Source organism: Cannabis sativa, chromosome 4 (genome assembly GCF_029168945.1).
Source record: "Cannabis sativa cultivar Pink pepper isolate KNU-18-1 chromosome 4, ASM2916894v1, whole genome shotgun sequence".
Classification (NCBI taxonomy): Eukaryota; Viridiplantae; Streptophyta; class Magnoliopsida; order Rosales; family Cannabaceae; genus Cannabis; species Cannabis sativa.
This window is the reverse complement of record NC_083604.1, coordinates 73249400-73321488: the sequence shown is the minus strand read 5'-3', so window position 1 is coordinate 73321488 and position 72089 is coordinate 73249400. Positions and strand designations below refer to the sequence as shown.

Sequence of the window (72089 nt, the reverse complement as noted above, 5' to 3'; positions counted from 1 at the left end):
TAATTTTTTTTTTTCTGAAAAAAAGCTATATTTGAAATAAAAATTATAAAAATTCATAAAATTTATAATTATTTTTATTCTTATTTATAATTAACTCAAATTGAGCCTTATATTATTTTTTATAATAAATTAGAATTATTATAAAATATTTTTATATAAGGTTCTACGGCATTACGAAAGTTTAAAGTCTTTTCATATATGGAAAGAAAGAACAATTAATTATATATTAATTTAAAAGAACAAATTTGAAACTTTTCAACCAGAAAACACTGGTTTTTCCCAATATATATATCAACTGATTTTTGGAAAAGACATTGTTGAAATATATATAAATAGGGGACTTATATAAAACCTCACTTGAGTTTGAGGTTTGACATGCTTCAAATGGGACAAAAATAATTTTACTGTAGCTATAGTGATATTAACTTGGTAAAACCAGTTTTGATAACCGGATGGTACACAATTTTTAATAAGAGAAATAATTTTTTAGAGCAATTTGCGGCGAAACCCCCTTATGTTTTGATTTTTATACACTTAACCCCCTTATCTTTATTTTTGGTGGCAAAACTCCCTTATGTTTTAATTTTTATACACTTAACCCCCTTATCTTTTTTTTTGTGGCAAAACCCCCTTATGTTTTAATTTTTATACACTTAACCCCCTTATCTTTTTTTTTTGTGGCAAAACCCCCTTATGTTTATTTTTCTTTGCAAATTTGACACGCCAGTTAAATATTACCGTTAAATATCAACTGGATGACCAATGTATACACTTTTGTATAAGTAACGGTAAAACCTCGAAGTCGATACAGTAGTAATCCGGTTAGTATTTAACGGTAATATTTAACTAAAACTTTAAATTTGCAAAGAAAAGTAAACTGAAGGGTTTTGCCACCAAAACAAAAGATAGAGGGGTTAAGTGTATAAAAATTAAAACATAAGGGAGTTTTGCCACCAAAAAAAAAGATAAGGGGGTTAAGTGTATAAAAATTAAAACATAAGGGGGTTTTGCCACCAAAAATAAAGATAAGGGGGTTAAGTGTATAAAAATCAAAACATAAGGGGGTTTTGCCACCAAAAATAAAGATAAGGGGGTTAAGTGTATAAAAATCAAAACATAAGGGGGTTTCGCCGCAAATTACTCAATTTTTTAATGTCTTTTATTCTTTTGAGTAAATTAGTACAATAACAAGGTTAAATGTGTAATTTACTTTTATTGGGTAGATGTATTTATCTTTTAACACTTAGTATTTTCTACGAAGGAGTTTGTATTCCTTCGACTATATGTTAGACAGCCCAGCAAAAAAGACTATATAGATACAGTAGATCTTTTTCTATTTCATTATCAAGAAATTTTATTTATTCTAAAGAAAGTCAAAAGTTTCAAAATATTACAATATTAGTAAAGAAAACTAACAACAATGGGAAACCAGAATGTGAAATGCAATTGCATTCAAATTATTATGAGCAGAGAATAAATGATCTATTGTAACATTAATTACAACAAATCTTGTAAAAAAGAAAAATTCTTTTACAATGTCCAAACACAAAAAAATTAAAAGTCCCCGCTGGCCTCGTTAGTGTTCCTCAAATTGTTTTTGAGAAAAATATGTACATGATATATTAGAAGAGAGCATAAATTTACGGTAAAAGTGAACTACTTACCTTTGGTTTTGAAAAATTGAATAACTAAAAGCACAAAAACTCATTTAGTTTGGAAGAAAAAAAGTTTAGAAGCTTTTAGGTGTCTGCAATTCTAAATAACTATAAATATTGGAAAGGTCTACTGTAATCTTAAATACCCAACAAAAAAAATCAATAAATGGTTCCCTACAAGATTTGGATTTCAATGGAAATGAAGAAAAAAAAATCAGATGAACAGAAAAAAGAAAAAAAAAAACTGGACAAAAAACAAAAAAAAAATAATGGGTTTGAAGAAGAAGATACAAATAATTTTTTTATTTTATTTTTTAAAAATAATAGCAACAAAATTATTCATGTTCCCAATTATAGGGCTATTTTTGTCCTTACCTTTCAATTAATAAATTATTATCATTAGAGGCCAAAAATCTATATTGTACCATAATCTAATGGTTCACTAATATGTTGAGGTGTGCAATCCCTTGTTGATAAATGAGGGATTACATAATTAGCCATATAAATATGGCCTCATTTAATTATAATGGTATAGTTCAATCTGTTTTGCTGGGATGATCAGTTGTCTATAATTTACCATGCCAAAACATATCTAAATGAATAAATCAAATGAAAATGGTATATAATTAAATAGACAGACCATCATTATGTCTTTTAGCAATAATAAGTCCAAATTGCATGTAAAACAAAAATACATAAAATGAGAGCCAATTGTACTTGATTTATTCTACTAACTCATTTATTCACTACCAACAATATTGTTACAGTACTTTAAATTTATAGGTCTCTCAAATCTTCAGGATCAATACTTGTGGCCACTATTGGACTCCTGACAACATATTTACCAGTTTCCTCTACCCAACTCAGTGAGCCTAAAACCACTTCTGCTTTCAACACCTTTGGACCCTCCAAACTCAGCTTGTAACTTAACTTATCATACTTCTTCTTGAAAACTAGCTTCATTGGCTCAACCTTCACTTTCAACTCTTTCATGGCAGTAACTTTCACACTATAACTAGAGTTTTCTTTTCCCACATTGGTCAATGTCCTTCTGAACTCCACAACTTTGGAAGTGGAACCACCAATTCCATTAAAATAAGCAATAAAAGATGGGTAGTTGAGATCCGAAGACAGTGGTCCAACACAAGTGTGATTAGACTTTGTTATGATTTGAATCTGTTTTGGTGTGTATTTCATTCCACATAGAAGCTTAACATAGTCTTCTGATGTTGTATCATAAATTAGTCCAGGATCAATTGCCTTGTTTGGTTGAATAAGGCCAGAACCAGTATCCAAACCCGGGATTTCGAAGTTGTCCTCATCTTGAATGGGATTTTGGGTGTTGTCCAATGGGTTGGCTGTGGTCATAAGGGCTGATCTAATGGCTGCTGTGCTCCAATCAGGATGGACTGATTTGATCAGGGCTGCAACTCCTGCAACATGAGGTGCAGCCATTGAAGTGCCTGATTGGATATTAAAGTCACTGAACAAAGACCTTGATTGAACTTCAGCCACTGAGCTTATTGGAGACCAGGCTGCCAAGATTGATGAGCCAGGGGCCAAGATATCTGGTTTTAACACATTTGGGCAATTCAGAAATGGCCCTCTAGAGCTATAGCCATCCACTTTTGGAGCTGGTTTTGATCCCAGTACTGTTTTCTGAAACTCTAATCTTCCAGTGGGATTTTTGCTATTTTTGATGTAGTTTATAACAGTTTCACCATCCTTTAAGCCAATAAAAGCAGCTCTAAATGAGCTTCTGGTATAAAAATCAGATAATGAGTAGTTACTTATAAAGACAGCTCCAAACACTTTAGCAGACTCGGCCTTCTCAACTTGATCACTTATACTCAAGTTGTCTTTACATACAACAATCTTGTCTCTAACTTTCTTAATTTGATTCAAATCTGCACACCCATCTAAGAAAACAAGGCCAACTTGGTGTTGAGAAGAGTTTCCGGGATACAATGAATCGAAATTGATTTGAAAACCGTTCCCCAAAGTCAATGTTCCTTTGAAAACTCTATCTACAGTACCAGCTGCTACTGTGGTTATCCATGGTGCTGCATTGATTACTGTCCCTGCTCTTGGGCCAATGTTTCCAGCTGAAGCTGAAACAAATATGCCTTTCTCCATGGCTGCAAATATGGCTATTGCCATACTATCATCCTCCAAACTATAATCACCATCTCCTAACCCCAAAGAGAGTGACAAAACATCAACACCATCTCTTATTGCCTGGTCTATTGCTGCTAGAAAATCAGAGGTGTATACAGAGTTTCTCCATATAGTTTTATAGATTGCCAATCGAGCTTTAGGCGCTAAGCCACTGGCAGTACCGGCTGCATAGCCAAAGTAAGACGCGCCTTCCACATAACCACCGGCTGCAGTGGAAGCAGTGTGCGTGCCATGTCCATCTTTATCTCGTGGAGAGTTCATGGTGATTTTAAACTTGGGAATGTTAGCTAAAAGACCCTTGTTGTAAAATCGAGCTCCAATAAGTTTCTTGTTGCACAAGGAAGAGTTGAATTGTTCACCTGACTCACATTTCCCTTTCCATCTAGAGGGCACTGCTGTCATTCCTTTGTCACTGAAGCTCTTGCTCTCTGGCCAAATTCCAGTGTCAACTACACCAATTATGATGCCTTCGCCGAAAGATGAAGCTGGCCATAAACCAGAAGTGGGGTTTAATCCAAGAAACTTAGGAGTATGTGTGGTGTGGGGTTTAAGGAGATGATCTGGGGTGGAATGAATGTAACCAGGAGATTTTTTGAGTGCTTCAAGCTCAGAAGGAGTGAGTGTTACACTAAATCCATGGATAGAGTTTGTGTAAGTGTGAATGAGTTTTGAGTTGATATGGAGTTGGGAATTTTTCTCTGATATGGTAGAAAGAGTAGACATGTACCAACTTTGGTGAGTTGAGAAGGCTTTTGGCATAGCTGATTTGTCCATGTGTACAATATAGGTTTGTGACTTTGCTGAAACTAAGTAAAAGAAGAAGCTTATGGCTAATAAGATTACACTCACTACCTCCATATTGAGTGAACTAGCCATGGCTGAACTCTGACTTGATGATGAAACAACACTAGCTATTTATGGCCAATATTATCTCACACTTCAGAATAAGGGAATGAATGAATGAGAGGTGTTTTGGACCATAAGGGGACCAAGCCAATGGGAACAGAAAAATTATGAATACTTTATCAGCATGAACTATTCCACTTCCCCACCTTGGGCAAAATAATGGTACGGTAAAGTTAATCAATCAAGTATTTTATTTGGTCCTAGTTCTTCTTTTCCAGTTATCCACATAGTTTAGTCTTTATTCTTTATTTTGCATGATTAAGTTAGAAGTTTACAGTGGATTTTGGTTGTTCAAGCATGTTCTTTTTTCTGTCTATTATTCCTCATTTTATGTGTGTCAAATTTCATAGCAATAACATCTGAGACTTGAAATTTGATGTGGGAATGAATGATTGACCAACAGACATGCATTGTTTTGGTCTCTTTTTTTCTTAGTGATAGTGGAAACTCATTGAGTGTCTTTTTGTTGGTGGAGTGGCTTTGCATGACACCACAAATTATTGATCACTTTATATGCTTAAACCTATGATTAAAGTAGCTAAATCAATATTGACACATTATCTACTTTCTTATTAATATCCAAATTCAAAGGTGAAATAAGCTAATATTATATGGTACTAATAAAGAAAACAAATCATAAACTATGATTGGAATTTGGAAACTTAAAACTATACTTTCATTTTAAAGTTATCTATATACCAACTTTGATACAAGAAAACTTGATGGGCACATATTATATTAGACTAGTTTAATGGTAATAACTAAGGGCTTAAATCTTTCAAAAAAGAAACAAAATAAAAAGTAGTCAGCTTTGAAAGAGCTTTATTTAGTACCAAATTGTGGGAAACAAAGATACTGATTTAGTAATTTCTTTTTCTTTATGAGATATAGCATTTGAATGGGTGGAAAGGAAGGACCTAATTGAATTTGATTATATGGAGATAAGTAGGGTCCTTTGTTTATTTTAATATTTTACATAAACTTTATTAAGTTTATATAATAGTACTGATATTATTAAAAAGAAAAACAAATAGTTGGTTCAAGACTTCCATTTCAAATTCAAATTTTCTGAGATATAATTGTTAATTAAAGGCCTAAAACTCTTTAGATATCCCATCATTAGATATGCAATTCTTTATACTAACAAAAACTACATAAGCAGTCTCCACCAAAAAATATCTCAAGAGAGTTAGCTCTCTCAAAAAAAAAAATTGTCACACTTTGCTCCCAAGTTTGAAATTTGCCAAAAAATTTCATGTTTAAAATTTGCCAAGCTAACCACCACCACATATTTGGTGAGTGAATTTGAACTAAGAAAAACTTAGATTCACAAATTAAAAATATCAATAAAGAAAAGAGAAAAATTACATTTTCCAAAATCATTTTATGGTTAAATTTTAAAAAAATAAATAAAAAAAAAATATGAGAAAATAGTATAAGGTAACTAATTACCCTTTTGTTATTTTAAGGGTAATTGGTTACGTTCTTAGGATAAGATAACCAGTTATTTTATATTCTTTTTCCCATAATATAATTTTTTTAAACAAATTGTATAAAAATTATAAAATATGTAATTTTATTTTAAAAAAAAATAAAAAACATAAATTATAGCAGTGCAAAAATAATTTGCGTAAGTTCACTTATTTTAAATTATGATTATTCAAAAAAAAAAATGATTAGTCCCTTCTAAATGCTCATAATAACACTTGTTTTTAACTTAGAAGTTAGAAACAAATTAAGCCAAAGTCCAACACACACTCAAGCTCTCAAATTTGCAAGTTTATAAACCACATTCTACCAATAATAAACTAGAACAAGTTGGACTTTTGAATCTATGATCCTTTAATGTGACCTTGTGAAAACACTGAAAAGAATGAGTGTGAGAGAAACTCATAATTCACTTCTTTTTCAATGCATTCTATAGATTATGATAACTTTGGAGAAAACAATCCCTATACCCACCCAAAAAAAAAACTTTCCCATTAAACCCTTTGCTTTTCTTTTTTCTTTCTTTTTCATTTTTTCCTTGAAACAACTATAATTCATTATTGTACTTTACCAAAAAACTATAATTCATTATTGTACTTTACTTTCTTTCTTCCATTTCAAATTTATTAGCTGTTGAATTATTAACTTATATTACATGTGTTTGGCTTGTTTTTTTTAAAACAATTTATTGTACATTTTCTTCTAAATGTATTATACCATATATTATAGAGATCAAATTTCTAATTTAATTACAAAAATATGTACTAATATTTTATGGGTAAATATTATTTTGAACTTTGTGTTTTATAAAAATTATTGATTGGATCTTCTATTTTGCTAAATGACAAAATGAATCTTGTATTTTCTAAAATAGTAAAAATAGGATCCTGAGCTTAATTTTTGATAACTTTTTTTTAATATAAGAACCAACTTGAAGACAATTCCTAACACAAACATACACAGAAAATGTAAATAGTTTTATCATAACACTTTTAGATCAGATTATTATTAAATTTTATTTTGATAAAAATCAGTTCAGTGTCTTATTTGTACTATTTTGGAAAATACAGAATTCATTTTGTCATTTAGCAAAATAGAACGTCCAATCAATAACTTTTGCAAAATACAGAGTCCAAAACGGTATTTACCCATATTTTATTAATGAAAATACTACTAATTTTCATAAAAATACGGCTGGTTTTTTTTACAACTATTTCTTTTTTTTGTTGTTGTTATTTTGTTATTTTGCTCCTTAAATCAGTGACGGACTCAGAATTTTTACTTTGTGGGGGTTTATTTATCATTAAAAAATATTTATACTTATATTATAATTATTCTTACTAGATTTATTTAATTTTGTGGGGGCTTTTTCTACTATTTTAATATATAATTATGAAATTAAAAAAATTACATTTAATTTTTTAAAATGCAGTATTTTTGTTAATGGGTCTGTGCCTGCCTTAAATAGATTCATTTTCTCTCAATTGAATGATTTTTTTTTTCTTTTTCTCTTTTTTTTTTTTATAATATTAAAAAAAATCTCTCTTTTTTATATTTATTTTAAAAACCTTTTCTAGTTATATCTATAATTATTTGAGCTTAAAAGTTACATCATCGAAAGCTACTCTTTAATGTGATCATTTTTTTTTTTTTTTGAATAATCATGAAAAACTTCATTAATTCAAGTCTTTCAAAACAAAGGAAGCAATTACAGTAGGTAAAGTAACATTACTAAAGTACGGTCAGCCTCCATAAGAGAAGATCGCGTCAGTGCGTGCACCACCTTATTAGCAAATAGCTTAACAAAATTAAAAGACACAATACTAACATCGGCCAACACAGCCTTACAATCTAAAATAATATGGCCATAAGGAGAAGCCATAATTTTATTCTTTTTTAAATCTTTAATAACTCTCATACAATCAGACTCAACAATCACATTAGTTTATCCAGTATTCTTCCAACTTAAAGCCTCTTTTATTCCAATAGCTTCTACCTCATGGGGCTGAAACGTACCAATCTTATTCATATTATTTGCCTGAATAATTGCTCCAGCTGAAGAACGAGCAACCAGCCCTATACCATACCTATTCTCACTAGCAAAAAGTGCACCATCAACATTTACTTTGATTTATTAAAATCTAGGGGTGCCAATGCTCAATTCGATTCCTATTGGCGTCATTAGAAGAATCAGTGTCTTCTTTTTTAGCATTATATTAGTCCACAAAGTTAATTTTTGCTAAAAGCAACACTTCTTCACATGTTGGCTGCTTAGAATTCCATACCATGTCATTTCTGACCTTCCAAATTGACCATAACATCATGGCCACTTCCAAGCACTCAAGCATGCTCCAAATATTCAAACCTTCCTCCCACTAGCCACTAAACGTCATAGCAGCAATACCCACTGTTGTTACCCGAGTCTGTCGCCAACATTGTTGTGCAAAAACACATCTAACCAATACGTGAATGGCAGTTTCTGGTGCAGCCATACAAAGAGGACATAATGGATCAATAGGCACATGTTTGGTTGATAACTGGAATCTAGTAGGCAGACTATTTGTGCACACACGCCATAAAAAATCCTTAACCATTGGAGGGAGTTTCAGCTGCCATAACTTCAACCAAAAACCAGAGTTATCTGGTTGTAAGTTGCTAGTGTTAGCTTGTTGCAGCAGTGCATAAGCACTTCTAACAGTAAAAGAACCAGTCACCTCCTTTCACCAATAGATATCCACACCAGCTAGAGGTATTCGCGATGCGGGTGGTGCGGTTTTTGACTAGTTTTTCAAACCAACCCGCACATGCGGTTTTCTCAATTTCTCAAACCGCACCCGCACCGCGAAACTAAAAAACTGCAAAAACCGCACTGTAAAAAATGGTGCGGTGCGGTGCGATTTATGCGGTTTTTGCGGTTTAGACTATCATTAAATAATTAAACTATCACAAATACAATAAAATTTGAGGAACACTTGTCAAAAATACCATAAGATTTGAAAATAAATATGAAAAAAAAAGTTTCAAGTTTTTACAATACAATAATTAATGGGCTTAGGTTGGGCCTTCACATATTGGACCTAATTAAATATATAAATTGGTATTTTTATAATATGCGGTGCGATGCGGTTTGAACCGCATATTAACAATTCAAAACCGCAAACCGCACCGCACCGCGCAGTTTAGGAAAAATTCAAACCGCACCGCAAAGAATTTTAAACCGCATTTTTTTTGCGGTGTGGTGCAGTGCGGGCGGTTTGAACGGTTTGATGAACACCCCTATTACCAGCAGTAGCAAGTGGAATTTTCCACACCAGTGCCAAATCTCTTTCAGTTAGCATATCCAACAAAATCTCCTCATCCCATTCATTTAATGTGATCATTCTGATATGTGTGAAGTATATATTTTTTGTCTAAAGAAAATGATTGAAAACAAAAGTAACGTTTTAATTTTTTTCTATCTAATTTACCTCATATATATTAAAAAAAATTAAAAAAATTATCAAATTTTAACTTTTAACAAAACTTAAGAAACTAATCAATTTTACGAGTTACTAAAAAATTATTTTATTATTTCAATATTTAAAAATTATGAAAATGTATTCTTCTTAAAATAATTTATTTCTTTATAAAAATATTAAATAGTATCTTAAACATTATAAAATAAATTATATTTCAAAATAATAAATAAATATAATTATATTAATTTTGATAATAAACTTAAAGATAATATTTTTATATATATAATATTATTCAATGGTAATTTTTTATATTTGATTATAATTATTAATTTCTTAAATATATTTATAATTAACATGAAAAGTTGCTAAAAAATAACATAAACATATCTTAAATAAGTAACCAACTATATGTGTTACTAAATAGTATTTTTTTTTTAATTTTTATGTTTTACAGTTTGGTTACTTATCTCTTAAAAAAGTATACAAGAAACTAAAAAATTACTTTTTTTTTTATAAATGGTGCGCAACCAGAACACTGCAGAAACGAAACAAGGTACAAATGGAAATGAACAAAAAATAGGGGGACGAAGCCCAGCTAAAAAATAGAGACAGTGAATAAAACTAACAGACCAAAAACAAAGCAATTCGAATTAAACTAACCTAAACTGAAATTAAACTCACAACCATCTGCCAAACCAATGTGCAAGAAACTGCCAAAATTAAACAAATCAATGTTCCTGAACCTATTGTATCGATTTGCCCATTAAGCCACATTATGGGCCACACAATTACACTTTCTCAAAATCAAATTTACCTCCCAGAGGTTAAGATTGCTTGCTGATATATGGAACCTGTTCACTAAGTCCTGGATGTTGTGCTGCAAGGTTTGAACCTCATGGCGTTTCTGTTGCACCGCAAACACTGCATTGGTTGAATCACTATGGAAAATCACGTTCTTGTAGCCTTGCTTATACACTTCCTCTAAACCCCAGCAAAGATCAGCTACTTCACCTGCTAGAGGATCACAATGACAAATTCGAGAAGTAAGAATTTTTGTGACAACCTCTTCCTCATTCCTGAACACAGCCGCCCTGTCGACTGAGCCTCCCCGATTGCTACATCAGTGTTGCACATAATCCAGCCTGCAGGAGGTGAGAGCCATTTAGACAGCATAGCAATAGCTGGCAATTGAATCTCAACAAGTTCAAGAAGCCTTCCATTGATGTGATTCAAAATAAAAATTAAAGGTGTTGATTTTCCATCGTGGATAATACAATTTCTCTCCTTTCAAATGATTTCGAAAATAATGGCAGCACCCCCAAGAAAAGATGGTGATGAATAGTGTTAGGTCTATGCTCCTCCTTCATGAACTGATTCAGCCAATTAACCCAATCAGATATGTTAGCATCACTAGTTGTGATCTGCTAAGAACAACCGAACAAAATAGCTCTAGTACAGTCCCAAAAGAGATGGAAGGAGCTTTCCATTGCCAAAGAGCAAAGAAGACAACTAATGTCGGTTATGCTGAGGATGGATCTAAGTTTTTCTCTTGTGAGCAGGCTGTTGGAAAGGATTTTCTACTCTTAAGCCTATTATGGATTTTAGCTCCCCAAATGATTTTCTAGTACTCTCCCTTAAGTTAACTCTGTAGGCCGATTTAATAGTAAAGTCACATTGGGTTTTGGTAACCAAAGCCAAGAGTCCTCTAAAGGCCGCTTAGGAAGGGTAATATTGAGTATCCTCTTGGCATCCTCATTGTGAAACCAACACCTAATTAACTCTTCATTCCACCTATTTTGAATGATGAAATTGCTAGACTAATCCCAGCAGAGGCTTGTAGGCGAGGCGTTGGTTGGAGAGTACCCCCTAGGACCCAAGGATTGAAGCAAATAGAAGTGGCACCTCTATTACCTATTTTGCGGCATAGACCCTTATGAAGATAGCTTCGAGCATGAAGAATCGCCTTCTTAAGAAGGGAGTCTGAAGATTTAGCTTCCAAGTCAAGAAAATTCTGATCTTTAATGTACTTAGCTTCCATGATATGTCTCCATAGGCTATCCTTGTCCGTTAGAATTTTCCAAGCCCATTTCATGAGAAAAGCCTTGTTGGTAGCCTTCGTTGATCTAAAGCCTAGATCTCCATGAACTTTAGGACAACACAGTTTCTCCAAAGCAACCGAGTGCAACATGTCAAAATGATAGTAAATAAATATATACTTCTCATATGTTCAAATGATTACCTTGAAAAATAAATCACAATGTGTATCATTTTCAAACCAAAATAATTAGTAGTGTAATGTGATTTTTTTTTTTTTGAAATAATAGAATTGATTGAAATAGAGAGAAAAAAAAATTAATAAAATATTATTGAAAGTTATAAACCCATATACTTTCTTCACATGTGGAAAGAGAAAAAAAAATAACAACGAGACGAATTGATTAACTGAACAAGAAAAAGAATAAAAGGGAGAGATTATTTTGATTTAGTGGTATAAAAGTACGCTATATAGATCAATTAAATTGTCTTAGTTATTTTCAATATTATTTTTAATATTAAACATAAAATTAAATATTCCCTTATATTATATGGGAAATTTGATTTTTTATGCTTACATTTGGTTAAATTTTTTTTCTAAACAAATAATAACTTATGATATGACAACTTTTATGATATCTCTAAAATACCTCTCATTTACATCACCCCCATTTACACCATCGGACCACCCATCGGACCACCCATCGGGCCACCCATCAGACCACCCATCGGACCCATCGGACCACCCATCGAACCACCATCGGACCATATCTGCTACCAAATTTTTTTTTATATGTTTTTATACATAAAAAAAATAGCATCAGGTGACCATCGAACCACCCATCGGACCACTATCGGACCCATCGGACCATATCTGCTACCAATTTTTTTTTTTATGTTTTAATACATAAAAAAAAATAGCATCAGGTGACCATCGAACCAGATCTGCTACCAATTTTTTTTATATATTTTTGTACATACGAAAGTAGCATCAGGTGACCATCGGACCACCATCGGACCCCATCGGACTACCAATTTTTTTTTTTTTTTATGTTTTTGCACTAAAAAAAGTATGGGAAATTTGAGAGGGGTATTTTTAGGTTTTAAATAAAGTGGTCATATATTTTCAATGGTGATATGTATTAGCTTAGGGATAAAATATTAGGTATATGTAAGTATAGAAAATCAAATTTTCCTATTATATTGAGTATTCACTCCTCTTGTTATCCTAAATTTTACACAAGGTGATGTGGCATCATTCTGGGTGACACGTGAAGAGAATCCTGAGACCTGGATGGACAATTTCACTCGCAATGTGTTGTACAGAGAGATTCAATTCTCAAGTCATGATAGAAGTCGGGGATATCCGAGCAGAGTATGCGACAACACTCGACAAACTTTCATTGTGCAGGCAACTCGCATACATTGACCAAAGAATGCGAGTTGTATGTTTTTAAGGATATATCCCATATATTCACAAGCTTGCAAGTTACAACAATACCCCTAAAATTATGGGATAGATTCGTAGTAGCAAGAAAGAAAGAAAATCTACTTAGTTTCTCATTTCATTTATTGTAATTATAGAAAGTAAACAGTTTCCTATTTTATTTCTTATTAGTTTTGGAAAACTAATTGGTTGTAATGCCTCCCTATAGATAGAGGAGGCATCTCACTTGTTGACCTCGCTTTTAGTCATTGACAGTGGGTCTTAATTAAAGCGATAAGAATAATTAAATAACAGAAAGTAAAGAGCATAAAATAAAATAAAAAATACCAGATTTTATAGAGGTTCTGCCCCTTATGATTGGTAATAGCCTACTCTCATTTTTATTGTATTGACTTGTGAGAAGGGAGAGCAAGAATGCTCTAATCTCTCTCGAAAGTTCTTAATATGATCTCTAAGCAATTCAATCTTAGTTCAAGGTTTCACTCTTGAGTGCTTTCTCTCTTAATTATTTTTGTGTCTCTGGATAGTGAGATTAAACCACTATTTATAGGAGTTAATTACATGAATAATGGTTTCTCTTAATATATAAGAAATAAAAAGAGAAACTAGTTTGTTTCCATAACTACAATAAGGAGATTGGAAAATCTAGGTTGATTGCCTTTATTTTTTTGGAGATACGAATTAATCCCACAAATATAGGGATTTGTTCTCGTGTCATGCAAGCTTGGATATAACGATGTATATTTCTAAAATTTATAACTCGCACCCCATGGTCGATGCATGCAAGTTACCTACGTGATCAAGCAGGTCAGATGTCCACCACTAATCTTGACCTGACATCCTACCATTCATGTATGACTTTGAGTTTCATATCAATTTGCATAGCTTTTTAGGAGTAGAATCATCCATCCAGGTTATGAAATATTATACGCGTGTCACCTACTCGGATGCCACGTCATAGTGCAAATATTAAGATAATATCACTATTCGACGGAGATTAAGGCTTTCTTTCTTCTCTACTCATAAGTCAATAAAAACTAAAGGGGAGTAGACTATTACCACCATCAAGGGACTGAAATTCTATAAAAAACTCTGGTGTTTTCTTTATTTAATCTTTATCTATTATCATTATTTAATTGTTCTTAATCACTTTAATTTGACTCACTGTAGTTGGCAAAAAGTAAGGTCAATATTTTAGTGTTTTCATTGAGAGCAAAGAAACTAGGGGTGAGCATAAAATCCAGAAAACTGAAAAAACCGTTCAAACCGACCTACCGAACACCGTTAGAACCGAAATTGACGAAATTGAAAACTGAAAAAACCGCTAACGGTTAAAACCGCCATTAACCGGTCGGTTTTTTTTTTTTGTAATAAACTGACCGAAAAAACCGAAACCGACCGTTATACATATATATTAATTTATTAATTTTTTTTTTCATGTATTATAGTTACTAATAATATAAAAAAAATACTATATTATTTTTTTTATTAATATTAAAGTTAAAAGAATAAAATAATTAATTTTTGAACAATTAATTTGTATGTTTGTAGTTGTAAAATGTAAAATAATATATTTATAGAATAAATTGGATTATTTTTTTTTTAAAAAAAAGTTCAGTTTGGGCGGTTTAAACCGACCAAACCGAGGTTCAAAACGGTCGGTTTTAATATAGGTTCTGGATTGGTCGGTCGGTTTTCAGATTGCACCAATCCAAACCAAAAACCGAATTTTGGATTTTTATATAGAAAAAACCGACCAAACCGACCGATGCTCACCACTAAAAGAAACACAAATCTTTGCTTTAAGACTTTTCAGGACACAAGTTGTTTGTACAAACAGGGAGGGGAAATCAGACTAAAACCACTGATCTGATGGTTACGGATCATAATTCAAGTTGTATATTCAAGCTATGTTTTTTGGCACGACACGAAACTGGCACGAGCACGGGTGACACGAGTACGATACGACAAAAAAAATATGGGCTTAGGCCTAGCATGACATAAATAAATATGGGTCTATGCACGGTACGAAAAATATGAGCTTGAACATGGAACAACTCGGCAAGCATGAAAGTACAACATGAAAATAAAAATTTCTTAGTATGAAAGCACAACACATAAACACAAAATAAAACACGAATTAAAATACATAAAATAATTTTTTTTAATAATTCATTTATTTTTTCGTATAAAAATATTTTATTTAAATATTTTAAAACTATATATATTTTCTAAAAAGTTAAATTATTTTGATATATATAATATATATTTTATAAACATATTATTCACTAGGCAAAGGTTTTAAATTATGTTGGCACTTTTTATGACTCAACGACAATAGTGGCACATTTTAATATGTTGATTATTTTTTTGTTGAAAGAGATTATGTTGAATATTATTGTAATACCTTAAGTTTAATAACCGGATTAGCAGCTCTAACTAGATTAATTATGTATTAATGAGAAATTAAATTATTATTTAATTTAATATGTGAAACTATTTGGTTTATTGTATTTTAAGACCTCGTTGGTGTGTCAGGGGTATTTTCGTAATTTTCACCCGAGAATAGTAAAATCGTAATTTTATGATATACTGTACTTATAGACTATATTATTATATAGTATGTTTATTCTGTTTTTCTGTAGGTGTTTTCTGACAAATCGATGCGGTATAGTCATAATGGGTATTTTGGCTCGAACTGGGTTCGGGGCCTAAAATACATTTTTGGGATTTATGATAAATGAGAAATTTTTAAATATTGTGATATGTATGTGTGAGTGAAATAACTATATTACCCTTGTTATTTGTTTATGACATTATTTATGCCTTAGGGGCATTTTAGTCATTTGACCACATAATGCATTTTTCAACAGAAGGAAAATCATATTTTTGTTAAATTTGGAAAATCAAATTCTGAGTTTTGAACCCCATAGCCAACCCTCTCTCTCCTTCTTATCTTGTTTTTTTTTTTTTTCAAATTCCAATTGTGGAAGAAAAGGCTTGAGTTGGTGTAGTTTTGTAGATGTTCTTGCTTGGGGAAGCTTGAGGAACTTGTGGTATTGATTCTTAACCTTTTTGATTTATTAATCTCTGAAGTTATATGATGAATTAAGATGTTCTTGATGTTCTTTAAATTGTGGTTCCATGTTGATGAAGTTGAAGGTGATTTTTGTGTTTGTTGTGTGTTTGAACTACTAGAATTGTGTATATTGCATCTAGATGGTTTCGGGTGGATTTTAGGGTTGAGAAATGTGATTAAATTCAGGGTTTATGCTCTGAATTTTTTGGGCATATCCTGAAGGTTTGAATGCTTTGAAATTCAAGCTTGTGAATTTTGTGTAATGGTGTGATTTGTGTTTTATATGCTTTGTAATGAGTTTTAATTGGTTATTTTGAGCTTGTTGTGGTACTCTTTTGGGTCCCAAAATTTAGATGAGTTGATGTTGAATTGAATTTGAGGTTATGCATGATTTGGATAAGTTTGGTATGAAATTTAGGTTGATTTTCGAAGGAATGAAAAAATAACATTTTTGGGGTTTCAGGGCCCCTCATCGCGGCCATGGTTTGGCTCGTCGTGGCATGGGCAGGCAGGTTGTGGCCGCGGCCACGGTTTGCCTCGCCGCAGCATGGCCTTGTTTTCCTTAGGAAATTTCGTATACTTGTTTTTGCCATAACTTTTGACTTGAGACTCCGTTTTGGACATTCTTGATATCGTTAGAAAGCTCGTTTCGAGCCCTATATGCTAGTATGAAATTAAAATGCAAATTATATGTTTATGTGAAAGTGATTTTGGGGATTAACTCTATTTGTGAAATCTTAAGAATGTGTGACTAAGATTATCGGTGCCTACTCAAAAATACCCAGGGATTTAGAATCTCCACATACTTAGATTACCAGGTAAGACAGTAAACTAGCATGTAGAGTTAAGCGTTGTAGCGCTCATGTATGTTATTATGCATATGTTAAGCGAGAAACCGAAATTAGGGTTATTACCCTAAAGTAAGCGATTATGTGATCTAGGATTATTACACTAGCATTTAAGTAATTTTGAATGCTATATTATACTTATAAATATTTAAATTTTTATATCACACCCTATAAGTAAATTATTACATAATCATATTTTTTTTATATTTTAATAATTTTAATTATAAAATTATAATATTTAGTATTATATTTAAATTTTATTATTATTATTTATAATTATTTATAATTAATAAATACATATCTTATTATTAATAATAATAAATTATAAGGTTTTTTAATATGTCTTGCCATGTTTTTTGGACTTGTCGTGTATCGTGCTTTTTGAACTAGTCTATTCGTGCTTATGTGGCCTTTCATGTTTCTCGTTTCGTGTCGTGCTTAAGGATATATTTTTCGTGTTGTGTCGTGCCAATTTGTAATATCGTATCGTGACGTGCCTAAACTCGTATTTTTTTGTACCTAGTCATGCTCGCGCCTTCTAGACTCGTACTGATTTTGTATTGTGTCAAAAAGTCTGATCCGTATTTACAGCATTTTACTAAGTACAAAGTATATATATAGGTACCATTCCGCCAATAGAACAAGGCGATATGGAATCCAAGTTTGGAAAAAAAATATTGAAATAGTGAACATTTATATACGTCTATTCTATATAAAATGTGGCTATATAATCGAATTCTTGGTTTATGAGAAATTATTGGGTGATTTTTTTTAAAATAAAAAAAATAACAAATTATTAGATATTGCCACGTAAAGTTCAGCATAGTTAAACCTAAATATAATTAATCCACCTAAAGTGTTGCAATTAATAATAAATTTGTTCATATTGTTTATTTTTTTATTAAAAATTATTTTCAAATTTTAATATTTAGAATTAGTTACATTTTAAATATTATTTTAAATTAAATTTGAATGTTTTGATAGTTTAACCAGATGAGCATTTTTATTAATTCCGAAGATAAATTTAGGACGAATAATAATTTTTTTTTAATTACTATTACAAAGTATAATAGTAATTTTTATTTTTATTTAAATCACTATTATGCTTTCAAATTTCAATAATTATCACAATATTGAATATTATTAATTTTAAAATTATGATATTAAAAAAAATTAAAAACTAAAATAAAATTAACATACGTGACTTGGCACGTAACATCTATCTAGTATATCTAGTATACATATATATGTTTAACTTTATGTGATAAACTTTACAAATAAATTAATATATATATATATGTTTAACTTTTAAACCGCTAATAATTTAGAAAAAGTATTATTATTTATTTAGTTTTACCATTTTATTAAAATATTATTATTTTAAAAAATATAGAAATTTTGTATGGAAAATTTAGTTTAGTAATGTAAAACATGGTCTTTTAATATACCATCTAATTAAAAATAATATCTTTATACGTTTAATATATTTTCTTCCTAAAATACTCTTACATTTCAAAAAAAAACTTCTCTCTCTAACTCTCTCACTCTCAGATGTTGAACTCTGACCTAGAATCCCTGTCGTCGAACACAAACCCAAAACCTCAGTCACAAGCCCCTGTCACCGTCTTCTTTCACGGCCTCTCTCATTTTTTGCGTTTTTTTTCTTCTAATTTTCTAATTTTTTTTACAATAATTTATGATATTTAGCAATGTATTTGCAATGATATACCAAATTTGAGGTTAGAGATAAAGTTTAGCGATATTTGATGAAGTTTTACATATTTAGCGATGTTTAGCAATAATATTAGTGATGTATTTGTGATATGAGACTAAAAAATGCATAGTACATCACTAAACATCGCTAGTTATCGTGAAAACTTGAGTGTGATTTCGCGATATTTAGCGATGTGTTTAGCGTTGTTGTAAATTAAAGACATTTAGCGATGTTTGGCGATATAGTAATACTTCGTGATATCGTGAAAAATTAGAAGAAAAAAAAAAGAGAAAACGAGCGAGTTGAGAACTCCAAATGGGTAGGGGTTTCGAGGTGGTTGAACTTAGTTAGAGTGAGAGAGTTAGAGAGAGAAATTTTTTTGAAATGTAACGGTATTTTTTAGAGGAAAAAATATTAAAAATATAAGTATCATATTTCTAATTGAGTAGTATATTTAAAGACCATATTTTATATTTAGGTATGTTAAATCAAATTTTCCTTTTGTATATTGAAAAAATTGAGAGTGATTTATATATATATATATATATTATTTTTGGGGGGAAAAAAAAAAGAAACACTCACAAATTTAGAAAAAAATATAAAATATCACATCACTACTCTTAAATTTAGCTATATAAAAAATGGATAAGTTGAAAAATACCACTTTTATTAATCAATTAATCAAATTTACCTCTAATTTTATATTTAATTGAAACATACCTCTTTTTATATGTATTGTACCCAAAATACCCTAACATAAGAGAGTCACATGGAGAGTATCTTGAAGTGACAGGGGCAAAATTGGTACAATATTTAAAAAAAAATGATAAATTTAAAAAAAAAAGAATAAAAATAAAAAATGACAATATAAAAAAGGTATAGAGTGTAATTTCCTATATAAAAAATATAGATTAATGTTACACTAAGCCATAAGATATGATGATCATGAGAGATCGATGTATAAGACCCGGCCCAAAGAATAAGGCAAGCTAGTCATCGCTCAAGGCCCCAACTTTTACTCTGATCAAATAATAAATTTTTGGGATAATTTCACAAATACACAAAATTAATAAAAATATAATTTCACGAAATTTTAAATATTTTTACGAATGTTTTAATTTTATTTACAGAAAATACGGTCTTTTATGTTGTATTCATGTTAATTTGTAGTTGATTTTTTGTTATTTATATGTTATTTCTTATTGTTGTTTTGATGTTATTTAGATGTTATTTTCATGTTACTTTTATGTAATTTTCTTGTTGTTTTCATGTTGTTTTTACGAGAAAACGTAAAAATGTAAAAAAAAAATTCATTAAACGTAAAAATGTAATTTTTTTACAAAAAATAGTGTCTTATGTAATTATCCCATAATTTTTTTTTTAAAAAAAATATATTTTAAATTCTTATCACTTTTTATAATAATAATAATAATAATAATAATAATAATAATAATAATAATAATAATAATAATAATAATAATAATAAATAATGTTATTTTCTTAATAAAATATCAAATTTATTCTCTAAAATATTTTGTTTTTAAAAAACTACTATTTATAAAAGTAACATATTTTAGATTTTTAACACATACCAAAAAGAAATGACATTTTTGGCCCAAAGCCCAAAGTTGTTTGGGCTTGTTTTGTTTTGGGACCTTATTTATAGGGGCTTTTATAAAAAGTCAAAAATTTACAATTTTACTACTATATAAATTTTTTTACAAAATTACTGTCTTTTATAAAACAACAAAACATATCAATTAAAAACATTAATAGAATAACTAAAAAATAACCGCGGAACAACAGTAAAAAACTTAACACATTACACAATATTTTTGAAGAAAAAAAATTCTACCCCATAGTGAAAAAGAAAAAAAATTAATAATTTTAATATATAGTGTAAAATCCTTTATTTATATGGGTGTACAAATCATATTGTTCAATTACCAAACTTCAAGATAACAAGAACTATCCCCTCTCAAAAATAAGATAAAAGAACTAAGTCGAGTAATATTAGGGTTTATTTATTATTAATTCAGCCATGGCAAAGCAAAAAACAATTTAAAAACTCCATATCCCATACTCTTACAAAATTAAATATTTAAATAAATTTATATAATAATAGTCAATCAATATATATATATATAAAGGAAAGTTTCAAACCTTCCATGTGGCAGATTTTTTTTTAATATCTTTTTTCCTATTTTTTCTCATTTTTCTTAGTTTTTGTGATTTATTATGTATTTTAAATAGCATATGTCATTAATGACATTAATGAATATATTAACGTATACTGACTATGTATTTCAATTTATACTATTAATTAGATGACTTCTTTAATCTATTTTTGTATAATTATTTAAACGTATATATCCAATTAATTCCCAACGTTAAATAATTTTTGTCTTTTCAATTTCTGATCTTTCAAATTTTTCTAATTAACATCTCAAATTAACTCATGTAAAAAAATTTCTATAAATATGATCTCATCTCTATTTCATCTCCTCATAACCTCTTTCTCTCTCTACTTTTTAAGCTCATCTGTTTTCTTTTTAAAACAATGACAGAAAAATTAAATGCAATAGTTGTGAAGTAGAAATTATAATCATCTTCATCTCAACAAGAATAAGGAAAATTAACATTATCATCAGCCATTGATCAAGAACAAAGAGTTAGTATATAAATATATATAATATTTAAAAATACAGAGTTAGTATTTAGTGTATATATTCAAGCTTTTGACTTTAATGTACATCAAGATCTACTTTTATTATATATATTTTTTTTTTGAAGAAAATTTTTATTATATCTTTACTACTATATTTTCTCATTTTTATTCATGTGTATGTTCCATTGCTACGGAGGAATTAACGCTTTGTAGAAGGATGGTGTGTTGGGTTTTATGCCCTAAATAAAACTCATTTCAATATAATCAGATTTACTTATTAATATAGATCAGAAATAACATTTAATGTTGCATGGTTCACATGATTTATTTCATGATTATATGTACATAATGTATGAATTCATCTGAAACCCTTTTCACATACTTGATCCTGTTTATTGTGCCGCCAACACATTGGAAAGTAAACATGACTATGTGAATAAAGTTTCCTAGATTTATCAGACATAGGGTTTTACTGATATGATAATCTACAACAGAGTTTACTTGCATTTGGAGAAGTGCTATGTTCTTTCCAGAGCATTGGTTAAAGTAAAGCTCAGGTTGGATGCATGGAGTATGCATCGGAAGGGACCGATATTGAACTTTGACTTAGATTTATTAAACTTACCGTAATATCTATTCAAGTCAATATCACCTAGTTGATCCTAGATCAAATGATCTTAATCCTGATATGATTAGGCTCAATCTTGAAAGGCTATTCGTGTTCTTTGATTTGTTAGTTAAGCCTACTTTTAGGTCAGGGTGAAACGTACATTTTAGGAACACGGTAGTGCAATTGAGTGGGAGTGCTATCATAAACATGGAATCTATAGCTTCTATCTGGCGAATAGTAAGCAAAGGATGATCTCCTTCGAGCTTGACCAAACGAACATAAATGGTAGAGTACTCATTTCACATAAGCTGAAATATCATTTATACGGGGTCAAGTGTTTTAAGGAATAAATACATTGTAGGGTGTAACGGTAATTTAATCCCTTTATAGTGTAGATCATTCATATAGAGGATCATTGATCACATTAGGATTATAACAATGGATAACTAATGATGTGTCTATATGGTGGAACATATAGAGCATTCTATATACTGAGAGTGCAATTCTAAGTTCTATGCGTGGATTCAACGAAGAATTAATAAGTTAGTGAATTTTAGTGCTAAATTCTTGATCTACTTATTGGAAGCTCGGTTATATAGACCCATGGTCCCCGCAGTAGTTAAGATAATATTGCTTGTAAGACTCATGTAATTGGTTTTGATTAATCAATTATAATTCTCAAATTAGACTATGTCTATTTGTGAATTTTTCACTAAGTAAGGGCGAAATTATAAAAAAAGAGTTATTAGGGGCATATTTGTTAATTATGATACTTTGTATGGTTCAATTAATAAATATGATAAATGACAATATTATTTAATAATTATTTATAGTTATTAAATAGTTAGAATTGGCATTTAAATGGTTGAATTAGAAAATTGGCGTTTTTGAGAAAATCAGATGCAGAAAAGATAAAACTGCAAAATTGCAAAAAGTGAGGCCCAAATCCACCTTGCATGGCCAGCCACTTTTGTAGGGTTTTCCCTCTGATATTTTCATTATTTTAATGCCAAATAATTCAAACCTAACCCTAGTGGAATGCTATAAATAGATATTGAAGGCTTTAGGAAAATTACACTTTTCTTCTGACACTTTCTGAATCAGAAAAACCTGAGCCTTCTCTCTCCCTATCTTTGGCCGAACCCACTCTCTCTCTCTTCCTCTTGAATTTCGAAATCCTTAGTGTATGAGTAGTGCCCACACACAGCAAGTGATACCTCAATCATAGTGAGGAAGATCATGAAGAAAGACATTCAGCAAAAGGAGTTTCAGCATCAAAGATTCAGAGAAAGAGATCTAGATTCAGATATTGATAATCCTCTGCTACAGAAAGGAATCAAGGGCTAGATATCTGAACGGAAGGAGTCATATTATTTCGCTGCACCCAATGTAAGGTTTCCTAAACTTTATATGTGTTTATTTCATCGTTTTAGAAAGTTCATATTTAGGGTGTTAATAAACATACTTGTGAGTAGATCTAAGATCCTGGTAAAATAATTTCCAACATGGTGTAGTTGGTTTTTCTGCTATCAAGGTTCGAGATATTGTTAATCATTATAGGAAACCAATCAAAGTTTCAAGAGTTGGCATTAGAGTGGATAATTTAGTTGTGCTATCAAATGCTCTCACAGATTGGCATTTCAGTATTATTTTTTTTTTATTTAATTTTATTACAGATTATAAATTATATTGATTAATTTGAAGTTAAAAGATGTCGCACATAAAAAATAATTTTCCTTTAATGATAAAGTTTGATTATTACAAATATTTATTATTGTCAATGTAGTTTACAAAAGGTATAAATCTCTCAATGTTTCTTTCTTCTAATAGAGAATTTCCGTAAATTTATTTTGAAAATTTGAATTCATGTATGGCTTTTTATAGTTATTAGATTTTATTCTTCCTAATTTATCTCATTAATAAAAATAATAATAGTAATTAATTATAGTAAGTTCACTCATATAAAAAATAAATAAATAATCACGTCGTATTTTCTATAATGTTTTACTAATAATAACTGAAAAACAAAGATAATTCATTCAACACATTAATTTATATATTTATAAGTAAGTATTTATTCACGACTAATTGTATGTAGTTTGTCTTAACTCACCATAGGATAAGGAGTTGAAAACAAAATAATCTAATTTTTGAAGAATTATTCGTGTGTTTTATCTATGTAGTTGTCTACCACACACACAAAATTATATTAATAATGATAGAATCCTAAGCTCGCTTGGATCTATTTTTTTTATTTTTATTTACTTTTTAAATAAAAATTTTAAAAAGTTATAAGTGTATGTCAAAAATTATTTAAAATAATAGTTACAAAATTTTGATCCAATGACGAATAATAAAAGAGAAATTTTAATATCCACTATAAAAAAACCACTTTTAGTAACAACCTTGTAGTGACAACAAAAAAATTTTGAGACTAAATGTGATTTTTAATCACAACAAAAAAGTTATATAGTATTTAGATACAAATTGTCACTAATTTATTTTTAGTTGTGACTAAAAATACATTTAGTCACTATAAATTGTAATTTTTGTGACTAATATTTTTAGTCACGGACCTTTTAGTCACAACATAAGAATAATAACTTATAATTGTTAACAACTTTTTTACTTTTAGTCACAAATTTTTGATAGTGAAATAAGTAACCCCTTTCTTCCCATTTTATCTTATTAATAAAAAAAATAATAATTAATTATAGTCAGATATCACAAAAAAGATAAATAATCACATTCTATTTCTTATAATGTTCTACTAATAATAACTAAAAAAGAAAGATATTTCACTTCAATACATTGATTTATATCTTTCTAAGTAAGTATTTATGCATGACCAATTGTATGTTGTTGTCTCTTGAGTCATTATAGAAGAAAGATAAAAACAACGATGATGAGCTGAAACCCTACATGCACAAAAAAGTATTTAAAAATATTCTCTTTATCATCCCACAAAACAAAAATTAATAGTTTTACAATTTTTTTAATTAAAAATGCACATAACCATTTTATTATTATACTCCTCATTTTAATTATATATTTTACTAAATCAATAGATAAAGACAAATTTAAATATTTGATTATATGGGATAAATTAGTCTTATGATAGATTATGACCTATCTTTTCACATTATAAATTAAGATACAAATTTAACATCCACATAATTTGTTCAACATTTTATCTAAATATTTCATATTGAAAATTTTTTACTTCTAACATTTTTATAAATCCCTCATCAAAAATAGATAATGTTGTGCAATCCTTCTTATATTTATCATCCTACACACATTTTTGTGAAAAAGAAAACATGCATTCCAACAACTATACAAAACAAAATATAAAATTTTTCATAAATAACATTTAAATTATTTATTTTTGCTGAAGAAAAAAAAATACAAATAGTTTCTTACATAAAATAAAAATTACGTCATTAATTAATTACAAATTCAGTTTATTAAATTTAAAAAATATTATTATTTTCATTTATTTATTATAAAAAATACTTATAGTTTCTAATTCTACTATTTTTAATATTTGTTACAAAATCACTGTTTTTTTACATATTTTAAAATAACAAATTATGTTTCTAATTTTAAAAGTGTTAATATATTACACGTTATATTATAGATTATATCATTCAATTAGTAAAAAAAATAAATAAATAAAAAATTACAAAAATTGGGTCGAACCCGCGCGAAGTACCGCTCAGTTCTCTAGTTATTAATATATAAAAGTAGTACTGTGGAGACAAGTGGGGGAGAATGAGACATTTTTAGTAGTTTGGATTAAGTATATAATATAATGGAATAAAGTAAAAGAATTAGATGTACTAACTTTGGAGTCTTTCCTTAATTAAGTATTTAATTTTAATTCAATAAACTAAGAAGCAAGAATCTTCCATGCATGTTATGCTACTATTATTTATTTAATATACTTATGCAAATAATTTAGTGCTTGCAAGTTGCAACCCACTTAATTGATTGAGATTATTTTACAAATACACAAAAATAATATAAAAATACGGTTTTACGGTTTTACGAAACTTTGAATATTTTTGTGATTTTTTTGATTTTATTTACAGAAAATACGAATTATTTATTTTGTAATATTGTTAATTTGTTGTTAATTTTTTATTATCTGAATATTATTTTTATTGTTGTTTTAATATTAGTTAGATGTTATTTTTATATTAATTTTATATAGTTTTCTTGTTGTTTTTGTATTGTTTCTATAAAAAAAACAGTAAAAATGTAAAAATATTCTTCAAACGTAAAAATATATTTTTTTTTGCAAAAAAAAAGTGATATCTTATGTAATTATTCTTAAATAATTAAGCTTAAAAAGTCTTTGTAAAATCTATTATTTTATCCTAAAATTTTTATTTATTTATAATTTAAAAATGAACTATTTAAACACAACAAAAATGTTATAAATCTAATTAATTAACTACAAGAACATGTGAATAGCATGCCGACAATATTCAAAGACCAACAATTAAAATGTTCTTCCCAAAATAAATAAATATTATTAATTAACAGATAGTCCATGGCACGATTCCTCTTTTCATTTTATTCTCATTTCAAAATAAATAATAATTAATTGTGTATAATTCTCTATTGTTTTGCAGACAATTTTCTTGGACAGGTGACGGTTGCTGGTGTTGTATAAAATGTTTATAGGGGCCTTAAAGCATCTATTTTGAGAACACTAATTCATACAATTTCTTAAGACAAAATTTCGTCAAAAGTTTTTAAGAATTTAGGTTTGATCCAGATTTTTACAACTTTAAAAATTGATGGTAAAAATACTTAAGCTTGGCAAACTTGTGAGTCTATTAATTCATCTCCACTTTGTTAGGATAAGTAACGAGACACTTGTATGTCCCTGATTTAGTCACAACTTTTTTATTTTGTAATTTTTCATAAAATCTAAATCTAATGACTAAAATAAATCAAAAACTTTAAACTAAAATTAATTAAATTGTTAAAGTTAAAACAAAAACAAAAAAAATGTACAATTTAAAAATTAGAAAACATTTATTCATAAACTATTTCTCTCGACACTCAATTCCTCCATACCCAAAACCCTAAATCGCATCCTACCTAAACCCCTAAATGTTGAAGACAACACCAGTTTAAGTACTAAAATCCAATCAATTTTGTCCATATTGACTCTAATTGATTCTCATTCCTAAGCTAAATTCCTAAAACTTGAAGAGACGACAGTAGAAGTGCTTAAAAATTAGTTGGACAATGGAGGACAACGATGGTGGAGGTACAATTATTTTTCTCTTCTCCTTGATTTATAATATTTTATTTATAATCTGAGTGAATCGAAATGGTTTTTACTCTTTTTTATTTCTTTCTATTTAACTGAAAATGGTTATTAAATTTTTACTCTCTTTTTTTCTTTCTCATTCACTGAAGATGGTTTTCTTGTTGGAGTTTTATATTTAAATCGGGTTGAACGTATTGTGTTAGGTGTACACATTTATTTGACCTGCTGAGATTATTGGGGTAGGATAAAGTTGTTATTTAAACTATTTTTCTATTTTTTGTAGGGTATAGGCTTTAACTAGCATGTGAGAATCATTGCACATGGTTTTAAGCTTTATGACATCCACTTTATTGTAAATTTTTGTAGTTTTTTTGCTGACAAGTTTGAACTTTAGTGTAAATATGCATTGTGAGGGTTCTTGGTGCAATAAAAATAGTTTGAAATAGTATGTGGATGGAACTGTGATCGACTTTGACAAGTGTCATACTGAATTGTTCAACATGATGGAACTAGAAGGAATGCTTTTGCAAGTTCAATGGTGCCATGCTTCTATTCATTTTTGGTTTAAGCCCAAAGACAAACAACTAAATTATGTAATGATCGTAGGATTAGATTATAGATTAGTAGGGCAATTATCATTAATTATTGATATTTTATGATTATGGGTGATTATATTTGTGGTGGGTCTTATTTTTTTAAAAAATAGACATTAGAGTTATAATTTTTCAATTCTAGAGATTTTATTAAACTCTATGTATATTATTTATGCTAAATGTGAAATTTATAATTTTTATGATTTTTGCTCGGTAACAATGGAAAATATGATAGATGATCGTTAGAGTCATATGGGTTAACCTTTGAGTTAGGGGAACAATCGTACATTTTATGTTAGAATATCGGGATTAGGCGGGCTATTGGATTGGATCCACGGGTTGTTGCTCCAATGGTTGTTGCCTGCTTGTATTTTAATTTAACTGATTGTGAATATCTAGTGCATTATGATTTAAATGCTCGCATAGTTTAGGTTGTCTACGATTTAACTACTCACGAAGATCAGGGTCACGATACCTTTTGTCATAATTACTCATAAACCTTATTCTTGAGTAACTTTTAAATTGGTAGCTTTGAGAGTTACTAAGACTCTCCTGGTCATCTCGATAATAACATCGAGATCCACCTTCATCTCGTGTTCGCCTGTCATGGGCATGAGTTCTAGTTGATCTGCTATGCCCGTGAGTCCTTAACCTTGATCCATTTTGGATCTGTACATGAGCCAGTTTCTTGTGGCTATTCTCGCATTGGCCATCTCCTTTAGAAGAGATTTGACACATGACCCCTACTCAAGTAAGTGTGTGTATTGTCTCTATCATTGCGATTAGGCCTTTGTGGATGTCTTGGGGGTCGACCTATCACAGGTTGATTTTCTGCATTTCTTGCATCATACTAGAGAATTTCTTAGTTTCCAAGTCATGTTTGCCTGGCATCTGTATTCATGCGAGAAGACTCTGGTACTTTAGGTTGTACATTCCCTTGGTTTGTAAATCCATGGGAAGTTCTTGGATTGTCATGTCGAGTCTCCTAATTTCTTGTGTTTCTAGGATTTTGTGGATTTTTTCCATCCATTAGGATATCTCTCACATTCCTAGGTTGTTCTTCCTGAGTATATGAGGGATTCCCTTGGTTGTTCCCCTGTCTCCTAGTTTCAAAGCCTCAGGGCCTCTCCCGTGGTCGTCTTACAGATGGACCAAGTTGATTTTGAGGGGCCTCTCATTGTGCAGCCTTTGTTGTCGCTGCTTTGCGCTCTAATTCGACATTCCTTTGATTTGATTCAGCCAAGTGTTGTCGAAGTTGCCTATTTTCTAGTTCCACCAGTAAAACGTATCTGGTTGGATCATAAACATCTTCACTTCACCTTTTTGGGATCTATTCCCTAGTTTGATTAAAGTCTTTACTGTTTCTTCCAGATGGGGAGTTTTAGCAGTGTTCGTTCTTTGCAAAGCCAGAGGCTCCTTTCCCGGACGATGGGTTGTCTCTTCTGGCTGATTCTCTTTGTTATGTTGAGTATCATCTGCCATGAGTGTAATTCAATGTTGTATTTTTTAGGAGGGTATCTTTACTGTGTCTTATTACAAAAGCTCTCAATAAAACTACTAAATTGTTAACGCAAATTTTCATTAATTAAATTATTAGCATTTTTTGTAATAAATAAACTACAAAATTAATTATATAATAAATAATTATCTAGAAAGTAATAAATAACAAGAAAGTTTTTACGAGGTTTTGAAATTAAATCTTCATAGTCCACGAGTCTCTCTTATTAAGGATAGATGTGTTTGAATACAGAATACAATGATATTGTTTTTCAATAGCAATATTATCTATTTTCTCTCAAGATTTGTCGTTTCCTTTTTCTTTGAGTTCTGTCTCTATTTATGAGGGTATATGGTGACAGTTATTCTCTTGGTATCTAATCATTCCTAATTGTTCATGAAACGTGAACACTCCCCACGTTTTATCTTTGTGCACATGGGTTAATAATAAATAACTGCCCAACCGCTCTTTGTCTTTCTCTATAGAGGGTTATGCTGACTGTGTTAGATGGGTCTTGCCATTTGAATGTTATCTTTCTTAACCATCTGTGTAGAAAAATGTTAAATGTTGAATTACAATACATCTCGTAGTCTTCCTATGTCGTTGAGAGAGGTATTAGCGAGGTGGTTACTTCAACACGTCAAGAGCGAGGCGAATGAATGTTGAAGTCATTTTCATTCCTTGAACATACTCACAAGTATGTGGATCAATAAGCTGCAAGCTCATACTCACGACTCGAGTATGTGGATCAATGAGCTGCAAGCGCATACTGTAAAGCCCGCTTAATTAATTTGGAAATTAGCAGTTATTTATGATTAATTATGAAATTATTTATAGCTATTTAAATAATTTATTATACTGTTATTTATGTTATTCAGTAGCTTGCATATTTTGCATTTCCGGTGTCCGGTATTTTGGAACTCGACGTTTGGCTCAGTAGAAATCACAACTTAGTATGTTAGTAGTTTGGGGACGGGTTTTAAACATTGGGAATGTCGGGAATGGCCGGGAATTTAGAATTTCCCAAAAATACCCCTTTAGTGATTTTTTATGTGATTTTAGAATGGAGGGGCAAAATAGTCTTTTTGCCCCAATGACTTTTTGTCTTTTAGTGACTTGTTTATTTGAAAAATAAGTGTTATTTGTTTATTTTATTGGCTGAAGTAAATGAGATAAATGCCTTTATTTTTATTCTCCAATTTTTACAAAAAAATGCTAAGTGTAGAAATTAGAAAACTTGAAAAAGAAACTCTCTCAAGCCTCTCTCTTTTCGGCCCTCTTTGAGCAGCAAGGAGGAGGAGTTTTCCTTGGTGATTCAAGTCCTTTTTGTGTTGATTTTGTGATCCTTAGTTACTAGTAAGTGGTTCTCAACTCTTCTCTTTGTTCTTGATGTTTTTGAGGTGAAAATGGTAAGTTGCATGTTAGTTTGTGAAGCTGTATGTTGCTGTGTTTAATTGTTGTTTTCAGTAGCTTAATTAGGTTTTAAATGGATGGATTATATAGGTTTTAATGCATGCTAGTTGTGTTGTTCAAGGTTTGGAAATTTTAAGCTTAAATATGTGAATTTGGTGAAATTATGGTGAATCTGTTGCTGGGTTGTTGTGTATGATTTTATTTGATTTCAGAGGTTTATTCATGCATATTTGAGTAGAATTAACTAGGTTTGAATGCATGTTTGTGGGAATTGCTCAAGCTTGAGTTTAGAACTCAAAGCTTGAGCTTTAATGGCAAGTTGTGTATCTGTGAATTCTGGGTTAGTTTGATGCCTTAGATTTGTTCTTTGGGGTATTTAGAGCAGGTCTGGAAGGTTTGGAACCAATTGGGTTTGATTTGGTTGAGTTAGGAATTTTTGAAAAATTCCTGCGAGGAACCGGAATTCCGGTTGTGCAACCGGAATTTCGGATGGGTGTCCAGTAATTCCCGAACCGAATTCGGTTGGGCAACCGGTCTACCGGTTGGGGAATTTTCAGAAACCCTAGTTTTCTTCGTTTTTATGTTTTTAGGGGTATTGCCATGCTTTTTATCGATAGGGAAACTTTTAGTTCCTAGTTTTAGTCCCCGGGAAGTGATTTAGCGTGTCACTTATAGCGTTGTGATTTCTATGGTTTAGGAGCCGATGTCCGTCAGCTCGGCTTCGATTCCGGTCGGAGTTGGCCAAGCACACCCGAAATCGGAATCCGGAGTAAGATTAGTATAACGGTATGCATATGTAGATTACATGTTTAGCGAGCATGTAGGAAGCTGTTAGATTACATTAGTTGTATGTTGGCTTCGAACCATCCAACCCTGTCACGTCGGTACGAGTGGAGTATGACCAGGCGGAGTATGACCGGTTTGACCGATCAGCCGACACTTGGTTGGTGGTTCGTGCTATTGACGTATCCCGTCGGTACGGTGGAGTATGACCAGCGGCCGGAGTATGACCGGTTCGACCGATCAGAGGATATAGTAACACGTCGGTACGAGTGGAGTATGACCAGCAGCCGGAGTATGACCGGTTCGACCGATCAGGTTGTTACGTGTCAATAGTACCGTCCCTTTGAACGTTCAAAACTCAGTACCATGTTGGACATGGCAGTAGTGGCTCAGTACCATGTTGGACATGGCAGTAGCGGGACTCAGTATCGTGTTGGACACGACAGTTAGAATTATGTATGATATTATTATGCTTTTCTTACTGAGTCTGTCGACTCACAGTTTATGTTCATGTGTAGGTAAAGGCAAGGCTATAGTTGATGGACCGTGAGCGGGCTTATGAGATTGTACATGTCGGGGCGGTTAGGCCTGGAGCGTACGATCCTCGGGACAGCAAGGCTGAGTTTTTGTAACTGGTCGTTAGACGACTTTTATTTTGATGTAACAGTAAATAGTTAAACTTTTTGTAAATATTTTTATAATCGGGATCCCGAGTCTTTTGTAATATGGTTTATAAGTTTAATTAAAAAGCAAAATTTTAATTAATCACGTTTTTCCATAAACCTCGTTGATTAGCAACGAGCTGCACAGTACGTTTAAAAATCACGTAATACGCCTAAGGTAGTTAGGGTGTTACACATACCCACGAGTATGTGGATCAATGAGCAGCAAACTCATTAACTACTCGTCTTGAAAAACTTTTATTGTGCATTTTGTTTATCCCGAGATAGACATGTTTCTCTCGCTGGTCTCATCAGTCAATAGTTATTACTCATGTCTCGTTATTGCCTATATGGCGACGAGTTTGAGTATTTCTGTTATCTGTATTTCTTGAGACGAGTCATTTAAGCGCATTTAATAATGCGTGTTTTAAGTTGGTTCATATTCCAACCTTGATACACGTGTTAGCTTTTCATTGATGTCTGATATATAGGTATAACAATATTGTATTAATATTATTTAATAGAGCACTATATTTGGTATTGACTTGTACTATTAGCTTGTGTAAAATTATATTATCTTTACTATAAACTCGACCCCAACTCCAACGGTGCGGGTCTGGGTCTAGGTATGGGATTGGGTCTTGATCTGGGGCTAGGGTCTAGTCCGAGGTTCAAGGTTGGGGTCTAAGGCTGAGTTCGGGGTTCGAGTCTAGGTCTGGTATTCGAGACCGGGGCCAAGTCTGAGTCTAGGGTTCAGGTCTGGGTTTGGGGTCTGGGGCCAGTTTCAGGGTTCGGGTCGGAGTTCGAGTACGAGGTTCAGGGTTTGGGTCGGATCCGGGTACAGGGTTTAGGGTTTGGGTCGGGGTCCAAGTCCAATTCAAGGTTCGAGTTAGGATCCCAAACCCTTTATAAATATTAAATACAAACTAATACAAATCATTTGTTATGTATTGAATAATACGATTTACATTTTTTATTAAAATCTATGGTCATAATAATTAATACAATAATATAATAATACAATGCTTTATTCAAACATAACGTTACTTTGTTATTTAATACACTACCATCTGTATATATACTTATATATTTCATTATGAAGAGGTTCAACAATTTCTTTTTTAATAGCAAAAGCATGCCGAAAATACACTACCTCCCATGGATACATGTGCTATCACAAAATGTATATCATTATTATAAGATGTAATGAATTTTATTTTATTTTTAACATAATTTAATTTTAGTGTGTAGTTCTAAAAATTAATATGGTGGATGAGTTATAATCTATAAGCATTGATGGTCCATTAGAAACTGATTTTGCCGTGGCCCACTTTATGACTTATGTTTATGTTAACGTTGATGGATTTTTAATAGTTAATAATGAATACAAATGTAGTGTCATAAATAAATTAATAAGTTATATTTAAAAAGAAAACCAGATAGAGAGAATCCCAGATAGAGAAATTAATAGCCATCTGATGTGGGCATATATTCTATATTGTATCGTCCATTTGTCCATGTAAAAGTTTGGACTTTGACAGATATATTATATATATTTATATACAATATGAAGAATATATTAGCATCAATACATTATACATATATATGACAACTAGACTACCAACTTAATTGGCAGCTTATTAGTCACACAAGGCTGCAAATACAGATTAAGATTTATATAATTTAGACATAGTAAAAGAATATAAATATTTATTCATTAGTATGATAAGATACGTATGCTTTATAAAATCATTTAGACTATATAATATATTTATTTGGAATAGTCATATTCTATACTCTTTCTTCATAAGACTCATTCTCTAGGCAGCTACTTTATAATTATTATATATATTTATATTTATATAAGTTTACAATATAGATTGTAGAAGCTAAGTGTATTCTGTCTCATTTTTCAGTTCTAACTATCAAAAAAGAAAAAAAAAAAAAAAGCAAGCAGTCATTTAAAAATTTCTTCATCAAGATGGTTGAGAAAAACTCTATAATAATAATTTAGTCATTCCAATAAAAAATTTGTCAAATCAATAGTGAGATCATTAAACCACTCATAACTCGTAAGGTTTAATTATTATTACATATAAACCAATCATATATTGCAAACTAATACACCATACTAATTATATGAAAGAACAAAAAAAGGAAATACCAGGAAATTACTTTGAATACTACCACAATTTAGACTTTTGGTGGCAAGTAATTAATTTGCCAGAGAAAAAAAAAACAAAGCATTAAATTTTAAAGATAATATAATGTCATATTCACTTAAACTATATGTAATGTCATGTTGATGAATCATAATCATATTGTTTAAACTAAGTTGATGTGATAACAACAAGCTAATAAAAAGGTGGATAAATGATATATCAATTGGAATAATAATAAGTAATACTAATAAGGTAAATGTTATTTTTTTGAGAAGTAAATCTTGTTTAGTAAAAATTAATCATCTCACGAATGAAAAATTCACTTCACAAACACAAATTTCCTTGACCAAACTATTATTAATGGTATTGTCATTTTCTTGTCAAGTAAAATTAATTTCAAATATGTTCTTCTTTTTTGAAAGGTAAAATCAACTTTTATTAACCTTCGAAATCAGTTACCAAAGTAGGCAACAACTCAGTTGGAATATTTTCCATACTGAAGGTACAATCAGGAAATAATAAAGATGCTCTGGCAAACTCATGAGCAACTCTATTAGCTGACCGCTTAACAAAACAAAAATAGACATTATTCAAACTAGCCAACATGGCTTTGCAATCTTGGATCACACATCCAAAATGAGAAGACAAGATAGTCGAGTTTCGCAAAGCTTGTACAACCACTAAGCAATCCGTCTCGACCCAAGCTTCATTATAAGTTTGGTCTTTGATCCAACTTAGAGCTTCCCGAAAGCTCAGGGCTTCAGCAATGGACGGAGCAATATTACCAATGTGTAATTTGGTACGGCATTCGATAAACATACCATGATGGTCCCGAACCACCAAGGCACTTCCAAAACGGTTTTGTCCTTCAAAAATAGCTGCATCTACATTGATCTTGATACTATTAACCTGAGGTTTAATCCAACGCTCCATCCCATCATAGTCTTGAAGATCAGACCATAATGACTCAATTTGAGTTTTTTGAGCGTATTTCCATTGATCAAGATAGCTTTTAGCAGAGGCGACTATGGCTGAAAAATTAAACGACTTCCCTTGCCATACAACATCATTTCTCGCTCCCCAAACGACCCAACACAAAGCAGCAGCCAGGCCTTGTTTTTCAGCTGATAAATGCGTGAAAACAGACACGCACCAGTCCAGGAAAATGCCTCCTGCTGCAGTCACGGTAGTGCCAATACCGACCCTTTCCCACACCTTCGTAACTACACGGCAAGTCAGCAGCACATGTGTGATTGTCTCGTCCATCTCCTCACACAAAGGACACCTCGTGTTGACTGTAACATGCTTAGAGGCGAGTTGAGAGAGAGTTGGAAGGCAGTTGGAGCCGGCTCTCCACATCAGGTTCTTGATTTTTGGTGGCAATTTCAATGCCCATAACGACTTCCAAAAATCAGAGGCAGCTACATCATTCCCAAGTCCCTTCAATTTTTGTTGTAATGTATAAGCACTTCGGACCGAGTACATACCATTGGGCTCATTAAACCAGCAAAGAGAATCTGAATTGTGGTTTATATTCAATGGTATTTACCTTATCAATCTCTGGTCACGTTCCTCAAACAAGTCCTTTAGAATATCCTCATCCCAGGAAGACAAGTCCATTGACATTAAATTGCACACTTTGGCTTGTTGAAGGGCCGGATGAGATGAAGTCACTAATGGTTGTTGATGATCCGGCAACCATGGTTCATTCAGCACATTAATGGATGAGCCATTCCCCACACTCCAGCGAACTCCCGCCCGAACAAGAGACTGAGCTTCCCAAATACTACGCCACACAAAACTCGGGTTGTTTCCAATAGAGGCCGAGAGGTATGTTCCATGTGGGAAATATCTCGCCTTGAAAATGCGAGAAACCAGAGACTCGGTTCTTGTTAGAAAACGCCAACCTTGTTTTCCCAATAGCGCCAAGTTAAAATCATGAAGACTTCGAAAGCCAAGTCCTCCATTGCTTTTGCTATTACACATCCGATCCCATGACATCCAAGGTATACCTTTATTTTCTCTCGACGAACTCTTCCACCAAAATCTCGCCATGGTACTTTCAATGTCTCTACTAATCTCTAAAGGAAGTAAAAAAACATTCATGGCATAGCTAAGGAGAGCTTGAGCAACTGACTTAATTAATACCTCTTTACCGGCACGAGACAGAACTTTTGAATCCCAACCTTGAAGCTTTTTCCTGACTCTGTCCTTCAAGAATCCCAACACAGCTGACTTATTCCTTCCCATAGTACTTGGGAGCCCCAGATACATACTCCGTTCATCTGCTTGAGGCATTTGTAACAAAGAGTTTATATCCTCCCTCACCTGGTTCTCAGTGTTAGTACTATAGAAGATTGATGATTTCCCCAAGTTCACTTTTTGTCCTGAAGCACATTCAAACTGATGAAGAAGTTCTCGAATCCGATTGGCCTCTAGCAGAGTAGCTTTACAGTACAAGTAACTGTCGTCAGCGAAAAGCATGTGAGACACTTTTGGTGCGCCATTCGCCACTTTACAACCATGAATGAGACCCCTATCCTCATATCTTTTGATCAAAGCTGATAAACCTTCCGCACACAAGATAAAAAATATAGGGTGATAAAGGATCCCCTTGACGGATACCTCTGGAAGGTATAATCGGTCCCATGGTTCTTCCACCATGAATCACTTTGTAACTTGCAGAACTAACACACTTCATCACCAATGATATCCACCTATCCGAGAAACCAATCTTTCTAAGCACCGAATCCAAGAAGTTCCACTCGATACGATCATAGGCTTTGCTAAGATCCAGTTTCAAAGCCATATAACCGTCCTTGCCTTTTCTTTTCCTCTTCAAGTAATGAAGAACTTCAAAGGAAACAAGAATATTATCAGTAATGAGTCTCCCTGGAATGAAAGCGCTTTGGGATTCAGATACAATTTGGTCCATATAAGGCTTCATCCTATTGGCCATTACTTTAGTAATGATCTTATACAAAACATTACATAAAGCAATTGGTCTTAAATCAACCATACTTTCAGGGACTTTCTTTTTCGGAATCAACACCACATTAGCATCGCCGCAAGATGAACCCAGTTCCCCTGTAGTGAAAAATTCCTGAACCACGTTGACAACATCAATCTGAATAATATCCCAACACTTCTGATAAAAAGCAGGAGTCATACCATCTGGGCCGGGGCTTTTATCTGGATGCATACTGAACACAACTTTACGAACTTCCTCGGCAAGAATCGGTTGATGGAGGTCTTCATTAATATGAGTAGAAACCCGGCTTTGAATACTCTGAACCATCATGTCACTACTCAAGTTCGATGCACTGAAAAGAGAAGAGAAATATTCCACAACGACATCCGCAAGGCCATTTTCCCAATCCTTCCAATTACCACTAGAATCTTTGAGCTTTGAAATCTTGTTGAAGCTTTTTCTATTGCTAGCAGCCCTATGGAAGTATTTAGAGTTCTGATCACCTTCCTTCAACCAAAATTGCTTCGCCCTTTGCTTCCTAAAAGCTTCTTTTTGGTCCAACACCATAAAAAGTTCCTTTTTCTTCTCACTATATCGCTGGACAGAGAGAGTATCTCTTTTGTTCTTCAACTGATTCAGCTCATTTCGGCATTTCTTGATTCGAAGCTTAAAATTGTCAGTCACATTTTTTCCCCAAGTTGATAATTTCTCAGCACAAAGAGATATTTTTTCGGCCACACTCACATGGTTAGAAACATTCCAACAATCCTTCACAATTTCAAAGCACATCGGTTCTTTTAACCAAGCATTTTCAAACCTGAATTGCCGATTGGGAATGAAGACATCCGGAGACACGACTTCTAGGAAGATTGGCGAGTGGTCTGAAGAAGAAAATTCAAGGTTTAGTAACCGAGCTTGTGTAAAAGTTTGAAGCCAAGACGATGAAACAAGGGCACGATCCAATCTAACTTCTATCCAACGAGAAGTTCCCCTCCCTTTTTCCCATGTATAGGCATAACCAATCAAGTCCATGTCAAAGAGATCACAATCCATTAGAGTTTGTTCGAAACCAGAGATTAACCAACTCGGATAAGGTTGTCCTCCGCGCTTGTCACTTTGGCTAAGAACATTATTCAAGTCACCAATTACACACCATGGTTCATTCGAATTGTTGACCAGGGACCTTAGTAAATTCCAGGTATCCATCCTTTGTTGCCTTTGGGGTTCACCATAAACCCCTGTAAGTCTCCACTTTGGGTTGCCTTCAACTTCTACCATGAAATCAACATGGTTTTGAGAAAAGCCAATTATTCTACCATCTTTTTTATTTTTCCACAATAAAGCAAGACCACCACTCCTCCCTTGGGCTTCAACAATAAACACTCCTTCATAGCCCAAACCCCGACCCACAAACTCCACTCTAGCTTTATTACTTTTTGTTTCACACAAGAAAACAAAATTGGGTTGCTTCTGAGTAACAGTCTCTTTAAGGAATTGAAAAGCCCGTTGGTTCCCAAGCCCACGGCAATTCCAACTTAACACATTCATAAGTCTTGGCGGGCCTGTGACACAGAACCCGCCCCAACTAAGTTTTTTGAGCCTGATGAAGTAACAAGGCTTCCATTAGAATTCCCATTTGGCCCACTTGAAATATCTTCAGCAATTCTTTTCCTTTTTGATTCAAGAATCAGTAGATCACCATCAATACCATCATTTATTTCTTCCCTCATATTAGTATCTCGTATACTATAATCATTTGGAGATCCCAAAGAATCAGCCAAGGATTTACTAATATTGATGTCCCTATCAGCTCCACTAAATCCTCCATCCAATCCCACTGATCGTGGAAACGATTGATGCATCCCTTGATTAACGCCACCATTGAAGTTCCCAGACATTGTGTCTCGAGCAGTCGTACTGCCTCCCATGCCGTCGCCGGAGCTTTCCCCTCTCGCCATTAGACCTTGCCGAAGCCACTTAGTGCCGATCGTATGTTGTCTTCTCCTTGGTACAGCCTTTAAGTCTAGGTTGTATGGTTTCTTTATCAGATGGAGTGGGGTATCAAACAACTTAGGACAGAATTTTTCAGAGTGTCCAAGAATTCCACAGATAAAGCAAAAAGTTGGAAGATCCTCATACTTAAAATTGGCATAACATATCTCCCCTCCTTTCTTTTCTAATTTCATCCTTCTTTTCAAAGGTAAGTCAATACGAACAGAAACACGTACCCTAAGGTTATCTCGCCAAATTCCCATGAAGTTATTCTTATCCGCTTCCACAAACGTGCCAATGTAGTTTCCGATGTCTTTCACCACCTTTGCTGACATGAATCCCGTTGATAAACCATGAAGCTGAATCCAGAAATCCAGCTTATTAAGAGGCACTGCCCTTGGGTTTTCACCTTGTTTCAATTTCGAAAAAATCAGGGGAACCCTGTCAAACGTCCAGGGACTACCTTCCACAACTCTATCCACATCTATCTGATGATAAAACTGGAATAAATAAACATTATCTCCCCGTTCTTTCACAAACATACCTCTGCCAGGTCTCCACAGGGATGCCATCTTGTGTTGCATAGCCATAAAATCCAGTTCTCTTTCCGTAAGGAAACGTCCTACGACACACCATCGGTCGTCAAAGTCTGATAAATCCTTATCGTTCGTGTCGTATAAGAGGCCTCCATCATCGTCCTCTCCGCTTGTTATCGTGATAAAATCCCTCTCACTTTCCAACTCCATACGACCATCGTCCGCCATGAAACAGATCAGATAAAAACAAAACAAACCACTAGAGCCAAAAGAGCACTTTACACTATATCGAATAACAACAAAACGGAGAAACACAGGTCAAAGGACCAGACTGTTGTGAATTTTCTGATAGGCTAAAAGTTCTAATTTTTTCTCTTAATTGGGGAAGATGAATGTGTAAAAAAAAAAAAAACAAAAGAGAGAGATAAAGGAGGGATGATAAGCTTAATTGAATGGTAGAAAAAAGAAAAAGCCACAAACCATAAAGGACATTAAGTTTGGGTTTGGTGAGGATGAGGAAACTTGTCTTTGTCTATTATGGTTTGTGGCTTTTTCATTAAATTACAAAAAAGCCCTTTTTCTAGAAATCAAATAAAAGAAAAATGGTAGGAAAAAATCAAATCAAATTATCTTTGTGAAAATAATTAATTAATATTATTATTAATAAAACGCAACAGAGGTTTTATTTAGAGTAAGGTTCATAGAAGAAAGAGAGACCTTTTACCCATATCAGGCTCAGAGCCTTTCTCTCATTCTTTTCCTTTCTACGCTTTCTCTCCTTCCTCAGACTTTTTCTTTACATTCTTACTCAAATTACTACCATTTTCATCTCAAATCACGATCTTAACAAGGTATTTCCATCTCTCTGTCTTTTCCTCTCGGTGCTCTGGTTTTGTAGTTCTTCTGCATGGAATGCTAAAAAGGGATTTTGAATAAGAATGTACGAATTTAGCTGTGGAATCTTGTACAAAATCCCAACTTTTAATCTGGGTTAAGCTTGTATTTGGGTCTTTCATCTGTTTTTTCTTCCCTTTGTCACTCAACACACCCCACATTTTCATTTTATTCTACACAAATCTTCTTGTCTTAAGCCTTACGAAGTCCAATTCTGGTTCAATGGAAAGATATGTACATGTCTGTGTAATATATATATATATATATAAAAATATTTATACCTATATGTTTTATACTTCACCCTTCTCTCTCATGTCTATTCTCTATGCTCTTTTCACAGATAGCTTTCTCTTTTTTCTTAGTAGTTGGGTTTTATCTGGTTTCTGCTATGATGCTTGTTCAAAAGTGTATGAAATTGTTTTGTAAAATTTGTGTCAATATCTTCTCCAAAATTTTAATATTATCAAGTCTGTTAACTTAACTAGGCTGAAACCCATAATATCAGTGAATAGATTTTAATTTGTGGTTATTTTCTTCTTTAACATCTGAATAATAAGCTTCTGACCTGTTTATAGGTAGAAATTTACTTCATAATTATGAATATGTATTTTCTTTAATCACTGGTTAATCTTAAATTAGATGTTGTTCTTGTTATAATCTATCCAAATGAATTCATTTGTGGCTACCCATATCTTTTTTTGCTGAATATATTGTATTTTTCTCCAAAAATGAGTTTCAGTTTGTAGATTTTCATTAGATTAAATTGATAACATTGTCCTTTGTAATGTTATATGCTCTTACATGGGTTTTGTGTCTTTCTTGGGAAAGCAATGGATATGTATTTTAATCTTTTAAATTATTTTTAATGCTCATATATGATACACAATGTAAACTTGGACTGGATACATATTTCTAATGAAGTGAGTTCGTTACTGGGTTTTAGGGATCATTTTATTATACATATATGTATGTATACTCGTATAGAAGATGTCTCTTGAGGCCTTAGCTTCTCATATATCATTAAGATAGTCGAATCCAAAGTCAGTTGTCTTACTCAAGTTGCTCAATCCATCTCATATATCATTGCTATTTGTGATCTGCAATGCCACTATGATTGAGTGTTTTCGTTTTCTATATTTTAATATTGAACATTGTTATCCAACTATCCTACTATTATTTTACAAGAACTAACAGAGTTTGGGGTTGAAGTTAACTTGTTGCTTTTGTTTGATTGTGAGGAGATGTTGAATCATCAAGTTTGTAATGCATTAGATGTTTGAAACTTAAGAATATTTACATCAAATTTGGATAGGACTATACTCATTTTTCATCTTATTGTTTTGTATTTGTATTTTCTGAATCTTATGCATTTTGTAGACCAGCTGGTATATTTTCTTGAGTAAGGATGATATAGTTAAGTTTGTGGAAACTTAGATTCCATAAACAAATCTGAAACAAAGCTTGTTAATAAAGTCAATTTTCTTACTCATGTATTGTGCTTTTTTTTTCTTCTTTTTTAATTTCAAAACACCCACTATCTATCATCTACTCTGGCTTTTGAAGACAATTCTTAAACTACTCTGGCTTTTGAAGACAATTCTTAAACTACTCTGGCTTTTGAAGACAATTCTTAAACTATCTTTTCTTTTGGCATTGGAGGTGTGAGGTGTCAATATTGCTATGGATTTGTTGACTAAAGATAATTAAGAGGGGATTGTTCAATAATTTAGAGCTATTTTTCGTACTTATATTATGATATTGCTTCCTTCTTTTTGTCATAGTACAAATACTTTCTAGCACTCTGTTAGTCTTTTTCTTATGATCCAGTTGCACCATTTGAAAACACCTCTATAGAGTATTTTCCTTCTCACTTCAAAATTTACTTCTTCTTCTTCTTCTTCATTTGAACTTAGAATACAAAGAAATGACACATTTTGTTTATAATTATGTGTGTTGTGCTGTGTCATTTACAGATAATGAAATTCTCTATCAGCAGCCTCAACATTAAGGCTTTCATCATCGCCTTATCCCTCTTCATTTCTTATTCCTCTGCACTAAAGGTCTTCCCTTTTTCTCTAATTTATCTACTTTTCTTAAAATTATTTTTGTGATTTTCTTTCTCTTTTTAATTTTCTTAGTTACTACACAGATTGGAGAAACCTGTTCCAAAGACAGCGAGTGTGATTCCGGCTTGCGTTGTGAAACTTGCCCAGCTAATGGAAATACTCGATCTAGATGTACCCGGATTCAGCCTATCATCCCAACTTCAAAGGTTTATTTTTCTATTTTTTTTTTTTTGATTACCCTTCCTCTTTATTTATGTGTTATTCATTTATTTTTAAAAAAATGGAAATAGGTAAAAAATTTGCCGTTTAATAAGTACTCATGGCTGACAACCCACAACTCATTCGCCAGAGCTGGAGATAAATCGGCCACTGGCTCATTCCTGGTCACACCTATGAATCAGGAAGACACTGTTGCTTCTCAACTCAATGTAAGTTCTCTTCTTCTTCTTTTATGGGTTAAAATTTTATTTGGGAACTCAATAGTACATCCACAGATATTTGGGGTGAAATTAACAAAAGCACATGTTTTTGAATGAAAAGAAAAACATGTGGTACAAAATAATGTAGGATTTATGGGGAAAAAAAAGACAAGAAAGTGAAAATAATTGTTATAGAAGAGGACATAAACTGAAAAATGTAATAGTGAAATGAAATTGTGGGACCTTTCTTTCTTTTATTTTCACTTTAAATTTTGATGATGAGGGTAGGGTCTGTATTTGATTATTTTAGTACATGTTTACCTGTCCCTTAGCTTTAAAATCAAGCATATAATATAAGCCACTCTGTTAATTTCTTCTTTTGATTAACAATATATTATAAGTGTTCCAACTAATCCATGTACTGTATAAAAATCTTGTCCTGGAACATATGCTTTCTTTCCTTTTTAGTATAAAATTTTGGAATTAAACTCAATTTTTTTTTGAAAGGTATGATTTTGATAAGAATCACTTATTCTCTTTATACTTTTTTTCGTTGTTGATAGAATGGAGTTCGGGGGCTCATGCTAGATATGTATGACTTTCAAAATGACATTTGGTTATGTCATTCCACTGGAGGCAAATGTTATAACTTCACAGCATTTGTAAGTGTCACAAACAAATAATTAAATATAATTGAGTTTTCGTTTATTATAGTTTTGGCTGTGAACTGCTTTTTCTTTTGTTTTCTTTTCTTTTTAGCAACCTGCCATCAATGTGCTCAGAGAAATCAAATCATTTTTGGACAAAAGCCCATCTGAGATTGTCACCATCTTTATTGAGGACTATGTCACTTCTTCTAAGGGATTGTCAAATGTGTTCAATGCCGCTGGCTTAAATAAATATATGTTCCCAGTTTCTCGAATGCCAAAGAATGGAGGAGATTGGCCAACCGTTGATGACATGGTTCAGAAGAACCAAAGATTGGTTGTCTTTACCTCAAAATCAAGTAAAGAAGCTGCTGAAGGAATTGCTTATGAGTGGAACTATGTGGTAGAAAATCAATGTGAGTTTTTTTCAATAGTGTGTGTAATGAGGTTCTTTTTGTTTTTGAAACGTAGTTCTTTTGCACTGACTTGGTGGAGTTGATCGGTTCCAATGCATTTGACTAGATGGAAATGGTGGGATGATTTCGGGTTCATGCCCAAACCGTGCTGAATCATCTCCTATGAACACAAAATCCAGAGCTCTAGTTTTGGTGAATTACTTCCCCAACAATCCGAACGCCTCAGCAGTTTGTTCAGATAATTCAGCTTCATTAGCAGCCATGTTGAAAACTTGTTCTGAAGCAGCTGGTTCTCGGTGGCCTAACTTCATCGCTGTTGATTACTACCAGGTATGTATTCAACTAGAAGCATTTTTACAGTCGTGTCTTAATTCACTTGTGCAAAATCTGAGGAATAATAAACTAGGCATGGAAAAGGAAAACAGAACATTTTGTCTTATGATTTAAACAAGGAATTTGATAACCATGGTATAACCCTTTAGTTAATGTAAATTGAATCAAAACATAAGAACACAACAATATACATGATTTCATCAATCCAATCTATGTCCACGGATTGCTCATTAATCGTTACATTTCTTGATTGCAGAAAAGCGATGGTGGAGGTGCCCCAGAAGCTGTTGACCAAGCTAATGGTCATCTCACATGTGGGTGTGATAACATTTCTTTTTGCAAGGTGTGCTACTCTTTACCACTCTATCAGTGATTGACCCATTCTAATTTCCCATTAAAACAACTCAAAAATCACCAATGAAAGAAATGAATTGTTTTCTTAAAGGTAGATAATAGGGTACAATAAATGCTTATTCCAGTTAGCTAAACTATAATCTGTCACATGAACAGGAAAATGCAACCTTTGGTACCTGTGATGTTCCTCCGATTTCTCCCCCTCCCCCTGCGTCTGGTAGCACATCACCATCACGACCATCACAAAGTTCGCCCAACATGGCTGCATTTGATAGCAGACCAGTTACGCTTCAGTGGTTTTGTGGTATAGTTTTGGCTACAATGCTCTCCTTTTGGTCTTAGATTGTGACAGTTCATATGTTACTTCCCTTCTAATTCTTTTAACAGCACAAAAATCCCTCTCTGTTTCGGCTTAGATATACTGTTTGGTCTCTCATTCTTGACTTGAGCCGTTGTTGTGTTTGTAAAATTTGGAGAAAATCATATCAGACAAAATTAGTCACTATTGCTAGTTTACATTTGCTTTGACTGATAGATATATGTATACAGTTACCTCACTTCTATCAGTTTTTGCATATGTATAAGAATAACATACATACACATATGTATGTATGTATTCATCTGTATTTAAACTTCATGTGTGTATCTGAGATTTGTACTTCCTTTGTTGGATGATTGAAAGCTCTACACGCAAATTATTGGGCTACATTATTTCACAAGTCATATAACATGCTAAATACTTGTGTACTACTTCTAGGCTAGTATGCTATGCTCTATCAGTATTTGGGCCTTTATTTATTTATATTTAATCTCATCATTTACCAGCTTCTGAACAATGACCTCCCAATTCATGATTTGGACAATAAAATTAAAATAGGCATGGATTTATGCTAGTTTCTCAGCAGAATTCAAGCTGGGCAATTCACCTAAAAACAATGGCTGCTCATTGCTCTGTATCTCTTGCAGCTAAGGGTCACTAAATAAGATGTCTAAGAAGACATACCATGTTTTTTTTAAACAAAGTACAGAGTAGTATTTTTTTTTTAAAATATATATATGTATATATATATACATAAAATAGACTGATTTAATTTTTTAGAGATCTTTGTTTCTAATTACATTTTTATAGAGCCAAGCAACATGAAAATAATGTTTTTTTTTTTTTTGAGATGAAACATGAAAATAACGTGTAAACAACATATTGCAAATATATGTGCAAATAACATAGTATAATGTTGTGAAAATAATGTAAACAAATAACCGTCTATATTTTTGTATAAAAAAAATTAAATCTGTAAAAATGTTGAACAAATTGTAGATATGTATTTTGGGATAAGTTGAGGAATATTTTTTTTTTTATTCATTAATTAAAAATATCTTCCTATTATATTTTATTAAAGTATATCACAAAAAGTTGTCCAATATACCTTCATCCTCCACTTAAGTCTAGCATATAATTTACATTAAACTAAGGGTATAATAAGGATATTATCTATAAAAGTGAGTATATCTTAACAAATATAGAAATAAAAATAAAAATAAAAATTAATAAAGTAAAATGGGTGTTAAATATAATTTTCTCATTTTATAATAAATACTAATTTTTGTTTGTCGAAAATATTCAGGAATTTTTAGACACATACTATTTTGCAAAAAATTATCAAAGTTGGAAAATTTACACAACTAAAATTACACAATACCGTAGGATATATATTTTTTTTTTGTCATTTTTTCACAATCTCTTGTCTATTTAAGAAAAGAGCATTATCTAAGGATTATATATACTATATATTGAAATTTTCAATTTTTTTAAAAATACAGTATTTTTTTTAAAAAAAAAAATCGTGTGATAATATTTTTGTAAAAATTAACAAATTTCAATATATTTTTTTTTTTTGGTAAGTTCCCATTATCTAATCATCAAAATATTTTGTCGGTATCGTTGGTTAACCAAGCTCCCTCAAGTTTCAATAAGAAAGAAATGGGCCGGGAGTTAGCCCATACTATAAATTCATGGGCTTATTTTCCACAAAGCCCAATGTATTCCCTTAACATATAAAGGGGTCATCTTCTTCATTCTGTTCGCGCCAAAACTACAAAAGCTCCCGCCATTTCACAACATCCACTCTAACTTGAAACCTTGATAGAGTTAGAGTGAGACACTCCATTATCAGTCTGCACTAAGATCTAGAGAGAGAGAGAGAAATGGCGGACGAGGAACCAGTCGATGCCGGGAGGCGGCGGGGGAAAGGATCTGAGGCCATGGCTCGTGCCGGAGCCCTAGAACGCCTCAAAGCTCTGCGAAGCGGTGGCCGCAAATCTGAAACTGGAGGTTACCAGGTCAAGATGGAGAATCCGATCTACGACATGGTCGATGAAGACGAGTATGACGCCCTAGTAGCCAAGAGGAAAGAAGAAGTCAGGGGCTTCATCATCGACGATGATGGTCTTGGCTATGGCGATGAGGGCGAAGAAGAAGACTGGTCTCAAGCTGGTCTTCTTTCTTCGGATGAATCCGGTGGTGAATCGGAGAGACCGAAGAGGAAGAAAGTGGAGAAGAAGGAGCCTCGGCCGAAAAAGCCCTCTTCCTCTTCTGCTTCTCTTTCTGCCGCAGCCGCCATGATGGGTAAGCAGAGGCTTTCGTCTATGTTTACTTCTTCGGTGTTTAAGAAGAATAAGGATGATAAGGGTAAAGTAGTGTCTTCTGATAGCATTGTGGATGATGTTATTGCTGAGTTTGCGCCGGATGAAGCTGATAGAGAGAGGCGTAGGAGGGTACATTGTGCTCCATTGCCTGCTTCGAAGAGTTCTATTTCAGCTAATTTAAATGTTAAGAGCGAGAAAGTGTCGAATGTAGGTATTGATCTATTGGCTCGTCCTGAATTTTCCCGTGTTGATAGAAATGGTGATTCTGAACCGGGCAGCGATGTTGGGAACGATGATTCGGTGTTAAGTTATGATGAAGTTTGCGAAGAAGTGAAAGAGAAAGACTCAGTTATGGAATTAGATGAAGAATTGGGTCAGGCTCCATGCTTTCAGTCTTCTGACTCTGCAGAAAAGGGAGGCGGGATTGAGGAGAAAGCAGTGAATGTTGTTGAAGCAAAGGTAGAGCCTGCAGCTAAGGAGGTGTTTACCTTGAATGCGAAGGCTAAAGAAGAAAGGGACCCGGCTTTCAGTGCAACTGCAGGATGGAAGGCAGTCAGGAACGGAGAAATTGGGAATACTGGTGGAGTTGTGGAGGGCAATGGTTCAATCAGTGAAGAAAATTTAGATTTTGATTTGGATTCAGATGGCTCGATTCCTTTCTACATTATTGATGCTCACGAAGAATTCTATGGTGCTAATATGGGAACACTCTATCTATTTGGGAAGGTAAAACTGACAATTTTGATTATTTTGTTGATGTGATTTTGGTTAGGCACTAGCAAATGTTTTTTTTTTCCTTGGCTTCATTTACTCCCCATTTTTTTTAATCAGAGTTCATGCCTTTTGTCTTTCATGTACCTTCTAGTTTCTAGAATCCATTTTCAAAACCAAACACAAGGCATCAGGTCAAGACACGAATTTAACTTTCTTGATTGACGTATTTTTTGTAGTTGGCTAATTCTTTTTTTCAAGTACATACGCTAGACATGATACTTAGCAACAAACTAAGGTAGTTCCCATTCTCATATTGGATGTGATGCAAAATTAAAGCAAAGTTAATGCTAATTTTCAACTCGTAGGTTGATCTTAAGCCTAGATGTTCCCCATTCAGATCTTAGCACCAAAATTGCCCTTAAAGATGATATTTAGTGAGTTGTTAGAATGCCCCTATCCATATGTTTGAAAATTTGAGAATTTGCTGTGGCCTCTTCAAACTAACCCTGAGAAAAAGGCCATTTTTTTCTGCAATATAGGTCAAAGCGGGAACAGCATATCACAGTTGCTGTGTAGTCGTCAAGAACTTGCAGAGATGCGTCTATGCTATTCCGCACCAATCTTCTTTTAATGCGGATGAATTGACTAAGCTTGAAAAGGATGCTGAAGAGTCTCGGATTTCACCAGCTGATTTTCGTAAAAAGCTGCAAGTGTGTAAATTATCTAAATATATTTTCCCCTTATGTTAGTTGTTTTCTATTTTAAGCTTAACTGATGCCTTCTGTTTCCCTCTCTTAGGGTGTGGCTTCTGGATTAAAGAACGATGTGGCAAAACATTTGTTAGATTTAAATGTATCTAATTTTAGTATGGCACCAGTGAAGGTTTGTAAATTCTTCATTCTTAGATTCCACCAGTTAAGTTTGTTATGCAACTCTCTCTTTCTAGAACCATTCAGAGTTTACCTCACATCTTCTGCTTTTTGTTCACGTATATATGTTGCAGAGGAAATATGCTTTTGAGCGATCTGACATACCAGTAGGGGAAAGCTATGTACTCAAGATAAACTATCCATTTAAGGTACATCAGTGGACAATCAGATGATCCAGTTATTTTTTTCACTACAATAATATGTGCTAAAATTATAAACTGTCAGTTTGTGTTAACTGTATTACCCCTCACCCCCTCTACTCTTAAATATCATTATCACTTAATTTACTTATGCATATCAGCATATGACTTGTTTATTAATATCAAATTTATTGGACTCTAGTCTTATCTTGTGCTGTGAAACTCTGGTTTCACTTTTACAGGATCCACCCCTTCCATCAGATTTGAAAGGGGAAACTTTCTGCGCGTTACTCGGAACACATAACAGGTACTTGAAGATATTTCAGCTTTATTTCCATTGCTTAATGAGTATCTCAAAATTTCCTCCTCACTTCATTAAGTGTGATATTATGCCCAATAGCTGGTTGATTAATACAAGAATAGAACCTGACTTTGCATTGCAATATGCAGCGCTTTGGAGCTTTTTCTTGTTAAAAGAAAGATCAAAGGGCCATCTTGGCTATCAATTGCAAAATTTTCTACCTGCCAAGCTCCACAACGGGTGAGATTTTGAAGTCTGAGAATCGCCTTTTTATTCAAGTGATGTCGGTGGCTTAATCCATGCATTTTCAATTTCATAGTTAACAGTTTGTTTATATGTTACAGGTCAGCTGGTGCAAATTTGAGGTTATTGTTGATTCTCCAAAAGATATAGGGGTTTCAAATTCATCAAAGATATCTGGAGAGATTCCTCCAGTTGTTGTGACAGCCATAAATTTGAAAACCATTATCAACGAGAAGCAAAATATTAATGAAATTATCTCTGCTTCTGTCATCTGCTGCAATAGGGCTAAGGTTTGTTATAAATCATCGTCACACAGCAGCTGGATTTTTTTATGATTTTTGACATGTTATGATATAGAACGAAACTTGGTCAATGATATTCAAATTCTTGGATTTCCACTTTTTTTCATGTCTAAAAAACAGATAGAGTAATGGTGTTGTTACTTCAGTTAATAATCTAGTCTAACTTGGAAAAGTTTATAACAATATTGCTATCGTCAGAAAATCTTAAAATGTGATTTGTATATCAATTGTTGGAGTATGGACAGCATGGAAGTTTCTGTTGGTTTTTTATTCTTTCAGTATCTTAATAAGACACTTTACTTCAAACATATATTATATTTTTATTGTGTGAATTAAATTTAATTTTCAGAGAACCATTTAGATGTCTAATGCTGCTATTTAACTTTTCAGATTGACAGTCCAATGTTGGCTTCAGAATGGAAGAAGCCAGGTATGCTAAGTCATTTTACTGTTGTTCGTAAGCTTGATGGGGGAATATTTCCCATGGGATTCACTAAAGAGGCCACAGAACGAAACTCAAAGGCTGGATCAAATGTATTATGCTTTGAAAGCAGGTAAGTTTTACTCAGACATCATGTCTAATCCTGTTTTTTTTTTTTAATCAGCCAACAGAAAAACTACAATTTCTGTATTTTATTTATATTGTTTCTCTTTTAAGTTTGCTTAACCTTGCTTTTGCAGTGAAAGGGCTTTGTTAAACCGTTTGATGATTGAGTTACACAAATTAGACAGTGACATTCTTGTTGGACATAATATATCTGGGTTTGATCTGGATGTTCTCCTCCATAGAGCTCAGGTGGGAAAACTTCAGTGTGATTAATCAAATAAAAAATTGTAGATACTTGATGTGTCCTTTGCAGTGGTGATAAAACTGAATGAAGGTGAACATGTAAATATCCTTTTTATTATCAAGTTCCTCAATAACAAGTTATATGTACTGGCCGCATTAAACCAACTGGCAAAAACTTTCCTCAACATCCCCCTCTCCCAAGAGGAAAAAATAATAATTAAAGGCCATTAATTATGAGTAAGTAGTTAATACTGTCCTCATACCGTTTAGCTTCCTTCCATGTATGTTAATAAAAACAAAAGAACTTCAGCACGTTTAGAAAAAAGCTTAACTGCATTCTTATTATGCGCTTTTCAATGTATCTAATTTTCTCACACTGCAAATTCGGCTGTTTTTCTGGTCAGATGCACATTTAGAATATTATTAGACAAAAATCTAATGTACTGTTATGTTACTTTTGTGCCCAAATTCTAGTCATGGTTTCTCACTAATGCAAGTTCCTCTTATCCAATCATATGTGGACATGATTTGCTGCCATTCTTTTAAAGAAGTTCAAATGTTAAATTTTGCAGGTTTGCAGAGTGCCAAGTACTATGTGGTCCAAAATAGGCCGCCTCAAGCGATCTGTGATGCCTAAACTTTCAAAAGGGAATACCATTTTTGGATCTGGAGCAAGTCCAGGAATTATGTCTTGCATTGCTGGCCGGTTGTTGTGTGATACATATTTATCTTCCCGTGACCTATTAAAAGAGGTATTGTACTTTTCACTTTATTTAGGAGCTATTAAAATGCAGTGATGGTCAATTTAGTTTCAGTTTCTCACATGCAAGTTGATTGTGACAGGTTAGCTATTCTTTGACGGAACTCACCAAGACCCAGTTAAACAAAGACAGGAAGGAGATCTCTCCACAAGATATTCCACATATGTTCCAAACTATGGAATCCCTCATGGAACTTGTATATTTCAGTGCTTACCGTTGATTATCATTTCTAGTTGATTAATGTTTCTGTTCTCATATATGATATGTAAATGAATGTTTTTCCTGTCAACTAATTTAGTTTTTATTAAGTGTTGACTTTCAAGATTGTTAATTCCGACGTGCAACCAAGGCCCAAAAAATGTGACAATGCTAAATGTAGTGGTAGTAATACCTTAATAAAGCTTAAATGGTTTATTTCTAATAAGGGTTATATTGTTCTCTTGATGTATTTAGATTGAATATGGTGAGACAGATGCGTGGTTGTCCATGGAGCTCATGTTTCATCTGAGTATTCTTCCACTCACACGTCAGCTGACTAATATAAGTGGTAATTTGTGGGGGAAATCCATGCAAGTGAGTATATGATCGTTTCTTTGTCTTTTATCATGAAAGGTTGATAATGCACCTGATTGTTATATTATATCTCTAACGTGTGCCTTTTCAGGGCGCGAGGGCCCAAAGAGTAGAATATCTTTTGCTGCATGCATTCCATGCGAAGAAGTATATTGTCCCCGACAAGCTTTCTTTTAATGCAAAGGAAACAAAACAAGTAAAGAGGAGACTAAACAATGGCATTGAGAACAAAAATGCTGATGATTTGGATGCGGATGACACAAGTTTGGAGAACAATGCTAATCAAGGAAAAGGAAAGAAAGGACCTTCCTATGCAGGTGGATTGGTTCTTGAGCCAAAAAGGGGACTATATGACAAGTATATTTTACTACTTGACTTTAATAGTCTTTACCCTTCTATTATTCAGGTATGTAAATCAATCTAGTACACCACCTATGCTGCTATTGTAACTCTTACTATGCTCACTTTTGTGAATATTGACTAGTTGTTTTCACTATTCGGGTAAGTAAATCAATCTAGTACACCGCCTATGCTGCTATTGTAGCTCTTACGATGCTTAACTTTGTGAATATTGACTTGTTGTTTTCACAGGAATACAATATATGTTTTACAACCGTTGAAAGATCTTCAGAAGGGATACTTTCTCGTTTACCATCTAGTAGAACACCAGGAGTACTACCTGAGGTATAATTTTCTTGGATATAATTTAAATGTACTTCTTATCAGTTACCTGCTCGGTTCATAGGTTGGTTATCACTTTGTTGCAAAGATATCCATTCTTCATAAAGTTGGATTTGGCATTAAGAATGGAAGATATTGGCTTAAGCATGTTGTGTCTTATGCATTACAAGTGAAACATATTTCTAATGTGGAGTAATCTGCCTTGTGTTTTTTCTTTTATTAACTTTCTCCATATCTTGTTAATGATTTTTCTTATTTTACTGTGTAGCTGCTGAAGAATCTAGTTGAAAGAAGGAGAATGGTCAAGTCATGGATGAAGACAGCATCTGGAATTAAGTTTCAACAATTTGACATTCAACAGCAAGCGTTGAAGCTCACAGCAAATAGGTTGGTGTGTTTTTTTTTTTTGTTCTGTATCCAATTTTTACATTTCCTTTAATTTGTGCTTGTTATTCAATAATGTCTTTAATTTCTTTATATTAATTTCTGTTTATGACTGTACCGTCGCTGTGTTCAGTATGTATGGATGTCTGGGGTTTTCAAACTCAAGGTTTTATGCTAAGCCACTGGCTGAGCTCATTACTCTCCAGGTATGAAATAAGCTCGTGTTACAAGAAACTGTAACAAATGTATTAATTGATGTTTTAGACTGATTCTATCAAGTATTCACCCAGATATGTGGTTGTTTTGCAGGGAAGAGAGATTCTACAGAGTACCGTTGATCTTGTTCAGAACAATTTGAATTTAGAGGTCATTCCTTGTATATCAGGATTTGGTCAATAAGCTCTTAATTAACTGTGATCTAGTTAAAGATTAGGTTTTAAAGGATTCATCATTTCTATGTGGCAGGTAATTTATGGTGATACAGATTCAATTATGATTTATAGCGGTCTGGATGATATAGCCAAAGCAAGACCCATAGCAGGAAAAGTCATCCAAGAGGTAAGGCCTCAATTTGCAACTTATTCAGAAAATACTATGCTACGTGTAATCCCATTTAGAAATCAATTTAAGTTTTTTATTGCGTTGAGTCTATAAGGGTTACTTTTTGTAAAAGAGATGATAACACAGCATCCTGTGCTGGAAGAACTTTGAAATTTGTAGTTGATACTTAACATTTGTATAAACTTTTGTTTTCCCTAATAAATTTGTAGATTGTTACTTAACGTTTCTATTGGAAGGATTTGATGATTTACTCCATGTTAGCTTTTGGCACCATGTGCACTACAAATACTCCATACCATTTTGGCCTTTTTTTCCCCACTCTATATGTTTATTCCACAGCAAGGTATAATAACCCTTATTTTTTTATTCACTACTAGGTTAACAAGAAGTATCGATGTTTAGAAATTGACCTCGATGGTTTGTACAAGAGGATGCTGCTTCTCAAAAAGAAGAAGTATGCAGCTGTAAAAGTGCTGTTCAAGGATGGGAAACCATATGAGGTACTGTAAAATTAGTTTCAGGCTCTTGTTGTCAGTAGTGTTTACAAGGGGAACAAGCAAAAGTCAAAGTAACTATTCTTCTGCAGGTCATTGAACGTAAAGGCCTTGATATGGTTCGCCGAGACTGGAGTTTGCTCTCAAAGGAACTTGGAGATTTTTGTCTAAGTCAAATTTTGTCAGGAGGGTAGGTTATGCCGTGTACTATCTATTACTTTTCAAGATTTTTTTTCTTGTTCTAATGGATTTGTCTTGTCACATCATCGAATCTTATGCCCCCACAGATCTTGCGAGGATGTGGTTGAAGCAATTCATAACTCTCTGATGAGGGTGAGTTTATGTCTTTTATTTAGATGGGAGTTGGGAATGCTTTCCACCTTTTAGTGTAAAAACAACGTATTTATCTAATAGTCAATTGACTATTATTGTCCCTGATAAACTTAAAGATAACATTTGATTTATTTGCATTTGAACAGGTTCAGGAGGATATGAGGAAAGGACAAGTAGCCCTTGAGAAATATATCATCACCAAGACGTTAACTAAACCACCTGAGGCGTATCCTGATGCCAAAAACCAACCTCATGTTCTGGTGAGTTTAAATAACTGATTTTTAAAATGAATCGAACTCTCAAATCACATTTTCTAATGTTACACTGTCATCCCGGGAAACATTCCTAGGTGGCACAAAGATTGAAGCAAAGTGGATACTCAAGTGGCTGCTCTGTTGGCGATACAATCCCTTACATTATCTGCTGTGAACAGGTTTGTGATACATCAAATTCAGTTCTCTGTTGATGTAGTAGGCTGAACTTGCTAATGGTGCTATAAAATATGATGTTTATCATTTAATATGCTTTTTCTTCCCCTTCATCACATTCCCATTTTTGGACAGGGGACTAGTTCTGTTAGCTCAACTGGAATTGCTCAGCGTGCTAGACACCCTGACGAATTAAAAAGAGAAGATGGGAAATGGATGATCGATATTGATTACTACTTGTCTCAGCAGGTGGCTTTGTAGTTTCATGTGCAAAAGATAAATTGTATGCTACATCTTCTACTTTGTCTTATGGTATAGTTTCCTCGTGCAGATCCATCCGGTGGTGTCACGTTTGTGTGCTTCAATCCAGGGTACTAGCCCAGAACGCTTGGCTGATTGTTTGGGACTTGACTCTTCTAAGGTATATTATTCCTTTTCCTCCCTGACAATCAACATCAGAACCACTTCCTCTTTTATATGTCTAACAAACTGAAAAATTGCTTCATGTAGTTCAAAAGTAGCTCAAGAGACAATGTTAGCAGTGATCCATCCAGTTCACTCTTGTTCGCTGTTGACGATGAGGAGAGGTAACCTTTATCTTGTGTACTTGTCCTAACACATATTCATATATGTCAGTGCTTCCAAACCATACCTGTAAAAAATGTGTAAGATTACCTTTGTAACCACAAAAGTGTATGCTAAAGGATTTGAACAACCTGCATCTTGAGCTATTTGTAGTTTCTTGTTCAAATAGTAAAGAGAATGAAACAAAATATACTTGTGTTGTAAATTGCAGATATGGAGGCTGTGAGCCATTGAACTTGTCATGTCCCAGCTGCCCTGGGACTTTTGAATGTCCAACCATCTTTACTTCAGTTTGTAAGTCAGTGAAGGAAAATCTAACAAAGCCAGAAGAAGAGTCTACCAGCAACTTTTGGCAGAGATTACACTGCCCCAAATGCCCTGCAGAAGCGGATGCGGGAAAGCTGTCCCCAGCAATGATTGCCAACCAGGTATTTATCATGTATTTTCATTTATGAAAGTAATGGACTTCAATGGTCTCCACAGAAACTTAATATTTTGATTTTGATTTCTATTCTCATAGAGAATCTACTGACAATGCGAACTGGGCCTGTTAATCTTATAGGTCAAAAGACAAGCAGAAAGGTTCATTTCATTGTATTACAAGGGCTTAATGACGGTAATTTACCTTTTCTATTTACTATTCCAGAAATGCAGTACTGGCAGGTTGATTTTTGTGGTCAATTATAATACTTTGGTTCTTCTTAAGTGCTTAATTTACTTTTCAGTGCGATGATGAAACTTGCAAATACACTACACGAAGCCTAAACCTTCGGCTTGTTGGTGATTCTGAGAGAGGCACAGTTTGTCCAAACTATCCCAGCTGTAACGGGCATCTCATAAGAAAGGTTTGCTCAACAAACTTGTTCAAATGAAGTTCATTTCTTTTCCTTTTATTGCTTATGTTAATTTTGATTACAAATGTATACTTTCTCCAGTACACAGAAGCAGATCTGTACAAGCAGCTCTCATATTTCTGTCATGTATTGGATACTGTACGCTGCATAGAAAAGGTTATTTGAATTTCATTAAATGGTTTTATCGACTTGACATGGTCTGATTTAGAATGTAACGTAATGTATATAACTTTCGGTTGCAGATGGATGCTACAGCTAGATTGCCGGTGGAGAAAGAATTGGTGAAAATCCGTCCAGTGGTCAATTTGGCTGCATCAATAGTTCAAAGGATTCGTGACCGCTGTGCCTATGGGTGGATACAGCTACAGAGTTTAACCGTATCAGTATGATTTCTAGCGTGAGCCACTCAACTCATTTTTGTTTCTCTAATTTTATTCTTTGATCTTCATGTATATATATAAAAATGTGGAACATTTTATTGTACCATTAGAGAATGTCCTTAGAGGGCATCTTGTGTTTCTTGTTGCGTTCACTAATTTACAAGCCATGAATAATAACCGTCTCGACAGGTTTTGATATATATATATAAACTCCAACACTTGATAGTGGAGTGTGTACTGATGAAGTTATGCAACTTTTGGGCCTTTGGGACTCTAGTATTTCTATACTGCTTACTGTAATATAAGATACATTATTAAATACAATGGTACTGATACTCGTGCTGGAATTTAGGGTATAATGTAAAAATCATCTCACTTTCCAGTCTTTAAATATGATGCTAGACAAATTTATGCACTGATGTGCCTGTAATTGAGCATGTTTGAAGCTCTGGATTTGTCCTAACCTATGTTTGACACTTTTAAGTTTGAGTTGGATTGGATAATTTTATCCAACCTTCCAAATTTATCCCTAGCGGGACTATAAATTCATATAATTATTTAGTCTAAAATTGGGTTTTTTATTTATTTTTTTATTATTTTAAAGTATAATATATATTTTCTTGGGGGATTATTTCATATATTGTTTTTTTAATTTTTTTTTAAATGGGAAATTTAATTTTTTATGCTTACATTTGTTTAAAAAAATTCTTAAATTAATAATAACTAATATTTGTAGGATATGATAATTTTTATGATATTCTTAAAATATCTCCTATTTACATCACCTTCATTTACACAATCGGATCCCCCATCAAACCACACAATCGGACCCCATATCAGACCACCAATCGGACCATATTTGCTACCAATTTTTTTTTATGTTTTTTATACATAAAAAAAAAATAGCATTAGGTGACTATCAGACCACCATCGGATCCCATCAGACCAATTCTGGTACCAATTTTTTTTTTTTTTGTTATGTTTTTGTATATACAAAAGTAACATCAGGTGACCATCGGATCACTATCGCACTACCAATTTTTTTTTTATTTTTATTTTATGTTTTTGCACTAAAAAAAAGTATGGGAAATTTAAGAAGGGTAATTTTGGGTTTTAGATAAAATAGTCATATATTTTCAATGGTAATATGTATTAGTTTAAGGATAAAATATTAAGTAGTGTAAGTATAGAAAATCAAATTTCCCATTTATATTTTGTTTGATGGAATGCAATGGTAATGTAACAGAATGGTATCTTGATGTTAATGAATGCATGATGTAATGATCATTGCAATATAAAATCATTATAAAACTTTAAAAGTTAAACCAAAGTAATGGTAATAATAATTACAATTCCTATGTTCTTTTCATTTATATTTTTAGTAAAAGTATGTGGATATGTATACCAATAAGAACCCTATCAAAGTCAAGATTGAACCCAACAATAACATTAAAAGTAAGACTAAGATTTTGTAATACTTAGCATTATTTGTGTTCACTTTCTAATGCTAAAAAAATGTGTTACATAAGCAGTGCGAGACTAATGAAACAAATAACTGAGTTTCACAGGGAAAAAACTCAAAATAATGAATTTTTATTAACGAAGAAACAATTAAATATTCAACAACTACACTGGCGGAAATATATGTACTATGCCCTTATTATGCTTACTATCTAAAAGCCAACCCCATTTCCAATTTCCCCCTTTTTTATTTAACATTGCAATGCTGCAAATGTTACACTGTGTTAGCTTTCACGGCCCCCCTGTTTACAAGGCCACTCTTTCACTCTAACTCGCCAACTGGAGCCTCGTTCAGCCATAGGAAATGAATGAAGTCGTAGAGCTTAGCGCTCACACTCACCTTCACAGCATGGAGTTGAAAAACACGGTTACAGGAGCAATTGATGAAAAATAATAAAACCAAGATTGGGGAAATAAGAGGTGTCTTAGGTACCTTGTATGGTGTCGGGTTTAATCTCCTCATGTGGTCGGAACGCATTTGTTCAAGTTGATTGATGCACCGCTGCCTGATTTCCTTGAGAGGTGGCAGATCTCCTCGTTTGAGACCTTCAACAAACAACATAATTGATGAGTTTAGACACTGGTACGTACATGTACTTTCAAGAGTGTATTCATGGTTGGTGACATTTTCTCAGTTCTTCAGTAACAAATTTTTTGGTTATACAGATCAGAGTCTCTGAATTAGTGCTAATAAAGTTTTGGTTTAAAATAAAATAAAAATACACAACATAAATGCATACTCAAACCTGAATTCCCCGGCCAATAACATTTGAGAAGCTCTTCAACACGCTGTGGCACCACGTATGCTCTTTTCGATTCACTAAAAGGGTGACGGCACAAGATTCTTTCTCCCACCTGAACGTGATAACATCAAACGTCAAGTTGACAATTAAAAAAGAATGTCACAACTCCAAAAATTGTACCATCATAAATGTATACGTAAAGTACATATTACCACAAAGGCTGAGATTACTATACCTTTGGAGGTGGTTCATTTTCTCCAGTCATTATGTCTACCAAACCATAACCTTCTTTCCCGAATAATCTGAAGCACCGTTTTTTACAAGGAATAGAGACCTAGAAAGAAAAGTAGAAGATAATAGATAAGAACAAATGGTAGAAAGTCTTACAAAACTATAAGTCATACTGGAAATGCTTGTAACGTGTGTTCAAACCTTTGAAACATCTTCAGATAGCTTGATGCGGGGCTGATTATTGATTTCAACAAGCTTGAAGACACAACCTAGGGCAGCTTGAGAATAGCAAGTAACCACATTAGTTCCAATTCCGAATGCATCAACCTCATGACCCTGCAAAAAAAAAAGAACTTTTCAATTAAGAAATTTGGGCAATCCACCAAAAAGATGTTTATGCATATTCAACACATGGCACAGGTAATCATAGTGATCAGTAACCGGTTCAAGATTCTTGTACATTAGTTACAATCTAAAAGCATTACCTGTTTATTTAACGCATCCAAGGTTTCCTCATTGAGATCATTACTAGCCGTAATACTCATCTTTCCAAATCCAGACACTTCAAATTCTTTCTCAATGGCCAAAAAGAATTTCCGGCTCTCCAAAGAAAGATATGCTAGGTCACCAGAGTCCAATCTAATACCTCCTGCTTTGTAGCTGGACATAAAAGCCACCCAAAACAATATTGAGAAAACTTATAAATATATTAGAGTAAAAATGATCAATACTAGTTGAGCATATTTACAATGATAACATGAAAGAACAAATCAAAACTAATATGAGAACAGGAAACAATAAAGAATCTAAGAAAGTTGCAAAAAGAAAAGCCAACTGTATGTTCATGGAGCCAAACCAAATTTATATTTTGCAGAAGGTAAGCATGTTGTGCTTTGAATGAAATGTCTGTAATGCCCCCAAAAAACTGTATTTAATATTCACTAAAAAAGGATTTAGGTCATTTTTAAGAAATTTCGAAATTGACTAAATATTACCATGAAAACATTCAATATTGGTTAACCTTACTCATAATTCATAAAAGATAAACAGTATTCCACAGTGCAATTACTCGTCCTAATATATATGCACATCAGTTGTAGTTGTCAAAATCTATAGATAGCTCTTGTAATCTTCTAGATACTGTAGATATGGATTGATATATCTATCCCTCAAGTGGAACATCTTACATCATTGTCAGTCTCTCATCATCACTACTTTTGCACAAATTGTTTTCCTATTATGAATAGCAAGAGAAAACTATATTTTTGCAAATTTTCAATTTGTAAATTTCTAAGAACATCCAAAAATGATGGGACCGAACAGAGGGGGAAAAAACTAATGGCAATTGAAAAAGAGAGAACTATGGTATTATTTCATCATATACAAACAAGCCAATATACACGAGACATACCCCAGATCATTGAGTCCCAAGGCAACTGCACAAAAGTTTGGAATTCCACTCCTCATAACCTAGTACAACAAATGCAAGGCTATTGTTAAAAACACCGCAAAAACAAATACAAGCTGTGGATATAAAAGTATGATTACAAATAGCAATGGAATTATTTCTTGACCTGAAAAACTTAACCAATATATAAAATAATAATAAAAAAAATTAACATCCATTTAGTTGCTCAGATAGAGCTCACCAAGTCCTTAATGAAAGAGAATTAAATAGCGAATTAAGTTTGTAAGTCAAATATCCGGAATGAAAAATTACAAGATTTAAGAATAAATAATTTCAATTACTTGATATTGAAAACAAAAGAAGATTCAAAACAAATTTTAAGGAAGCAAAAAAACAAACATACAGAAAGCATGGCATGTAGACCTCAAAGTACCGTAAAAAATGATTAGATAAAATTCTATACATTTACTTACATCATATGTGTCTACAAGTGCTAGAAAGTTATTAGGAAATGCCAGTGCATAAGATATGAAAGCTGCCAGCTCACTTTGATTGGTTTCGCCAAAAAGACCATGTAATGATGTTGACCACTGCAAAAAAGTCATAGCTAGCATCAACAAAGTACATACAAATATATAATCTTATAACTAAGGAGCTTAGAATCCTGAAAAGGATTCTCTTCATTCACGTAAAAGGAAAATACTGATTTAAGATATGATCGTTGGAAATATTTGCAACAAAATTAATGATACAGTCAGAAGACGAAAAAGTAAGAAAAGGCATAAAAGGTTAATTGAATACATAAGAAATTGTAAATTGGATAATCTAAAGTCCATAATCGCAACACCTTAATTTTGTTTAACCAAGTCTGCGCCAAGTTAACAAAATCCTCACAAGTAGTAGAACCATCCTTGCTGCGAAGCGATTTATCAACAATCTCATCTGGACTCTGCAAAACATTAAATAGAAATAAGACAAGTAAGGATGCAGACAAGCCTATTAATTAGAAATGAATAAGAATGCAAAGAACCTAGTTACATGGTTTCATATTTGATAAATAAGTAGATCAATGCATAACAGTCAGCAAGTTCATTTTCTTGGCAAGTAATACATAATAAAAAAAACATATTTCTGTAGTGTGAAGGTTCTTTATAGTACAAGAAACTGTTTGCTAACTCATTCCATAAAAGACATATGAGACATCATATTTGTAATTATAAACTAAAGTTCCCTTAGCAATAGAGAAAACAAAATGACAATGAAGTCACAGAAAAATATATTACTTAGTTGAAAACATACTTCCATGAAAACCTTTGTAAATCTTTTGCAAAAATATTTTGGTTAATTAAAGTTAATTTGCAAAACATCTCTATAAACTTCACACAAAGATGTCATACAATTTCTTCCAAGAGCTACAAACCATGAATGAGCTAACAAAAGCATGAGAATGCGTTCCACGAAGTGGTATTCCGAATAACTTCCCAGCTGCAACATTGCTGTAAAAACACAGTATAAAGATTTAGACTGGTTGTAGCAGGCAAAAGCCAATGAGAGAATCAACAGATTAATTAAACTACTGCTCTCAAGATCAATACATATTTTATCTACTATGTTCTAAAGCAAGTTGGCAATAATTTACCACACTAATAATTGTAGACTAGTAATAAAAGGTAGGCATCTTAATGTAGCATGGAAAAACAATCCTAAATAGGTAATATATATAAAAGGACAGACAATTGAAGAAATGCAATGCTTAGAAAGTTCTAAAAGAATTCGAAGAGAGGAGAAACTAAAAAAAATCTAAAGCATGCCAAATGATAATACAAAACTACCTTGTTGCATCAAATCCTCCAAGATAGCAGTATTTTGACGCCCCTACTCCACCATCAGGCCCCTATAACATCACATTGATGAAGATAAACCCACTTCAACATTTCAAAACTTAGTAAAAATAGCGACCAGGTTGAAAACGATCAAACTCATGCAAAGTACCTGAGCTCTTCGAAGACCAAACTCAAGTAGAAGTTTTGATTTCCCAGCAACAAACCGATGCCTTGCAGCATTAGTAGCAACTAATGATGCATAATTAATAAGATTCAAAAATGGAGTTTCCAGCAATTGGACCACCTGAAATAGTAAGAGATAAAATATATTAGCCTTAAAATATGAATTAGGACCAGAAATGAAGCAATGCAAGATAGCATTGATACACTTAGAAGAAGAAGACAGCAATGAGTTTCATGGCACTCACAGCAACAGGCCCTTCAACTCTCATCAGTGGAACCTTCGGGAAAACAACTGATCCCTCTGAGGCAGCATACACTTCGACATCTGAGCAGTTGATACCCCTAAGATAATCGTAAAAGCCGTCCTACATCAATAATGCTTTGATTATATAACTGTAAACTATTCGGTAAATATAAATATTGGTGAGAAATAAGTTAAAAAAGGGAGATAATATGCTCAAATGTAGGAGCTACAAGGAAAATTAATCATCTCTACAGTTCCACATTTTTGTATAGTTCAATTTAGTCTAAAAATTCTATTGCTCCACATCTTTCAGGGGATGATATGTAGCTCAGAAAATATTTACAGTTTCAATCAGCTAAAGGTTCTGGTTCCCAATGGAAGAAAAAGAGAAAATTGTCGTAGATAATAAAAGCTATCCATAAATTTTGGATGCATCCAGACTTGCGAACAAAGGTCCAACAACACTAAAAGTTTTATGTTCATATAAAACATGAGAAAGTAACTCTATCATGATGTAATATTTGCTGATTTATAAAACAAATAATACAAAAATCTCATAGCCATATCATCTATAATTATTGAAAAAAGAAAAAATGCCCAAGTTCATGAGGCCTAAAAAGGGGATGCATCATTGCTGTCTCACAAACTAAAAAGAAATCTGTTAACAACCACGGACAAAAAAAATCGGTTACCTCACATGAAGAAGGTAAAGATTGGCGAACAAAGGCTATCTCATCTTCTGTAAATCTAAAATTGGCAATCAGCCTTATGCACTCTTCTAAACCAGCAAAGACCGTATATTCACCACCAAAAGGATTCTTCCGAAAATACAAATCAAATCTGTGACATATCATAAACAATTGAATAAATGAAGCAGCTTAGACAGACATTCAACACACTCCACAACCTCATTAACTGACATAAAAATGAATCATTTAAGCTACCATACTACAATCCCACATGAAAATATATAATTTCTTTTCATAAGTAAATAAATAGATAAATAATAAGCAATGCCGTCAATACTTCGAAACTAATCCATAAAACATTAAAAACAGTTGTAGTTTTGAATGTTTTACCCCTTTTTTTTTCCAATCAAAGTATATCAATACATTTTCTTCATATAAATTTAAATATATTCTGCCCTTTACCATATCTGTCGAAACTAATACATATAATTCTCAGTTTGGTATCGTACCTACAAAAAGTACTTTTTTTTTTCTTCCACTTTATATGTTTTCAATGACATAGTTAATTGCCAATCCATACATATTGCATGGCAAAGAAAGAACATAACAAAATAAAATCTAATGAATTCATTTCACAATTTCAAATTCCAAGAGATTTCTCAGGAACCAAACAGAAAACAGAAATTCAAATTCAAAAAAAAAAAAGACACTCACACGGCTTGCTCATTATGCTTGCCGGCTTTCCAGTAAGCGTAAGCCATAGTGAACTGATAAAGATCGGTAAGGAGAGGCGTAACCATTGGATTGGTCGGGCCATCCAGTACCTTACTCGCATTTGGACCGTTCGCCTCCATTGCTCACTCCCAATTCCTAGGGTTTTTCTTTCTTTCTTCAACTTGAATTTTTTTCCTCAAATCAAACTATAATCTTCCTCTATTCATACACACACATCTATTTCTACCTATACCTCCTCTCCTGGACTCTCTGCGAATGCTATCGTGCGCCTCACCAGAAATTTAAAATTATTTATTTAACAAAATTAAAATAAATAAAAATTAACGAAAGGGATTGTGAGAAAGAGACGAAGAAATTATCGAATAGAGAGTTTTCCACCGTTTTAACCGATGATGATGATGCTTTCTTTCTACGAACATTCCTTTCTATTCTCTGTTAATTAATTAATTAATTAATTAATTAATAATTTTTAATAAATGACTTCGAACAAATCTACCAATAATATTAGAATTAAAATTATGATAATCTTCAAAAAAATAAATATTTGATATTTTTAATTAGTAATGTTTTATTTCCACCATTAATTGTGTGTATGTATATATATATTTAATTTTGACCGCAGAAGAGACTCTGTGGTGCAGCTTTTTTATTTATTTGTTTTTGGTTTTTATATTTTTGAAAGAACAAAAAAGAATTTGTTAAATTTTGGTAGCATTTGATTTTTGAATCATCGATCGTGGCCCGTCCTTAACGCACTTTCAAGAGTCACTTCTCCATTCAACCATGCAAACTTCGACCCGACCCGACCCGACTTGAATTATACGCAAGTAATTATTTTATTAGAATAATTATATATGACACTATTTTTTATAAAATATTTATATTTTTACATTCACAAAATATTTTTTTACATTTTTATGGTTTTCTAAAAAATAATACGAAAACAACATAATATCAACAAAAAAACTACATAAAAGTAACATCAAAATAACATACAGATAACAAAAAATCAACAAAAAATTAACAAAATAATAAAAAAATTGTATTTCTGTAAATAAAAAAAAAAATCGTAAATATGTTTAAAATTACATGAAATCTGTATTTTTATAATTTTTTTTAATTATATTTATGTTTTTGTGAAATAATCCTTATTTTATTTACATTTACCATTACCCGTGTAATATAAGTAAGAATATATGCCAAATTTTCTTTCTAAAGAAAAGAACAAGAAGATTATATGGAAAACTAATGATAAACAAATGAATTTGGGTAGAAATATAGGAAAAGTTGAAAGTTGAAAATGTTCAAAGTCATATAAAATAATTATGAATGATTGCATTTGCATTCATGAATTCAATTTAAATTTAGATTTTGACAAAAAAAACATGATGCACATGGTATTCACTTTATTGCAGCACTAATAATACTAGTCTGAAATAGTATTATATAATTAAAGGGATTTTATCTAAATTATTAAATGGGCGTGATATATAGTGCCAGATTCAATACCAATAAATAATAAAATAAATTTTGAATGCATCGATAATTATAAAGAATAAAAATATATTAGACACCATACTTTAATGTAATTATATAATCCTTATTAATATACAGCTCAAATTACAATGCATTTGTTAAGGAAATACTCGGCCAAGGGTATAAAAATAAAAATAAATGAGATAGTTTAGCCTTAAATTACTAAAAAAAATATACATTCTTATTTTCTTGACAATTTATACATCTGATCTAAAATTTAAAGTGAAGGGCATAATATAATTTTTTTTTGTAAGACAGAATAGTGAGGTTTAAACTCTTGACATCTATTATAATATAAAATTTAGATTAAATATTACACCATTAATATTATTTTTTATTATAAATATATATCGTAACTAATTAAAATACATATATATTTTTTCTTAATTTTATGTGAATCCTTTTACTATGAACCTCTTCAACACAACATTAGGTTCTACTTTAATGAGAAATAAATCCAAAAGGAAACCAACCACAAAACAAATAACACAACAAAACTAACTAAAATAAAAGCAGCATAATAAGGTTGAAATTACATAAACAAAAAAATAAGTCAATATTAGTAGTGTAGTAAGGGTTGCATATGGGATGTGTTGTTAGATGTACATTGTCAGTTCAATTTTTTTTTTATTATTATGAATATATAGTAATGCTAGACATTTGTTTTTTTTTTTAATACAAAGTGTAGATATAATGTGATAGCTTTTTAAATCCTATTATATAATTTATTAGAAACGAGGGCTAAAACATTTTATAAAGAAAAATGATATCCCCAATGTGATAGCTTTCTTTAAATCATAATATATATTTAGAATGAGGCCAAAACATTTATAATAGAGATATAATAAGCCAATTGGAAATTTTTGCATGGGATCATGTGTTATTTTTCTAATAGCTGTATTATTGATGATTGAGTTTAATAGCACTCATAATAGAGCAGTTAATTTGCTAATTGGTTTAAAATTTAAATATATTTTATAATTTTTGAATACTGATCATATTATATATGGGTCCACTTAATTTGATTGGTTTATCATTCTCTAAAACAAATCCAAAATCAGATTTTGAAAATAAGTAAAGTTTTACACAGATTCGGAAGATGATAAAATATTATTTTTATGAAATTTAATACACCAAAACGTACGCTTTGCTTTTGTTTTGTTTTTGTTTTGTTTTTTTTTTTTTTTTTTGAAAGAACCTCAATTCGAAATAGATTAAGGGCATTTTACAATTTTTTTTTTTTGAAATTGGTATTTTACAATTTTGTATACATTATTTTAATTAATTACAAAATATGTACAAAAAAAAACTTATTATCATTTTCTCATACACTTTTATATATAATTAAAAAAAAAATTCAATTTTTTTTATAATATATATGGTAATAATTATTGATTAGTATATATATGGTAATATTGGTTATTTTTTTTTTATATTTAAAATTATAATAAATATACTAATAATATAAAACATTTTATATGTGTGTTTATTGGCTATGTTTATTTTTATGTTTACAATTATAATAAACATACTAATAATATAAAATATTTTATATATGTGTTTATTTTATTTTCTATTAATTAAATATACTAATTTAATAAACAAAATAATAATATTCACATAAGTTTATTATATCACTCTACGTGTGTTATGTTTATTTTTTAGTAATTTTTTAGAAAATAAATAATATATATAAAAAATTGTTTATCTTTATATTTTTCTTTGTTTATTAATTGTGTCGTGTTTATTTTTTTTAATTAAATAATTTTTGGAATTTATAAAGTTATGTTTGTTTATTTATTTTTTGATGTAAGAATTATACTTCAATAGAAAACTCGTTCACTAACTCATTAGAAAATAATCAATATAAAGAAACAATAAAAAAAAAATATACTTATTTTAGTAAAGTATAAATTGACTATGTCTATTTTTATGTTTACAATTATAATAAACATACTAATAATATAAAATACTTTGTACATATATGTTTATTTTATTTTCTATTTATTAAACATACTACTTTAATAAACAAAATAATAATATTCACGTATGTTTATTATATCACTCTACGTGTCATGTTTATTTTTAGTAATTTTAAGTATTGATTTATATTTATATACATTAATGTTTATAATTTTGATATTGTATTTTATTAAAAAAAATCTTATTAAATTATAATAATTCATACTAAAATAGATAATAAACATTTATCTTTTAATAAAAAAATATTTAACTTGTTTATTTTTATAAATTTGTTTAATTAATTTTACGAAATTGTTTATTTTGAGGTTTAATAAACATATTAAAAATGTATCGTTTCATGTAATAAGTTTTCAAAATGTATAAATTTTTAAAATAATTTTTTTTGCACATTTTTTGTAATTATTTTGTTTTTGTTGTACATTTATGAAAAAAGCCCATAGATTAAACCCAAAAGAAATCAAGATTCACAGTAGAAAATTCCTCCCTTTCGAAGTTCTGCCTGCCAACTTGACAAATTCAAGCGAACTTAGCTAAACCATCGACAAAAGTAAGACAATCTCTTTTAGCAAAAACAACACAACAACAAGTAAAAGTAGATAACAACTGTAAAATAAAAGAAAAAATTGCAGTCAACTTCCAATCCGGAGCTTTCTTCACACGAATAGCCTCCACCAGGGATTTAGAATCAAAAATGATCGACAAATTATCCCACTGATTCATAGACGCCCACTTTAGACCAAGCAAAACCGCCTGCATTTAAGCTTCCATAGCAGAACCACAAAAGCTAGAGGAAGAGCACCTCCACCAATCCAGAGAACCTTTGGACAGAGTAAGCAGAGCGCACCCATAACTCCTTTCCTGAAAAGAAGTTTCCACCAAAATACATCTGTCCGTAGAGAGACTAGGGGGAATGGTAGACAGGGCCTGGAAAGGACTCATCTGCAAAACACTATCAGCATCCGCACACACTTCATGGTATCTGCTAAAAATTTCCTTCCTAACAGAATCCACACAAGGCCTTGTACTAGTGGAATGAATAATCCTATTTCTGGTTTTCCATATACAATCAAAGATCACACCGGCACAACAAAGCATATTGACTCTCAAGATAGAATCTAGAGAAGAATAAAGAGTACATAAGAGCTTACCTATGTTATCGCCAAGAATCGACTCGACCCTAACTGGCAATGGACCGGTAAACCAGACCGCAGAGGCAAAACTACACCTTGCAAACAGATGGATGGGAGTTTCTGAGGCAGCATGACACACAGGGCAAACGTTCTCCCACGAAGAAAAGAACTTGTCACCCGTGGGAAGAGTCTTGGTGCAATCTCTCCAAATCATGCTCAACCACAGATGAACTTTTGAATCCCAAATCCATCTCCAAAGCAGATTATTGTCTCCAAATCTTGATTTCTGATCAACCCAATATGCACCTTTTGTTGGAAATTATTTTACCAGGATCTAGATTTACTAACAATTATGTTGGATTAACAACCTAATATGAATTCTAAAACAATGAAAATAAACACATATAAAGTTAGAAAACCTTACAGTGAGTGCAGCGGAATAATATGACTCCTTCCGTTCAGATCTCTAGCCCTTGATTCTTTTCTGTAGCAGAGCATCACCAAGATCTGAACCTGGATCTTTTTTTCTCCTTCTTTGATGCAGAATTTCCATAGTCTTACATACTATGATTAAGATACCACTTGATGTGTGTGGGCACTACTCATCTCACAAGGATTTCGAATTTTTTTTCTCTTTTTCTCTCTTAATTTCGTGGCTTATGATCCATACAAGAGAAGAGAAGAAGGTTGCTTTATATAGGGAAAAGGGAGAGCACAACTTTCTAAATAAACAGTTTTCTCTTTTACTGTGTAATTGATTAACTGCCTTATTTAGTGTGATCCACCACTTTCCTATTATTGCTAGGCTTTGATTAGCAATTACATGGCAATTAAAATTGAAAATAATAATTGGGAAACAAGCAAAGGGAGTGGCCGGCCATAGAGGGAAATGGGCCTCACTTGGATTTTGCAGTTACCTCAATTTTATTTCTATTTCTCCAAAAATGCCACTTTTCCAATTCTAATCATTTAAATGCCAAAACTAATTATTTAATAACTAAAATAGATTATTAAATAATATTGTCATTTAAAATAATTATTAATTAGACATACAAAGTCTCTTAATTAATAATTAAACCTAGAAACCCTTTTCTTTACGATTTCATCCTTAAACTATGAGAATTCATAAAGTAGACATAGTCTAACTTTTAGAATTATAATTGATTAATTAAAATTAATTAACTGAGTCTTACAAGCAGTATGGTCTCAACTAGTATGGGGATCATGGGTCTATATAACCGAGCTTCCAATAAGTCGAACCGAATTTACCAAGTAAATTCCCTAACTTATTAATTCCTCATTGAATCCACACTTAGAACTTGGAATTGCACTCTCAGTCATATAGAACGCTCTATATGTTCCACGATATAGACACGTCATTAGTTATCCATTGTTATAACCCTAATGTGATCAATGATCCTTTATATAGATGATCTACATTGAAAAGGCACTACTGTTACCGCTACACCTTCAATGTATTTTATCCTTAAAACACTTAACCCTGTATAAATGATATTTCACCTAAGTGAAATGAGATCTCCACCATTTATCTTCGTTTGGTTAAGTTCGAAGGAAATCATCCTTTACTTTCTATTTGCCAAATAGAAGCTATAGATTCCATATTTATGTTAGCGCTCCCACTCAATTGCACTACTGTAACACCCTAACTATCTTAGGCGTATTACGTGATTTTTAAACGTACTGTGCAGCTCGTTGCTAATCAACGAGGTTTATGGAAAAACGTGATTAATTAAAATTTTGCTTTTTAGTTAAACTTATAAACCATATTATAAAAGTCTCGGGATCCCGATTTATAAAATCATTTACAAAGTTTTAACTGTTTAACTTTTACATCAAAATAAAGTCGTCTAACGACAGTTACAAAAATCCCAGCCTTGCTGTCCCGAGGATCGTACGCTCCAGGCCTAACCGCCCCGACATGTACAATCTCATAAGCTCGCTCACGGTCCATCAGCTACAGCCTTGCCTTTACCTACACATGAACGTAAACTGTGAGTCGACAGACTCAGTAAGAAAAGCATAATGATATCATACATAACTAACTGCCGTGTCCAACACGATACTGAGTCCCGCTACTGCCATGTCCAACATGGTACTGAGCCACTACTGCCATGTCCAACATGGTACTGAGTTTTGAACGTTCATAGGGACGGTACTATTGACACGTAACAACCTGATCGGTCGAACCGGTCATACTCCGCCGCCGGTCATACTCCACTGTACCGACGTGTTACTATATCCTCCTGATCGGTCGAACCGGTCATACTCCGCCGCGGTCATACTCCACTCGTACCGACGGGATACGTCAATAGCACGGAACCACCAACCAAGTGTCACTGATCGGTCAAACCGGTCATACTCCGCCGTCGGTCATACTCCAGCCTGTACCGACGTGACAGGGTTGGATGGTTCGAAGCCAACATACAACTAATGTAATCTAATAGGCTTCCTACATGCTCGCTAAACATGTAATCTACATATGCATACTGTTATACTAATCTTACCTGGATTCCGATTTCAAAGTGTGTGCTTGGCCAACCCGACCGGAACCGAAGCCGAGCTACGGACATCGGCTCCTAAACCATAAAAATCACAACGCTATAAGTGACACGCTAAATCACTTCCCGGG

At 32.4% G+C, this 72089-nt stretch overlaps 4 protein-coding genes across 7 annotated transcripts; 2 read left to right on the top strand and 2 right to left on the bottom strand.

Annotated features, from left to right (window-relative positions):
* Positions 1 to 2307: 2307 nt before the first annotated feature.
* On the bottom strand, positions 2308 to 5256 carry LOC115714895 (subtilisin-like protease SBT1.9). Its single transcript, XM_030643654.2, has one exon. The coding sequence runs from the start codon at positions 4707 to 4709 to the stop codon at positions 2433 to 2435; it is 2277 nt and encodes a 758-aa protein (XP_030499514.2). The 5' UTR covers positions 4710 to 5256; the 3' UTR covers positions 2308 to 2432.
* Positions 5257 to 40579: 35323 nt separating this feature from the next.
* Positions 40580 to 45837, top strand: LOC115714370 (PI-PLC X domain-containing protein At5g67130). Of its 3 annotated transcripts, none has more exons than XM_030643048.2 (9): positions 40580 to 40836; positions 42853 to 42939; positions 43029 to 43151; positions 43236 to 43373; positions 43928 to 44026; positions 44124 to 44427; positions 44534 to 44757; positions 45017 to 45103; positions 45271 to 45837. In XM_030643048.2, exons 2-9 carry the CDS (start codon positions 42856 to 42858, stop codon positions 45454 to 45456), a joined length of 1245 nt encoding a protein of 414 aa, XP_030498908.2. In that variant the 5' UTR covers positions 40580 to 40836; positions 42853 to 42855; the 3' UTR covers positions 45457 to 45837. The 3 variants fall into 3 exon arrangements, with proteins under 3 accessions (XP_030498908.2, XP_030498909.2, XP_060970441.1); XM_030643049.2 differs by having other exon boundaries at positions 40670 to 40925; XM_061114458.1 differs by lacking the exon at positions 40580 to 40836 and having other exon boundaries at positions 43295 to 43373.
* A 1335-nt stretch (positions 45838 to 47172) lies between these two features.
* LOC115713037 (DNA polymerase alpha catalytic subunit) lies at positions 47173 to 57782 on the top strand. Of its 2 annotated transcripts, XM_061114460.1 has the most exons (32): positions 47173 to 48486; positions 49014 to 49184; positions 49273 to 49356; positions 49478 to 49552; positions 49786 to 49850; positions 49994 to 50084; positions 50189 to 50377; positions 50780 to 50943; positions 51071 to 51185; positions 51752 to 51931; positions 52023 to 52136; positions 52394 to 52513; positions 52605 to 52919; positions 53105 to 53197; positions 53463 to 53581; positions 53712 to 53784; positions 53888 to 53944; positions 54044 to 54136; positions 54517 to 54639; positions 54726 to 54823; positions 54921 to 54966; positions 55113 to 55226; positions 55316 to 55399; positions 55530 to 55643; positions 55726 to 55815; positions 55905 to 55981; positions 56191 to 56407; positions 56542 to 56595; positions 56705 to 56824; positions 56915 to 56989; positions 57076 to 57230; positions 57403 to 57782. In XM_061114460.1, the coding sequence occupies exons 1-31, from the start codon at positions 47320 to 47322 to the stop codon at positions 57220 to 57222; spliced, it is 4644 nt and encodes a 1547-aa protein (XP_060970443.1). In that variant the 5' UTR covers positions 47173 to 47319; the 3' UTR covers positions 57223 to 57230; positions 57403 to 57782. The 2 variants fall into 2 exon arrangements, with proteins under 2 accessions (XP_060970443.1, XP_030497371.1); XM_030641511.2 differs by having other exon boundaries at positions 47177 to 48486; positions 57076 to 57782.
* Positions 57783 to 58694: 912 nt separating this feature from the next.
* LOC115714176 (nicotinate phosphoribosyltransferase 1) lies at positions 58695 to 65405 on the bottom strand. The gene is made up of 15 exons (XM_030642749.2): positions 64770 to 65405; positions 64059 to 64206; positions 63368 to 63487; positions 63109 to 63243; positions 62949 to 63010; positions 62537 to 62612; positions 61964 to 62065; positions 61590 to 61706; positions 61120 to 61178; positions 60194 to 60368; positions 59910 to 60044; positions 59713 to 59811; positions 59481 to 59589; positions 59168 to 59280; positions 58695 to 59074 (listed from the first exon to the last, which is right to left on the bottom strand). The coding sequence occupies exons 1-15, from the start codon at positions 64907 to 64909 to the stop codon at positions 58997 to 58999; spliced, it is 1668 nt and encodes a 555-aa protein (XP_030498609.1). The 5' UTR covers positions 64910 to 65405; the 3' UTR covers positions 58695 to 58996.
* Between the last annotated feature and the right edge of the window lie 6684 nt (positions 65406 to 72089).

Bases quoted from the DNA above. Each gene is read 5' to 3' on its own strand.
- LOC115714176 (XM_030642749.2), bottom strand. From the start codon at position 64,909: ATGGAGGCGAACGGTCCAAATGCGAGTAAGGTACTGGATGGCCCGACC. The intron at 61,179-61,589 runs GTAAGTAAATGT...TTGTTGTACTAG, and splicing joins CACTTGTAGACACATATGAT to GTTATGAGGAGTGGAATTCC. The intron at 59,590-59,712 runs GTATAGTAATCT...TATCACGTTCAG, and splicing joins AAAATGAACCACCTCCAAAG to GTGGGAGAAAGAATCTTGTG.
- LOC115714370 (XM_030643048.2), top strand. From the start codon at position 42,856: ATGAAATTCTCTATCAGCAGCCTCAACATTAAGGCTTTCATCATCGCC. The intron at 42,940-43,028 runs GTCTTCCCTTTT...GTTACTACACAG, and splicing joins CTTATTCCTCTGCACTAAAG to ATTGGAGAAACCTGTTCCAA. The intron at 44,758-45,016 runs GTATGTATTCAA...TCTTGATTGCAG, and splicing joins TCGCTGTTGATTACTACCAG to AAAAGCGATGGTGGAGGTGC.
- LOC115713037 (XM_061114460.1), top strand. From the start codon at position 47,320: ATGGCGGACGAGGAACCAGTCGATGCCGGGAGGCGGCGGGGGAAAGGA. The intron at 52,137-52,393 runs GTATATTTCAGT...TGATGTATTTAG, and splicing joins TGGAATCCCTCATGGAACTT to ATTGAATATGGTGAGACAGA. The intron at 52,920-53,104 runs GTATGTAAATCA...TTGTTTTCACAG, and splicing joins TTTACCCTTCTATTATTCAG to GAATACAATATATGTTTTAC.
- LOC115714895 (XM_030643654.2), bottom strand. From the start codon at position 4,709: ATGGCTAGTTCACTCAATATGGAGGTAGTGAGTGTAATCTTATTAGCC.